At 34.8% G+C, this 72,089-nt stretch overlaps 1 protein-coding gene and 1 pseudogene across 1 annotated transcript; both read left to right on the forward strand.

Moving 5' to 3' along the window:
• Window positions 1-16,941: 16,941 nt before the first annotated feature.
• Window positions 16,942-18,513, forward strand: LOC104906535 (hypothetical protein). Its single transcript, XM_010695304.4, has one exon. The coding sequence runs from the start codon at window positions 17,072-17,074 to the stop codon at window positions 18,305-18,307; it is 1,236 nt and encodes a 411-aa protein (XP_010693606.2). The 5' UTR covers window positions 16,942-17,071; the 3' UTR covers window positions 18,308-18,513.
• A 41,483-nt stretch (window positions 18,514-59,996) lies between these two features.
• LOC125495650 (uncharacterized) lies at window positions 59,997-60,927 on the forward strand (annotated as a pseudogene).
• Window positions 60,928-72,089: the final 11,162 nt, after the last annotated feature.

The following is a 72,089-nucleotide window of genomic DNA, read 5'->3' on the forward strand; positions in this document are numbered from 1 at the left end:
CTACAACGTATTTAAGAGATCCCCCTTTGAAGCTACCTTCTCAAACACAAGGAAGAAGTCTCGGACTTTCACTTCTTTATTCGAGATAAGAAAAAACAGTGGTGCAGCCGATGGTCTATCGACGTGCAGCCCCGGCAAATTCCTCATCTAATCCTGTTTTGAAGGAGCTCTCCTATATAACTTTCTCAGACAAAGGCACAATGGGGCCAACATTCATATTTTTTCTGTCGGTTGCGTCCTGAGTGACGCGAGCAGAAGGACCAGCAGGGGTATCCGAGCAATAGTAAACAATTTCATGATAAGCCATAACAGTCGCCATAGAATCTTTATCGCCACCTAGATCAACTATACAAGGGTAAGTAGGAGCAACAATTTCTCTCAAGCGATCATAAAAGTTATCGGACACTTCAACCGTAGTGTTTGCCAAGCTACCTAACCAGACATGCTTTATAAGGGAAGGAACATCAAGATCGGGAGCAGCGTCTCGTGGGGGATTCTTAACGGTTCTCCTAGTAAGAATCTGAAGTCTTAATTATCTCAACGTCTGTTTATCTCTGCTTTGCCAAGCGGTCAAGTATTGCATGGTTAGATCAGGCTCCTTATGAGTTGACGGATCATTAAGGAATTTAGACCTAAGTTATTTTTCTCTCTCGGTAGTAAGAGGTATGTCCGCTAAAAGCCTAGTCTTTTTTCCCCCCAAGGTTGGACTTAGAGGAAGACTGTTCATTATTAGCAGACAAAGGGGAAGAAGGATCGCTCTCGGTCATGAACACGTCACTTGGGGTATTTTGGGTATCAGATTGGTCCAATATATTGGAAGTAAAGAAAGAAAAACTTTGGCAAAATAAGGAAGAATTGAGGAATACCTGGAAACAAAAAACCTCCCGAAAAATTGCAAAAGAATTATTCCAAAAGTTAGCAAAAGTCACAGAAAAGTGAGAACGAAGAATTCCCGAGCAAAAAACTACCAAAACATCTGAGCTTTCGCTAGAGAATGGCTGGAAAAACGAACTTGAAAACCTCAAAATACCCAGAAAATGAGGAGCAAGAAAACGCAAAATTCTTGAAGCACAAGTTTCATAAAGTGATTAAAAAGGTTTCTGGTAACGTTTCGGAGCAATTCGGATGAAGAAAGTTCGATTCTTGAGCAAAGAAAGCTTCAAGTTATGGCGAAGTTCAGACCAGAGAAAAACGAAGAAAGAAGGTTGAGAAGTTAGAACAAAGGATAAAAGAGAAAGAAAGGGTGTTTTGTCCCATATAATGACCAAATGAACGGCTAGGATCTTATAAGTGTCACCAGCATGTGTGAGCGGGATTTACGGGAAAAGTTATGATTAACTTCTTGAAAATTTTCAACCACCTAAAGCGACACCTGGCATCACAATTTTCCAACCCTCAAAACTTCCCAAGTATACTAGATTTGCTCGTGCCCAAAACAACATCATCAGCGGTTGCGACCCCCAATGATGTTGTGCGGGCTACTTGTATGTGTAGTACTCAAGTACGCTAGCGAATGCATAAGCATGTCCAACATCATACCAGGATGCGATCAAGAGGCAACCATGATACAATGCTTGAGATTAGTTCAATGAAACTGTTCGACAACACTATTAGCGGCCATCTAACAAGACAAAATAAATGAATCTTTCCTCATGTCAGACACATCACAGTTATACACATCTATAAGGATTACACACCCATGGAGAGGAATAGTACATCTATCTATAAATATCCATTTGGTACTATTCTTCAGGTACATTACGAACATCGTTATTCTTTCCCTCTCTCTTTATCCTTTCTCTCTCAAACGGATACAATACTGACTTGAGGGTCGGAGGGGGTTTCCTCGCATCCCCCAATCACTAGTGGAAAAAGCCTTATATGTCACTTAGTAACAGATAATGGGAAGGAAAGTGGGGAGTACAATCTGATGCGGTCTTGTGGACCGCATCAGATTATATAAACCGATGCGGTTTGGGAGACCGCATCATATTATAGCCCAAATAAAACACACGCCCAGTTCGTCTCATGGCCCAAATAAAACCTCATGGCCCAGTCCCTGCGTCGCCCAAATAAAACACACGCCCCTCACATTCATTAACCCTAGCTTCTCCCTCCTCCCTCCTCCCTCCTCCCTCCTCCCTCCTCCCTCAGTCCGGTTTCCAGAATCCTCCTCCCTTCTTTCTCCCTCCTCCCTCCTCCCTCAGTCCGGTACCAACTGCAGAATCCTCCTCCCTCAGTCTGATATCAACTCCAGAATCCTCCTCCCTCCTTTCTCCTTGCAACGACGAACAACACCGTCTCCACAATCTTCATCCCACCTTTCTCCTCCCAACGACGAACATCGACGAATACGCGCCACCAACGAACAAGACAACATCTCGCTCTTTTTCGCCGCCGCTTTGTGTCTTCTCCAGTCAACGAACTCACTCTTCTCCACCACTTCGAAAATCGCGTTCAACCAGATCTGAAAATTGCGCTGAACCTGTTCGACCTAGCGTTCGTTGTAGTTTCTTTTTCATTTTTTTTTCTAATTTCTGGATTTCTGTTCAATTTCTAACGAACGTGACCTAGCATAGTCAGATTTCTGTTCAAATTTCTTTAGTTTTTGTTCGTTTATTTGGTGTTGTTTTTTTGTAATTATTTTGTTATTTTGTTTGTGTTTTTATTGTTTTTTTTTGTAATTATGATGTAATTTAGTTGTTATTTTCTGTAAATTTCTGGTTTGGTGTAAATCCCTCTAGTAATTTATAGTTTCATTATTTACTAATTTTTGGTTTGGTGATTCTGTCTTTTTATTATTCTATAAAGATTTCGGCTTCCATCAGTTTTGGTTTCGTGGGCTTGGTTGCGCGTAAACCTTTTTTTTTTCAAAACATTCACAATCTGATGCGGTTATTTTGGAAAACCGCATCAGATTTTTACTATACTGATGCGGTTTTCAACCGCATCAGATTCTTTTGTTAGCTGCTGTGGGCCCATCTGATGTGGACCAAAACCGCATCCGTAAGCCCGATTTTGATCGCATCAGATGGGCTTTTTTCTACTAGTGAATGGTAGTTTATGTTTGCTTCATTTCAGTCATTCTTAGCTTACGCCGATTTCACTCTTGGCAGACTTGATTGAAGGTTGCCACCTGTTTCATAACCGAAATGGTTGCTATTGTAAGTAGTAATATATTGAAAGAGCAAATAGAAACTATAAACAATGGAAAAGTCAAAATGTTTTAACTAATAAAAAAACAGAGAAGATACATACTTTCTCCTTTCTAAAATAAATGAAACACTTAATTATTTTGTACCATTTTAAATAAAAGAGAGCAAAATTAGGGTTTAGTGGAACTTTACATTCAGTAGCATATGGAGTTGCAAATTGCTTGGTCGACGAAGAGGAGATGTGCGAATTGCCAGACCTACGAAGATGATAGAGAAAAAAACCCTAGGAGAGAAAAAGATTTGGGGGAAAATAATGATGATCGAATTAGTCGAATGGTAGGAAAGAGACAAAGAGTGGAGTTGTTTCAAAAAAGAAAAATCTTTTCAACCCTCTCAAGGCCTGCCACAACCCGTTTCAGCCCTCTTATTCCCTGACCCTTTAAGGACCCCCCCCCCATTTATAATAAGGGTCGAGTCATATGTGTTTTAAAAGGGCTCATTGAAGGGTTTTATTGGGCCGCCGCCCAATGAGCATGCCTAGTTTCAAAAAAGAAAAATCTTTTAAACTCTTTCAAGACCGCCCCCAACCCATTCTAGCCCTCTTTTTCTCTGACCCTTTAAGGACCCGCCCCATTTATAATAAGGATCGGGTCATATGTGTTTTAAAAGGCTCATTGAAGGATTTTATTGGGCCAAATGAACATGCCTACTTTCCTCTCCTTAATCTCCTTTATCTCCTCTATATATTTCATTGAAGTATCTTAGAATATTTTTTTTCAAGATAAGATGAAGTCCCTTGAAAGGAAGGGGGAAATTGGGGTTCTTTCCTTACAAGGGGGTGAAACTCGATCCTATAACCTCTGAGATCGGAGGTGACGTCAATATCACTAGACTATCACCTGCTGCTTGACCAAATACTTATAATAAACTTAGGAAAAATGGATAAGAATACCCCAACTATAGCCCGTCCGCTTTTAATAACCCCAACTTTGAGTTATTTTCAAATACCCCCAACTATTGGGGAGGTTCGCTAAAAATACACCCCTGATCTAAAAGAACCGGTTTAGCAGGTTAAAATGTCACGTGTCATGCTCTTATTGGTTTTACTTAATTTTTTTTCTTTTTCTTTTTTATCATTGTTGAGTCATGTAGTATTTTGATGATTGTAAACAAATGATGATTATCTAACTAACATGTGTGTTTGAGATGTGCATATTACATTAACATGAAACAAGTCATCAAAGGTTGAATATATCACACATGAAGGTATCCAACAAGTGAAGTTCCTAAAAGAGTTCTATAAGGAACACAAATAGAGCGGTTCCTAGGTACATCCTATGAGGAACATTGAATATGAAGTTCTGGAGCAGTTCCTGAGTGGGAGCAGCAATATAGCGTTTCAGAGTTGAAACAAGAAGTTCCTGAGCAGGAACTATGAGTGCGAAGTTTCTTAAAGGAACTAGCACACTGAAGTTCCAAAGGTGGAGCTATCAACATGCGGTTCTTGAGTTGGAGCAGCATGGAGCATGAAGGCAGAAAATATGAGTTTATTTTCTAGGATTCATGTAAGTATATGGAAATATGAAAGGTAATGGAACAAGGTCTAAAGGAACTCGTAAGGTCAAAGGAACTCGTGGAACTTAGAGTCAAAAGTATTTAAGAGTCAATAAATCTGATGCATATTATATCTTAATCTATAAGAATTTATTTAGAGTTTATTTCTTAATAAATCTCTACGTGGTTAAATATTTATAAATAATGTGCATTAGTTGTTTTAGGATAAGTTTTAGTTTTAAAATAAAAGATAAGTTTTAGTTTTAAAAGATAAGTTTAGTTTTAAAATAAAAGATAAGTTTTAATAAAATCGGTTTCTTTGGAATATGATTTTAATTAATTTAATTTTATCTTTTCATTTTTGGAAAATAAAAAGCCTAGATTTATAATACGTATAATGAGTATTGTTAAAGAAATTGTCTGTCTGTTCCTCTCTAAAGGAACAGACGTGGTAGTCTATTAATCTAAGTTAAAGGAACTAACTATTACAAGGAACTAGCTTAGGCGTCAGTAATATAACGGTACAATTATGAAGTTGAGTAAGTCATGCCTAAATAATAGGAAATCAGTTTTACCCAAGTGAAAATCAGAATAGAAAATCTTTTAAGGAAAAGATTTTTTTTTTGAAAAAGATAAGAAAATATTTATCCGGTTTTTATGAATATTTATTTAAAAGATAATATTTTCTTAAAGATTAAATTAAGTTTTAATGATAAATTGTTTTATAAACTAACTGATTTTCGAAAGCTCAAGGAACTCCTATTACTTAGGAGTTGTGGCTAAAATATATCCACGTTCATATTGAGATCATGGGATCATGGGACATGATAAGGAACGTGTTCCTTCGTGTAAGGAACATCATGGGATAATGGTTTAACCACTAACACATGATTCATCCACGTTCATTTAAAAGACTGCTATAAATATACAAGTTCAATTGAGTTTCAAATTGTCTGAGTGTCTTTCCATAGTGTTAGACTTATGTCATTCCATAAGTTTGGCTTAAGGAATACGTTACAAAAGAATTATATTTTATTCCTTGTTTGAGTCAGTTCCTTTGAGTTTCAAGTTCCTACGAGTGCCATGTTCCTTTACAGTTATTCAGTTTCTATATACTAGAGTTAAACCAAATTATCAAGCGTCTGTATTTGAGTTTGGGGTTAAAGGGTTTGAGTGAACTCTTGTAATGGGAACTTGGTAAAGGGTTTGAGTGAATTCTTGTATCAAGTTCGAGTTAGGAACTTAAGTAAGTTCGAGTTAGGAACTTGAGTAAGTTCGAGTTAGGAACTTGAGTAAGTTCTTATTGTGTATGCGTAGACTTAGGGTGAAGTCTATCTAGGGGTGAAGGGTTTGAGTAAACCTTTTGTAAAGAGTTGTGGAACTCTTGAAAGACTTAGAGTTAAGTCTAGAGTATAGAGTGGAGATTGTGAGAGAGTTGGAGTTCCGAGTGGAACTTGAGTATGTAATAGGTTGAATCATAGGAGATTTCCTATTATAGTGAAGAGTTTAAATCCTGAGTAGGTCGTGGTTTTTCTTCTTGTATTGAGACAAGAAGTTTCCACGTAAAAATCTCTCTTGCACTTTCAGTTCCTTATTGCTTATGTTTTAAATTCCGCATTATTTGGGCAATAAGTTCCACACTACAATTCACCCCCCCTCTTGTAGTGTTCCTAGTGAAATAACAATCATCCCACTCTTACCATTTTCTACTCCCACCCCACTGCCACCTCTCTCCTTCCTCCCCCTCCTCAACCACCAGTCCCTCTCCCCTCCCTCTTCTCTCTCCTCTCTTTTTCTCCATTTTCTCTGCAATTACATGACATCGTTTTTGCTCTATAATTTCCATTATACAAACACACAAATAACATCCAGCAAATTCTACACTAAACCCAAACCAAGGTTGCTTCTTTCATACTACATAATTAGATCAAAAACCATTTTCAGACATAACCAACAAAATTAATACAATCAAATTTTCAAGTTAAAAAAACAGAAAATTATTAGCACAAAATCCAAAAGAATAAAACTTAGAATAAAACTGCATACTCACCGAAAGCATCTCACATTGATGCTTGTAATATTTAATTTCTTCTGAAAGCTACTTCAAATCATTTTCCAACAGAGTAACCTTAATCTCAGCATCCTTGGCTCTCTCATCTGCTTCATTCCCAAACTTCATCAACGCCTCGCGATCGTGATCATATAAAGAACATTCTCTCTCCAACTTCCAACACTGGTCCACTAAAGTCGGACATTCAGCAGCCAATTTCTGATTCTCCTCCACAAATTTCTTGATTCTTTGCACATTCCGACACACCTCACCCTAATAAACCCCAAAATCAAAATCAAAATTGCACCATTTTGATAGAGATAGTGAAAAGTGAAGCTGATGATAGTAATGGCGGCGATGTTTGTAATACCCCATATTTTTAGTATTTATTTAAATAATTAAATATTTATTTTCTAAAATAAATATTTAAAGCAAAGGGTATTTTAGTATTTTTAGTGTTTTTTAATTACTTTGGCGGGAATATGGCGCCAAAATTGGATTTGTTAAGCTTTTGATATTAAATCCTAGTCAAAAAATTTCAGAAAACCCAAAAAAAAAAAAATTTTTTTTAGGGGCCATATATTCCTACGGGATTTATGGTGATTGGAGGAAGTTTTGCTTTCCTATAACTTCCAAATTTATGATGGAGGTTACAAATCTTGGTTTAATCTCCTAATTTATGGTGAAGGTTACAAACTATTTAATTTTTGAAATTAAATACTACCTATTCTACTCCTATAAATACCTCATACCTTAAGCCATCTTTTCCACACAAAAACTTTGAAGAATCCATATTCTCTTACTTCAAAGTTATTATTTCTCTTCCTATCTATTCTAGTTTTATATTTCTTATTCAAGTTTTAATTTTCTTTGGTTTAAGAAAAATATTTTCATTCTTATCTCAAAAATATTATGCTCATGATAAGTCATTCATGTTTAAATTCATGATTAATTTCATGTGGTAAATTGCTTATTGGTTGGTTATGAGAAAGCTCAAGTATAAGAATAAGTGAAGATACTAGTATACTTTTGTGCAAGATCAAGGTACGTTATGTAGCTAGATCTTTTGAAATATGGTTTTATGTGATAAAGTTATTTATTATTTAATGGTTGGATTGATTTAGAAATTTGGTTCAAAATGGTTACAATATTTTATTATTCACTCTTGGAAGTGAAAAGAATGAATGATTTTGTCAATCATTTTTATATAGAAGTTTTGTTATCCTTTTTAGAAAATTAAAATTACTTTTACAAGAAAAGGTTGATTGGTTTTTATGAACTTTGAATGTTCAAAAAGTTATTTATGAGGAAAGGAGGTTTATTCATGACTTACAAGTCATATTATTATTATTTCGCTTGATTAATATCAAGAGATTCAAAGTCCACTTGTTGGCAATTATAGTTACCCCTTGATATAGCTCCGTGATGGGATGACTAGCTTGGGGGTGTGCACACTTAGCAAAATAGAAGGGGAGATAAGAAGAGGAATTGTTTTCAGGATTATTTTTAATCCAAGTGTTTGGAAAGAGTTTGTTCTTAAAAGGTTATTCTTGAATTATTATTCAAGTGTTTGGAAAGAGTTTGTTCTTAAAAGGTTATTCTTGAATTATTATTCAAGTGTTTGAAAGAGTTTGTTCTTAAAAGTTATTCTTGAATTATTATTAAGTGTTTGAAAATAGTTATTCTTAAAGAGTTATTCTTGAATTATTGGTGATGGAGTTTTCGAAACGAAAAATTGTTATGAACTAACAAATGTGTTACTTATCTAGTACATTTCGTACTCAGTTTTATACTGACGCGTATTTCCTTTTTCCTATTTGGCTTTACCCTGTTTACCTTTTTGGTAAGCAGTTTTGCAGGTGAATTTTGGATGTGCATGAGAGCATACTAGGAAGGGGTTCTTCACCTAGATTAGAGTGTTTATTTATTTTGAGTATTGAGACAATATTTACTTTTATTAATAAAGAAGTATTTTTTATTTGGTTAAAGTCTTCCGCTGCAAGTTACTTTGTTAGTTAGTAGTTGGTTGCCGAAAGCGTGTTAGTCACGTGGCGGTAATACTCCTAAATTACTCAAATATTATTTACTAAATTATTTTATTTAAAAGTGAGTAATTTGGGGGTGTTACAAAGTGGTATTAGTTTTTTAGGTCTTGAAAAGATAAAAGTTGAAATTAAAATTGATGGGTAGACATAAGATGGGCATATAGAGTTTCGCATTTGCATTCTAAAATATTTTTGTTAAATTTAATAGTTTTCTTTTTGACAATTTGTATAGATGCATCTTGCTAGTATCACTAAAAAGTATATATATATTTATTTTTTTTTTATTTGGAAAGATGAAGGGTGTAGATATGTTGGGGTGACAAGCTCTGTCTAGGATTAGGAAGGCTCTCCCCGAGTGTGGGTAACTTCCTTACCTGGGAGCTATAATCACTTGGCTATTCTATATCTTGAAATCAAGTACACTTTAAAAATTTTGAAATAAATATTTTAAGCCGATAGTGGTGCATTTAGTACAAATTTGATCATATTTTTTTAGTTAACATATATTAATATTACTTTTATGATGTTGTTCTTGTAATATTTCAATTCTTTTTGCTTTTATATGATTGTTGTTGGAAGTTAAGGAAAAAGTTTATGTTATTCCCTATGTATGGGATAAGCAAGGAGTCATGCTGCATTGGCGAGCAAATAGTAGTACTATGTGTATTTTTTTTTACCTCTCGAAAATACTCAGGCCAGTCTGATTATATGGCCATTGATGAGTTGACGAATATTATTAAGACAAACTATGTACCAGAGTTCGAAGTCTTTAGTAACCATGACATATATAATTTTGTTTTGGCCATGAAGCGGCCTAATTGTCTTAAGAATATTTTGATACACTCAAATATTTTAGTAGTTGTTATGTATAAGGCTAATATTTGCCATGATATATGAAGTATGTGATTGCTATGTTTTGAACTAGTTATACTTACATGTTTATTGAATTGTTTGGGTAGTTACACAGTTGTTCTATGAATGTTAGTTGAGATTTATTCTCAAACACCCTTATATCTAGCTGAATGGCAGAAAGAAGGAGAAGAAGTATAAGTTCTATGGTTAGTAGACTAGCAAAGATAGCTGAAAAAGTCATTCAGGTGATAGATAATCAAGAAATCAAGTAAAGTGAAAAGTTTTCGTGAGGTCTTTTAGAGGGTAACAGCTATCAAACCTCTGACTTACCATGGGAAAGAGGACCGCTAGCTTAGAAAACTAGATCACATAATTCGATAAGCTTTTGATGCCATAGTGTGCCCTAAAAACCTTAGAGTTAATAATGTTGTTTATTATTTGAGAGATGAGGCAGACCTATGGTGGAAACAAAGGAAATATGATCTTTTAGAGGATCCACACTTTAGGTGGAACGAGTTTAAAGAGGCCTTGAGGACTAAGTTTTATCCTTCGTACTTGAAAAGCAAAAGGCTATGGAGTTCAATAATATGAGGATGGGCAATATGTCTGTTAATGAGTATTATAGCAAATTTTTGGAGTTAATAAGGTTCTCACCTAGATAGTACCATCTGAGACTTTGAAGGCCCAAGGTTTGAGCAAGGTTAACCTTAACTCTCCAAAGTAAGCTGGGGAGTAACTTTTGAGACTCTTGATGAAATTTATGGTAGAGTCTCACTTATATGGGATTAAAGGAAGAGACTTGAAGGGACCTTCCTCTGGGAAAAGAGAAGTATAACAACAATGGGAACCAACAAAGTGGAGATAAGAAGCAAAAGCTCAATGATGGATTTAACCAAACTGAGAAAGACAATAGGTACCTAGTCGGAAGCCTAATGGGAACCAAGGTAATGGGAAGAAAGTTGAGAGAACCTTTTTTTCTGCAAAAGGTGTGATAAGAAATACCCTGGAAAGGATTGTCAAGGCAACTTGGTGACATGCCATTATTGTCAAAAATAGGAACACCTGGAGTAGGAGTGCTTCAAAAAAACAAAGCTGGTGGAAAACCTGCAGTCAAATCCTGACCCGAGTAGTAAGGCCCCTTAGAATGATCAACATAAGTTAGCTTCCTCCAACGCTGTTGTTAAACCAGGGATGGAGAATTAGTCTAAAGGCAGAGTTTCGTCATGAACCGTCGTGAGGCTCAGAATGTTTCTGAGGTAATAGTTGGAACCTTTTTCATAAATTCTCTGTCTGTCAAAGTGTTATTTGATTTAGGAGCATCTCATTCATCTGTTTCTAGCACTTTAGTAGAAAAGCTCCATTTAAGCAGTCCAGTGTCTATTTCATTAGAAAATGCATTGCCATCAGGAGAGATGTTTAATTGTACGAGGTTGCATAGTCAAGTACCTTTAGTGATAGTAGGGGTGAACTTTCCATCCGACTTAGTTGAGTTTGCCTTGTCAGACCTCGATGTAGTTTTGGGGATGAGATGGTTGGGAAGATTCAAGGCTCAGATTAATTGTGAGGCCCATAAGGTGTCCTTAGTCGGTCCTAAGAAAGAAAGAGTGACTTATAGGAAGCTTTGGAAGGAGAAGGGAATGAAGATAGTGTCTCGATGAGAATTCAATCTTATGTGAAGAAGGGTGTCCATTATTCTTATGTGGTGAGTTAGAGGATTGAAAAGGAAGATGAGAATAGGGAGATCCCGGTCGTACTGATGTGTTTCCTGAAGAGATACCGGGTGTGCCACCGGTTAGGGATCTTGAGTTCACGTAGACTTATGCAGGAACCGGACCTATTTCAAAGGCTCCGTATAGAATGGCTCATGGGAGAAAGAGTTAAAAGTTCAGTTGGAGGATTGTTAGAAAAAGGGTATATAAGACCTAGTTCGTCTCCTTGGGTGGCCCTGTATTGTTCGTAAAAAGAAGGATGGTAGTTTGAGGTTGTGCATTGATTATCGGGAGTTGAACAATGTGACGATCAAGAATAAGTATCCACTTCCGAGAATAGATGATTTATTTGATTAGTTGAAGGGAGTGGGAATTTTCTCGAAGATAGATTTGAGGTCAGGCTATCACCAATTGAGGATTGTTGAGGGTGATATTCTAAGATGCTTTAGGACGCGTATGGTCACTATGAGTTCACAGTGATGCGTTTGGTCTGACAATGCACCTGCAGATGTTCATGGATTTGATGCATAGGATTTTCAGGCCATACTTGGATAAATATGTGGTTGTGTTTATAGATGATATTTTGATATATTCACAGGATAGGAGCGTCATGAGCTGCATTTGAGGGAAGTTTTGTCCACCCTAAGAGAGCATAAGTTGTACTCCAAGTTCTCTAAGTGTGAGTTTTTGGTTGGATAAGGTTGCATTTTTAGGACATGTTATCTTAAAGGATGGAATCCTACTAAGTTACAAGCGGTGCGCGAATGACCAACACCGAAGACGATGTCTGATATAAGGAGTTTCCTTGGGTTAGCTGGTTACTATCGAAGATTTGTAAAGGATTTCTTAAAGATATCGAGACCAATGACTAGCCTGATGAAGAAAGAATGTAAGTTTGTTAGGAATCCAGAGTGTGAGGAAGTTTTTTTTGGTGTTGAAGGAAAGGTTGACTACAACACCTGTTTTGGCTCGATCAGATGAAAGCCAACAATATGATGTTTATAGTGATGCTTCGAAATTTGGGTTAGGGTGTGTATTGATGCAGAACCGGAAGGTCATTGCTTATGCTTCTAGGTAGTTAAAATCATACGAGGTGAATTATCCAACCATGATCTTGAATTAGGTGTAATAGTGTTTGCTTTGAAGATATAGCGAACTACTTGTATGGGACAACGTGTAAGTTGTACACGGATCATAAGAGCTTAAAGTATATTTTCATTCAGAAGGAGTTGAACATGAGGCAGAGGAGGTGGTTGGAGTTGATCAAGGATTATGATCTGAGATCCAGTATCATGAAGGGAAAGCTAATGTTGTTCTGATGCATTAAGTCGAAAGTCGAGTCATTCAGTTAATGAATGGTGTTGCCTAGTCAGTTATGTGTCGAGTTTCAGAAACTGTCATTGGAGGTACTAGAAGAAAGAGGTGTTGAAGAATTGTTGGGTCAGTTTAACCCTCCATCTATGATGAGATTAGGGAAGGTCAATCAAAGGATAAAAAGTTAGAAAAGATTCGAGAGAAGATCTGGGATAGTCAGGTGTCGGATTTTCAAATAGCTGATGATGGAAGTATTCGGTTCAAAGGAAGGTGGTGTATACCAAGTAATAAAGAAGAGTTGAAGCGGAAATTAATGGAAGAAGCTCATAGCTCACCTTATTCAGTACACCCAGGTGGTGATAAGTTGTATAAGGACATGAAGAAAACGTTTTGGTGGCCAAACATGAAGCGAGAGGTAGCAGAGTTCGTGGCTAAGTGTCTCACATCCCAAAAGGTCAAATTTGAGCACAAGAGGCCGCAAGGGAAGGTTCAACCTCTGGATATTCCGAGTTGGAAATGGGATTCTATATCAATGGATTTTGTGTCTGCATTACCAAGAACTAAGGCTGGAAATGATACAAATTTGGTAGTGGTTGATCGTTTAACTAAATCCGTAACTTTCATTCCTATGAAGAATACTTGGTCGATGGATCAATTTGCTAAAGCATATGTGAAATGGGTGGTGAAATATCATGGTGTGCCTAAGGACATTATTTCTGATCGTGATTCACGGTTCTTGTCCAATTTTTGACAGAGTTTGCAGAAGGCTTTGGGTACTAATTTGTTAATGAGTACAGCTTTTCATCCGGCTACAGATGAGCAAACAGAACGAACAATTCAGACTTTAGAAGATATGTTGCGATCTTGTGTTATGGAGTATCAGGGTTCGTGGGAGGATTTCTTGGATTTGATAGAATTTTCCTACAACAACAACGTCTATGCAAGTATTGGTATGGTCGTTTGAGGTTTGTATGGTGGAAGTGTAGAGTCCAGTCTGCTGGAATGATATTAGTGAAACGTGGTGCTTGGACCCGAATTCCTTGAAAGTGAAGCAAAGTGAAAGTGATTCAAGAAAAGATCAAGACAGCTCAAGATCGGTAGAAGACTTATGTTGATTTGAAGCGAAGGGATGAAGAGTTTCATGTTGGGGAGAAGGTATTGTTGAAAATATCTCCAATGAAAGGTGGTGATGCGATTTGGAAGAAGGAAAGTTAAGCCAAAGTATATCGGGCCATATTAGGTGTTAAAGAAGTTCGAAAAAGTGGCATATAAGTTGAATTTGCCAAATTTATTTAAGTCGAGTCCATGATGTTTTTCATATATCTCATTTAAGGAAGTATATTTCGGATGTGTCTCATGTGCTGCAATCTAAGCCATTGAATTAGATGATAGTTTGACTTACAAGGAAAGACCTGTAAGAATCCTTGATAGTAAAGTTAGAAGTACTCAAACTAAGGATGTAAGATTAGTCAAAGTATTATGGTTAAACCATCAGATTGAGGAAGCAACATGGCAAGAAATATCCGGCGTTGTTTTCCGAGGTTAGTTGTCGAGTTACGGGGTCGTAACTCCTTTTAAGGGGGGTAGAATGCGATAGAGTTTCGCGCTTCTACTATAGTTATGCATTTTAGCATATTTTTGAGTCATTATATGCATTTTAGACATGAGCATTTGAGTCAGAAACTACGATTTTGAATTTTAATCCGTTTTTGGAAAGTGATTATGACTTTTTGTCTTAAGTTTCGAGGTCGAAACTTCTTTTAAGGGGGGTAGACTGTAATACCCCATATTTTTAGTATTTATTTAAATAATAAAATATTTATTTTCTAAAATAAATATTTTAAGCAAAGGGTATTTTAGTATTTTCAGTGTTTTATAATTACTTTGGCAAGAATATGGCGCCAAAATTGAATTTGTTAAGCTTTTGATATTAAATCCTAGTCAAAAACTTTCAAAAAACCAAAAAAAAAAAAAAAATTTTTTTTAGAGGCCATATATTCTACGGGATTTATGGTGAATTGGAGGAGTTTTGTTTCCTATAACTTCCAAATTTATGATGGAGGTTATCAAATCTTGGTTTAATCTCCTAATTTATGTGAAGGTTACAAACTATTTAATTTTTGAAATTAAGTACTACCTATTCTACTCCTATAAATACCACATACCTTAAGCCATCTTTTCCACACAAAAACTTTGAAAATCCATATATCTTACTTCAAAGTTTTTTTCTTTCCTATCTATTCTAGTTTTATATTTCTTATTCAAGTTTCAATTTTCTTTTGGTTTAAGAAAAATATTTTCATATTTCTTACTCAAAAATATTATGCTCATGATAGTCATTCATGTTTAAATTCATGATTAAGTTCATGTGGTAAATTGCTTATTGGTTGGTTATGAAAAGCTCAAGTAAAGAATAAGTGAAGATACTAGTATACTTTTGTGCAAGATCAAGGTACGTTATGTAGCTAGATCTTTTGAAAATATGGTTTTATTGATAAAGTTTTTATTGATTTAATGGTTGGATGGTTTAGAAATTTGGTTTAAAATGGTTACGATATTTTATTATTCACTCTTGGAAGTGAAAAATAAAATGATTTTATCAATCATTTTTATATAGAAGTCTTGTTATCCTTTTTGGAAAATTAAATTATTTTTACAAGAAAGGTTGATTGGTTTTTATGAACTTTGAATGTTCAAAAATTTTTTATGAGGAAAGGAGGTTTATTCATGACTTACAAGTCATATTATTATTATTATTTCCGCTTGATTAATATCAAGAGATTCAAAGTCCACTTGTTGGCAATTATAGTTACCCCTTGATATAGCTCCGTGATGGGATGACTAGCTTGGGGGGTGTGCACACTTAGCAAAATAGAAGGGGAGATAAGAAGAGGAATTGTTTTCAGGATTATTTTTAATCCAAGTGTTTGGAAAGAGTTTGTTCTTAAAAGGTTATTCTTGAATTATTATTCAAGTGTTTGGAAAGAGTTTGTTCTTAAAAGGTTATTCTTGAATTATTATCAAGTGTTTGAAAAGAGTTTGTTCTTAAAAGGTTATTCTTGAATTATTATTAAGTGTTTGAAAATAGTTAATTCTTAAAGAGTTATTCTTGAATTATTGGTGATGGAGTTTTCGAAACAAAAAATTGTTATGAACTAACAAATGTGTTACTTATCTAGTACATTTCGTACTCATTTTATACTGACGCGTATTTCCTTTTTCCTATTTGGCTTTGCCCTGTTTACCTTTTTGGTAAGCAGTTTTGCAGGTGAATTTTGGATGTGCATGGGAGCATACTAGGAAGGGGTTCTTCACCTAGATTAGAGTGTTTTATTTATTTTGAGTATTGAGACAATATTTACTTTTATTAATAAAGAAGTATTTTTTATTATTGGTTAAAGTCTTCCGCTGCAAGTTAATTTGTTAGTTAGTAGTTGGTTGCCGAAAGCGTGTTAGTCACGTGGCGGTAATACTCCTAAATTACTCAAATATTATTTACTAAATTATTTTATTTTAAAGTGAGTAATTTGGAGGTGTTACAATGTCGATGATCTGGAACGCATTTGTTTGGAGAAGAGCATAGGGGGTTCGACAGGGTTAGGGGAGGGGGTTTCGACGGGGGGTTAGGGGAGGGGGGCTGGGGTGTGGGAAGGGTGGTAGTGGGGTAAGGGAAGGTGGCAGTTGGTGGTTGGGCGATGAGCAGAGGAGGGGGTGGGGGGTTGGAAATTTTGGTTTACAAAAGCTAATATAGAAAATAAAAGAGCAATAAAAAAAATTACCTTGTTAATAGGTATCAGGTCATCTGGGTGCATTTTTAGCAGATCTCCCCAATAGTTGAGGGTATTTAAAAATAACTCAAAGTTGGGGATACTAAAAGCGAACTGTTCAAAATTGGGGGTATTCTGATCCATTTTTCCATAAACTTATTCTTTGAAAAGGGTAGAACTGCATAAGAATAGAATGATACACATGACTACATGAGACATGACATGCACATACATAGGCCATAGCACATAGGCCATAGGCCATAGGCCATAGCACATAGCAGTGAAAAAACAAGGGGCCACAAAGGCCCTCCAGGCTCCAGCTCGATGTCCAGAGCCTGAGACCCAAGTCTCTGAAAACAACCACTATTAGGAGTTAGGACCAACCATTATTTCAATAGCCAAGTATTTTGTCTTGTTTACCCCAACCTTGAATTAAAAAAATACTCCTACTATTAACAAGTCAGTCTTCCACGTGCTATAGTCCTGGGAACTCTACCCCAGGCCCACGCCCCCCCTTCAATTCTCTCTCCTCTCCGTAATCACTCCATTTCCCCTCCTTTCATTTCTCCCTCATTTTCTCTCTCTCTCTCTCTCTCACATTCTCTCTCCCTCGAATTTCTCTTCTATGGCAGTCGACGACGACATCTCCGGCGACGGAATCTTCTGCACAGACCACCCATTTCGTTCCGCTACCTCTCCTGGCGGCGGGATCTGCGCCTTTTGCCTCCAAGAAAAACTCGGCAAGCTCGTCTCCTCTTCTTCCTCATCTTTCTTCGTTCCTTCTTCCTTGTCTTCCTCCCCTTCCTTCAGATCTGATACCAACACTTGTTCCAATACCAATAATGTCGCAGTTGCTAACACCAACGGAAACGGCAACGCCCGTCAATATAATCATTACCGTAATCACCAGGAATTACTAGTAGGAGTTGAAAGTGCAAGCTCTTCTAGTGCCGGATATCAACATCATCATCATAGAAGGGCCCGCATACCTTTTCTCCTCACTCAAAAGAAGAAAAAATTATCTCCTACTGCTGTTTCTTCTTCTTCTACTACAACTACACTTCTCAAAAGAAGTAAATCTACTGCTACTTTTACCACTGCTAATTTCAGCCCTAGAAGAAAGGGTTTTTGGTCTTTTCTCCACCTCTCTAACAACACCTCCAATAAAAAACCACCTTCCCCAAAACCGGGCCCACCAGATATTAGTACTACTACTACTACCTCGTCAACTGTGCTGGAAACAACAATAGCTCCTCCTCCTCCTCCGCCTCCTGCGGTGTCGGTTGTTGTGGTGGAAGGGATTGATGATAGCCCCAACAGTAGCGGGACAAATGCGGCGTCGTTTGGACGGAAAGTGTCGAGATCTAGATCTGTAGGGTGTGGGAGCAGGAGTTTTTCAGGGGATTTTTTTGAGAGGATTTCAACGGGTTTTGGTGACTGTACACTTCGGCGCGTGGAGTCACATCGTGAAGGAAGTAAACACCGACACTCAACCTCACGCGCTTCCGGTGATACTATTCGAGACAAAGTTCGTTGTGGTGGTCTTTTTGGTGGCTTTATTATTACATCATCGTCTTCTTCAACTTCTTCTTCTTCCTCTTATTGGCCTGCTGATGGAAGGCCCAATGGGCCCACTGCCACTCCTGGAACTGGGCCGTTAGTCCATGGCAGGAGTAGGAGTTGGGGGTGGGCTTTTGCCAGCCCAATGAGAGCTTTTGCTAAGCCTACTATTACTACTACTATGGTCACAAATGATGGTAAGAGAGACTTGGGTGGTAAGAGTGGGACCGAGTTAAGTAAGAACAGCAATGGAACAACTAATTTGGCTGCCATTCCTTCTTTGCTATCTGTAAGAGGTTAATAAAATTCATAGTATTTTTATCTTCTTTGAAAAAATCTGGTCCATTTTAGAGTTTATATATTGTTAGCTTGTTCAATTCTTCATTTTCTCTCTATAAAAATATATGTTTAATGATGTGTATTATTACTATGTTTATGGTGTCTGATGATATTTTGTTAGTTTCTGAGAATGAAGTTTATATTGTAAACACCTTTTTTAGGGGTTGATCTTAGTTTATTTCCCCCTTTTCTTTATTTTAGTTTTGATTTTTGCTGTTGGGTGGTCTCGTATTCAATAGTTTTATGAATGATGATGATGATATGCTGTATCAAACATAATCTAGATCTAAAATTTTGTACTTGATTTGGATGTTTGTACTGTGTTGTTGTTAAACTTATCATTACACCACAAAGATACTAGTTTAAATTGTACACTTTTGCATTTATATTTTTTGATGGGGTGATGGTTGAAAACTGTTGGTTGGTGCCATATAGGATTAACAACGGTTTTGGCTATAGAAATTTTAAGGATTTACAGCGGTTTTATAAGATATTATTGGGGTCGAGATCAAGAAATGGTTTGATATCAACATTGAGTAGCGTATGAAGAAATATGGATGGAGATGACATACATGTTTCAGTCATTTCTGAGACCTCAAAGGTTTAAAGAATTTCTAGTTTTTTCTAAATATTTATGTTGTGAAAAACGAAAATTTGTGTTCTTAAGAAAATAGGAAAACCCTCTACAGGAAGCCAAAACAAAAACTGTACTTGTTTGCATTCCAACCCCATAACACTAATGTTTTTGTTGCAAAAATATGGTTCCACACATTGAACTAAAGAAGTAAGATTTTCCGGAATTCTAGGATCTATCTTAGTGAAAATAAAAGGCTATGATATTTTGTCATTATGAAAATCATGTTACAAAATGGAGTATGGTAAGAGAGTTAAGCAAATAGTTGAGGGGCTAATCTCTGTTTGACCACCTACAAAGTAAGTAGAGATGGCCACTGGTGTGGGCTCGACGGGCTGGTTCGTAGATCCTAGTGGGTCGGCTTGAGATTTCACGTCCCAGGATTAAATCGTGATTCACGATTTGGGTGGGCTGGTCCACAGGCTGAAAAATCTTAGCCCACACCAATATGCTATCGGTTTTCACGATTCGAGAAACGATTTTGGCAGTTCGTGGATCTAGCGGGCTGGCGAGCTAGCGGACCAGCATGAGAATTTTTTTCTTCAAAGTTATATAATTATTTATTGTTGTTACATAAAAATTTTAATATTAATTAAAATAAATATTAATGAATAATTTCATTATTTTTGAATTTGATTAATTGTGATATATGCGATTTGATTAAAATATATACAATTTGATTAAAATATACTCAAATTGGTTGAATAATTACTTGGGTTGGGTTGGTTCGATTCATGGGCTGGGCTGGATTGCTTTTGTGGATCGGGTTGTGCGGTTCTAGTAGTGTGCTTTCGTGAGTTGGCACAAAAAATCTAGCCCAGGATCCATCCACCAATTTCATGGTTCAAACTAGGTGGACTGGGCTTTTCGCGGGCTCAGCCCACATGGTCGAAGAGACGAGTTGGACTGGATTAGTCTGCATTATTGGCCATTTCTACTAGGAGGAAAGAAAATTGGTAAAAAAAAAAGGTGTTAGTCTTTTATCTAATATACTATCATCAATCATGCATTGTTATGGGTGAAAAAGAAAATATTCAATTAGTACTTAAAATCCTTCAAATTGATATTTATATTTGTACCATTTTGTAGCTTATTCTTTTTAGGGGCATTTTGTAGTTTTTATGGTTTCAATTGAAAGATTATAATATTACATACTCCCTTTCTGTTCTTTATTAATTGTTTTATTTCATTTTTGAGGAGAACCAAAGAAAATTGTGCAAAAAATAAGGAACAAGTAAAAGAAAAAAAATGTTTGGTTTCAGAATATGTAAAAAAAACATTAAAATAATATAGTAGAGAGAAAAATAGGGTACCTGGAAGGTTTTAGGTAGATCAATAAAATGAATGGTAAGGTATATAAAGAAGAAAAGTGTAAAAAACTGATATGATAGGTTATCATAAAAAAAAAAAAGGAGGTGTAATAATTAAATAAAATGGTCAAAAAAGGAAAGTGTAACAAAACAGAATTAGAGGAAGTATTTGATAAGTCTCAAATGAAATAAGGACATAACTACATAAGCAATCTTACATCTTAGTAATAAATTTAAGAGCATCCTACTTGTAAGACTTAAAATATAATGAAACAACACTATTAGCTTGTTAATGTATTAGCTAATCATCGCTAAAAAATGTATTAGCTAATGATCCCTAAAAAAGATAATATAAGCTCATACTGATCAGTTTTTATTACTAGTAAAAACTTTATCAAAATACGGCCAGATGTAGTATGAATTCATAAAAAATCATTACCAGATGCAGGGTAGAGTATCCTTGGCAAAAATTTCTGCTAACGTCTAACCTGAACCCACATTGTCTGGTATTCCATTATGCAACTTGAAAAAGTGAAGTCATTATATCCAGTAGTTGGATTTCTCTCCCTTTTGAGAGAGTTTTTTAGGCAGTTAGGTTTGGGTCATCATAGTTAACTTTGCACATTTTTAGATTTTAGTGGATTGGAAGTAGGCTGGCTAAAAGATGCCCACTTTAGTATCTTGGTGATTTGACTAAAGGATAAAGAATTGGAGTTCCTTTTTAGGGGCTCAAGCTTTTTAGTGCTTCCTTGGAGGAGTCCAGGTATTTTGTGCTTCACTAGTCACTACCATCCTTTTATAAGGTTATTACTTGACTTACAAAGTTGAAATTTATCCTTTTACCCAAATTCGATTTTATATGATTCAAATCTATTTATATAACGGTTTTTTCAGCATATACTCTGATAAATCACAAAATTCATCATATACCCTTAATATTTCAGATATTCATCATATATCCAAGAATTTCCGAAAATGTTTACCAAATACCCTTATACTCCCTCCGTCCCAAATTATTTGCTACATTTGCTTTATCACAAAGACCAAGGAGGGAGTGGGGACCATTAACAAAAAAGCAAGTAGGTAAATTGTGGGACCTATGTACTATATATGGAAATATTTACAAAAACCAAGGAGGGAGTGATGACAAATTTGTAAATAAAGTGTGGGACCTATGTACTATATATGGAAATAGTTGCAAATGTAGCAAATAAATTGGGACACACCTATATGCAAAATGTAGCAAATAAATTGGGACGGAGGGAGTACTAATGAAAGTTAACTCCATGTTAGCATTATTTACAATTTTGTCATTATTAACCCCCTAATCCAAACCCAAACTCCTAAACCCTAATCCTAATCCTAACCACATCCCCTCCACTCCACTCCACCCCAGCCCAACCCCCACCCCTCCCCATCCCCTCCACACCAGCACAACGCCCCACCCCCACCCCACCCCTCCCCCTCAACCGCCGTAGCCCCCATCCTTCCCCCGTGATTCCCTATCCCCCACCCATCCTCCATCAATTTTCCTAGTCCCCACCCTCCCTCGAAATTTCCCCAACCCCTTACCCGCGATTTCTCGGTCTAGGTTGCTTTCCGTATTGGGTCGACGGGTTGGGGCTGGTGCCTGGGTCACAAGAAGAGGCGAGGAGAGATAGCATCAACATGGAGTTTGTGTGAGAGGAGAGAGAAGGTTCGAGCGAAAGACTATGAGAGCAGGGAAGTGCGTTCGGGGCGCTTGAGGGGTGCGCAAGTTGGTCGGAGGTAGGGCTAGCTCGAGGCAGGTAGCATGGTGGTTCAGGTCAGGCGTCCAGTGGGGGGAGTAGATGGTGCGTCCGATTTTGGGAAGACCAAAACAGAGGATGGGAGGGGGAGGGGTGGGGACTGGGCTGGTGGTGATCTTGGTAGTGGCGGGAGTGGAGGGGAGGGGGAGAGGGGGAGGGGGTGGGGACTGGACTGGCGACGATCTTGGTAGTTGCGGGAGTGGAGGGGAGGGGGTGGGGGTGGGGACTAGGCTGGCGGCAATCTTGGTAGATGCTGGAGTGGAGGAGAGGGGAAGGGGTGGGGGGTTGGCAGGGTTAGGGTGGTGGGTTAGGGTTAGGTTAATTAAGGTTAGTGTTTGGAGATTATGTTAATTAGGTATTAGGGTTAGGGGTTAAAGTTGGGGTTAGGGGTTAATAGTGGCAAAATTGTAAATAATGACAACGACGAGTTAACGTCCGTTAAAAAAAAAGGTAGATGGTGCACAATTTTGAAAACTCAGGGGTATATGGTGAATATTTGAAACATTCAGGGTATATAGTGAATTTCGTGATTTGTCGGGGGTATTTGGTGAAATAACTGTTTATATAAAGAAAAAAAAGACGGAGGCAATACTAAAACAAAATAGTTGGTAAGAGACTGTTGGCCTACTTTTGATTTAAAGTTAGGCATGATTCAAACCCAATATTAAGAAGATAACATACGAGCTTTCTGAATATAGTGATTAGTTTAATTAATCCGTTTTGGTAACCAGTTTAATCTATTTAGGAACCAGATTAATCTATTCAGTATTCACATTCTTTAATTCATTTAGTGACTAGGTTAATCTATTTGGTAAGACTACATGATTATTTTGTATAATTGTGTGTTGTAGTTCAAGACTGAAAGGGAAACAAAGGAGGAGAGAAGGGACGACTAGATTGGTGCGAGATGTTTAAGAATAGTGTTAGGTTAGAGTGGGATGAAATGGGTTTGTTAGGAGAATGTAGGCTTGCGTTAGTTTAGTTTTACGTTAAATTAGACCCCTACTCTAATAATTAGTGTAAAACAAAAAAAATTTAGCTACATGTCGATAATTCATTGATTTGCACGTGTCATATATATTCATAATAAAATTGCCAAATGTCAACACAACAAGAATCCGCCTTTTTAGCGCCCGACAGTATAAGTGGATGGTAAATTCAAAATTACGTCTGATATATGACAGACGCAGATTAGCGTCCGCTGTCTTGTATTTTAGCGTCTGTTCTTGTAAACAGACGCTAATTAGCGTCCGTTCTTGTAAACAGACGCTAATTAGCGTCCGTTTACAAAAACGAACGCTAATTAAGTAAATTAGCGTCCGTTTGGCAGACGCTAATTTATTGGTCTTACCAAAATCAATCGACCAAACTGGGAAATTACCGTCCAATTGTCCATAACTCCATATGGTCACACTCATACCCCTAAATAAGAAATAAAATCCTCTCTCACCGCTTTCTTTCACTCAATTCTCTCTCACCGCTCTCTCACCTCAATTCTTTTCTTTGTCTAACTCTTCATCTCCCTCAAACTATTCATTTTCCTCAGAAAAATTGTGGTTTTCGTTATTCTCGTTTAGATCTGGTATTTTTGTTCAGTTGGTTGTGGTTATGGTTTTGTTCAGTTGGTTGCATCATCGCTGCTTCTGTCTCTAAGCATCATCGCCGTCTTCAAGCATCACCACCGCTTCTTTATCAGGTATATTTTATTTTATTTTTAATTGTCGTTTGAATTTTCATTTTTGGATTTTCAGTTTTTGAATTCTTAGTTTTTGGATTTTCATTTTTCATTTTTCGTTTCTGAATTTTCGTTTTTGGATTTCCGTTTTTCAATTTTCAATTTTTGAATTTTCGCTTTTTAAATTTTCAGTTTCTTAATTTTCGTTCTTTGAACTTTCATTTTTGGTTTTAAATTTTCAGTTTTTGAATTATCGCTTTTTAAATTTTTAGTTTTTGAATTTTTGTTTTCAATTTTCGTTTTTGGATCTTCGTTTTCGCTGTTGTTTTGGTTTGGGTTTTTGGATTTGTTGTTTTGGTTTGGGTGGGTCTGTTCGTGGGGTTGTTCGGGGAAGGTGGTGCTTTCCGGCTCGTGTGGGGGTTCGGGTGGGTGGGGCTTTGGGTTTGTGGGTGGTTTGGGTATTGGGAAGTGTGGTTTTTGGGTGGTTTGGGGTTAGGATTTCGCATTTTGGGTTGGGTTTGGGGGTTTTCGAGCGCGGTGGGTCTGGGGTCTTGGGTTAGGGTTTCAGATGGGTTTTTGGGTGGGTTGGGTTAGAGTTTTGTGGTTGGCGGCAATTAGGGTTTCTTGTTCTTTGGTGGTGCGTGGTGTTTAGGGGTCGGGTTGCGGGTTGGGTTTTGTGATTTGTTACTGATTTTTGTTTTGGCATATGTTTTATTATTTGAAGTTTAAATTTTTTATTTTTGACACTATATTTGTAGATTTTTTATTTCATTTTTTTGATTTTTTTGATTTATGGTTGTTTTTTATTTGATATATGAATTATTTGTTTTTAAGTTTATTTGATATAGATTTTTGATTTTCTATATATTATTTTGTTTATTATAGCTTTACTCATTATTATTGCTATTATTATTAGGAGGAGCATGGTTTAGGTCAAAGCACAAATAAACCCACGTTTTTTAGCCCATAAACCAAACAAATCGCGTCAATACTGTTAATGATGTAATTTTTGCGGTCCAACCCAGTCATTATTTTTATTATTAATATTATTATATTATTAAATCTAATTATTAAAATAGTAATATTAATTTACTTCTTAGATATTATTGTTATTATATATCATCATCAAGTATTGTTATAGTAATACACTACATAATATAAAATAATTAATTATCATTATTATCATTAATTATTATTATTACTAATTTATGATTATTAATATTATTTATAACTATCATTTAAAAATATCCAAAATACTATTATTATTATTCATTATTATTACTTATCATTATAATAATGATTTAATATTCATATTATTATTGTTTAAATAATATTTATATATTTATTACATTCAATTTAATTCAATTTAATTCAATTCAATTCAATTCAGTTCAGTTCAGTTCAGTTCAGTTCAGTTCCAATCAGTTCAGTTTAGTTCAGCTGTTTTATGCCGAAGAGAACATGCCCTAAGAAAGATTGCATTGTAGTATGTAAATCAAAAAGTGTAGCATCTTATTTGATACGGAGAAAGGACATGTTTTATGCCTAAATAAACAACATTTACAGTAATTTTGTAAAAAGATAACAGTGCAGAGTAGTGCACATTATAACAATTAACAAATATACAGATACGTGCATCGCATCAAAGCCATATTAATGTTGTCAATATATATTCCCTCAGCATCTTACCACCCTAGCTTCGCACATCTTGTCAATATATATATTCCCTCAGAAAACCACAAAAAAGCTCTCTTCGATGCTGCTCAAGTTCTGGTGGTCAACTTCAATAGGGAAACAACCAATTTACTGGAGGAAAAAGGAGCTTCTTGGAAAAACATAAAACTCAAGGAGGGTTGGGCATGAGAAACCTGAATTTCGTAAAAAAAGCGCTTCTTTTCAACCAAGCGTGGAGAATTCATAAAAGTAAGGAGTCCCTCATCAACCAGATCTATGTGGCTAAGTACAAAAAAGATCCAGTTCAAATGGCCGTGGATAATGAGGCCCCTAAGAATAGCTCATACGCCTTTCGAAGTCTTCTAAAAGCTAGCCTGGCCTTCAAGGAAGGTATGTATAAGAAGCTGGGGAATGGAAGAACAATCAGAATAGACAAGGACAAATGGCACCCGTCCAAAATGCTAAATCCCAAGATTCGGGAAACCCATGAAGATAGAGCTAACTACCTTATGGTCGCTGACCTGATAGGCTCTAACAAGGAATGGAAATCAAATATTATTTGGAACATTTTCCTATCAGCAGAAGCAAGAGAAATCTTTGCTACTCACATCCCACGCGAAGATTCGGAGGATAATTTAGGATGGAGCCATACAAAATCAGGCAATTTCACAGTAAAATCAGGTTATTGGTTCCTGAATCAAGAAGCTAATAACCTAGATGATAACTCAAAATTTTGGAAACTTCTCTGGAAGTCCGATATTTTCCCAAAGTGGAAACACTTCATATGAAAAATACTAAACAACGCACTACCAACGGCAGACAACCTCTTAAAAAGACAAATAAAGGGAGTCAACCCAATGTGCTGCCTGTGCAAGAACGAGGTTGAAACGATAACCCATCTTCTCAGAGACTGCAACATCGCTCAAAGAATCTGGAGCGCGTCACTGGGGATAGTTACAGGCCAAGGTTCTCACATCTCGATACAATCATGGATTAGAAACTTCCTAAACCTTCTAAGGAAGAAAAAAGGAGAAGAAGCTATCGAGAAGGAAAAAATCTTCATCTCCACGCTATGGGGAATCTGTGTCCACATAATACTTCTATACATCCGGGAAGAATAATGGAAATCATCAGAGACTATAACATACGATCCAAAAAAGCGAAAAATACATCCAAAGTAATACCTAGGAAAAGAAGCAACAACCCGGATGATGAAGAGGATACGAAGCTCGAATGGACGATAGGGGATAAGAACACTCCCAATGTGCAGACTATACAGGTTGACGGAGCTTGGAAGAAGAATACAAAAACGAACTAGTGGCAAGCTGCGGTGGCTTGGAAAAATGAAAGCAACAACCCAATAGAAGAATGCGCAACAAGAATATATGCTAACTCGCCAGAGCAGACAGAAGCTTACGCAATTCTAAAAGCAACCACGGACATGGAATGGAGAAGTGCTGGTATTATAATCAAGTCGGACAACAGGAGGTCATCCTCGCGCTAAAAGACAAAAGAGTCGCAAACAAGAACATAGAAAATATAATAAAAGATATTAGAAGGATAGCGAATAGCTTTCTTTTTGTTTCTTGTACTAAAGTCAGAAAAGAAGAGGTAACCTTAGCGCATAATCTTGCTGTGAGGGTAAGAAAAGGCTGAGTACTTCCTCTTTTTATCTTTGTATTTACCCTTTGTAAAAAAAAAAAAAACCATATTAAGAAGTCAGCAAAACACAAATACTATGTTATACGAGATAAAATGTTAAGTGTCAATATTGGACATTTAACAGGCGGAAGACAACACTCATAGTTGTTTCGAAAAATTTTATATTGCACCAAAACAAATAAATTAGAAGGATTAATTAATTAATTAATAATCTCACAGAGGTATTATGATGAAATATGAACAGTAGTGGTTTTACAACATATATAGATTATAGAAGATCATGATATGTTAGTGGTCAAAGTGTTCACTCCATGTTGTGCTTGAATAATCAATGTGTTATGAATCTTTTGACTGTATTTTGGGATTGTATATTTGTATCATAGGATCGGAATACTAAATTATTCATTGTTATGGGAATGTATTAGTTACAGTCTCTAGCATGGATCTGTCGATCACAGATGTATGATGTTATTTCAAGCAAGTTTTTTTTAATTAATTTTTATCACTCTCTCTTTTGATGCACATGTTGGGTTGCTGGATGCCAAATTAAAGTTGAAGCTGCCAACAATATGTTTTCCCTTCTTTGACTCTCAGATAAGATAAGAAATTAAAATGCAGATCTCTTTGACCCCAGATTCAGAAACCCCACTCCACAACTAAGCCGATCAATTTGTACAGTTATCGTATATAATTTTTATAGACAAATAAATGAAAAAGTATTCTTCCATACACTATATGAAACTATGGAAGGATGATCGTCATCAGCTGTAAGCCTCTAATGAATTGAACATTAGGGGATGTTTGCTTCAAATATAGGAATGGATCAAGTCCAAGAAAAAAATGGTAATAATAATTGTTATTTTTTTATTAAGGGTTTGGTTTAACAATGAAAAGGAATCATTTCTAAGAGATTTCCTTTCTTCTTACAAGGAATCATGCTTTCTATTTTAGCTAATTATATTACTACTAGAGAATAACAAAAACTTAATGTATTAGTCAATGATATTTTTTCTTTGTTTCACACGAGACAACACAATGTAGAAATCTCGTAAGCCTTTTTTAAAGGGTCTTTAATTGCTACTATTAACCGCTATTCATAATTAGCCACCATCAACAACTATTATACGATCAAAAGTATGATTAATCAAAGAAAATATATAAAAGCGTATATGATTTCTAAATTAAGTAATTTAAGTCTTATACTAGCTCTACTTTTTTTTTGAGAAGATTGATTGTATATTGCCTCTTCATGCTCATTGGAACTTGATAGAACATGTGAAGCTTGTGTTTTTCCGTCATGAAAATCATAGCCACTTCCAAATTTCTAAAGCCTAAAGGTATAACATAGCTTATAGAATATCAAATTTTAAGGTTGAAAGGGAGCCTTTTTGTGTTTTTCTTATTTGATTGCCAGGTTTAGAGGCAGTTTGCTCGCGAGCTATCTTATCTCCCATAAGTTATGGGATCAAACCATTAGGAAATTCGGAAAGGTTGTAGTAGAACCCTGGGCGCTGGTTTTAACAAAACCGCATTCGAAAATCAATTAAAAAATGGGAGGGAAAACTGGGCGGAAAATTTGATCCGGTCCTTTAGTAAACCGGACCAGATTGTAGAAACTGCTGCAGTTTTCTAAAATCTGATCCGGTTCACAAGACTGGATCTGATTTTCTGTTATTTTTTCTAAAACAAAAACGAGCGTCTTTGTACAGGCCAAAAATAACGCACGTCTTTGTATGGTCCCAAAGCATTGATGAAGGCCCAACACATGTCTTCTTAGACTTCCCATACTCGATCTCTCTCCTCCCTCAAAAATATCAAATCCTAATCTCCCTCCTCTCCCTCTCTCTACTCCTCCCTCACACCCAGCAGCAGTAGATCCCTAAGCTCCCTCCTTTTTTTATATATATGAATTTCGACAATCTGATGCGGTTTTGAGGTAAAAATCGGATCAGTTAATGTGATTAACTGATCCAATATTACCTTAGAACCGGATCAGTAAATATATTGGATCTGTTGCAAGCTCATCCGTTGCATGCAGAGCAAAATCGAATCAGTAAGCCCAATTTTAAATGATCAGATAGGCTTTTTTTCACTAGTGAAAGGTTGGATTACAATTGTTGAGTAGATCTTGCATTGTGGGCATCTCTCCACACACATTTCGCTGGATATACAACTTTTTCGAAAAGATAATTTGATGATGTATTGTACCTGCAATGACAATTATTATCTAAATCATGTATATGAATTGTAACTTTTGATAAACAATTTCACGAAAATCCATCAGTTCTGGAATCCGGTAGATTACTCCATGAAAAGTCTCACAAAGAAAAGAAAAACCCTATCGTTAGAGGGAGAATAGTTCCAAACAGAAAGAGAGGGCGTTATTGAAACCTAAAAAGCAAAGAAAACTAAGGGAACAAAGAAAAAGGTTGAGGCATTCCACCGGATATTAATAGATGTACCTAAAGACAAAGTATAATTAAATTTTAACTAGTTGTATAATCTAAATATTTCTTACTAGTTTATATTATTTTATTTGATTTATCGTATAAGTTGTAAGATATTTCTTTTTATTAGAATAAAAAAAAACAAAAACATACATTTGAAGAAAGAATTCTTAATATGATGGAATTGTGATCGTGAATATATCATGATATCCGAATCAATTAGGGAGATTTCATGTAAATCGATGTGTAAAAACGTTTTTTATTAGAATCACATTGTTAATGTTTTTACTTGATGATTAAAGATTTAAGTCATATATCCTAATTTAGTAACTTATCTTATATGAAAATTTAAAGATTCTAATTACACAAATATAATTTTTTTATGGAGTGACTAACAATCTATATCTTGCTAACTTTTATGAATATAAAGATCATAATAACGTACACTTTTTTTTTTTGTTTTGAAACATGAAGTGCTTTTTTTTAATTTCTTCTTATATTATTCGGTTTTGGCGGGGAAAACATGGATATACCTAATAGTAAAAAGTTATTGATAGAAAATCTAAACAGATAATTGAGTGCAACCTACTTTTATTTTCGTGTCTATATGTTATTCTCCCATAACTTTGCATACTCCCTCTCAAGGTTGTTATAATCGGGATTCTACTTTGAATCGTAAGGTAGTATTAGAATCGGATTGTAAGATAGAATCATAAAATCGTAAGATTCTACGAACATGTATAATCTAAATATTTCTCATATTATAAGTTCAAAATGACTAGTAACTGAATAAAATACTTGTTTAGACATTAAATAGGCCAATTTGACCATATATCTATTAATAACTGGTAGCTTGATTAAATTTGATATAGATCGATGGATGAGAATTTCGGTAGTATACAAAAATGCATAGAATCGTGAATCGAATCGTATGACTATATTTGAATCGTAAAATCGTAAGATTTTACTATTTGAATCGGGATTTTAACAACTATTCTCCCTCTCTTTTTTAGTGGGGACATTGGAATACTCACGCTCGCATCGCACTTCTTTAACCTTTAATATATCTTATTTTACGCGAATGAAAATTAATTATAAAAAAGATATTTTGTATTTTTATTGTCCTTTCATATGACCGTATTTTCTGGTTTCTCATTTCTCTCTCTCTCTAACACACACACATATAAAGTGTGACCATGCATTGTAATCTATCACAAGTCACTCTCCCTCCTTTCAACAATATTTTATATACACTATCCTCCTAAATTGATAAAATACAATCTATAAATAACTTTGAATCCATGACCTCAAGTATGGAAGATAAAGTTATGATCATTACTCCATTATTGTTGATTCTCTAATCATTATATATAATGATATTGTGGGAGTTCATTTGAAACCAATAATTAAGTTACAATATTTTAAATGAGTATCATGAAGAAAATAATTTACTAATTTTTATCGTATCCAATAATATTAATTGTTTTGAACTACTAAATTATAACACATATATTAGGGAATATTGCCGATACCTCAAAATTAGCTGATTAGTAAATGTAATGTAATTTAAGGTGTAGTTAATTTTTTACCATATCAAAATGTTCAACTCTAATATAAAAAATCACTCATTAAATAATAAGGTCAAAAGTTTCATTAAAGATTCCCATAGTTATGATGAGGATTTTGATTTGAGTGCATGCAAACCTAAAATTGATGAATCTTATGACCATTATAGTTATGACCTTTGTATGTGGTGATATTTAAGCTAAATGTATGGATCTTTGGAAAGTGATTAAGAAAATGAGACAAGTATCATGTTAAACTTAGTTAATTGATAAATGTTGCTACTAAAATTGGATGTCGGGGGTGTTTGTTTAGGAGATTAGGGGGTGGGAATGGAATATTATATTCCCATGGGTAGATATCCCATGTTTGTTTGAGGGGATATCTAAATTCCCATGTGAAGGGGAATGTGATTAGACCCCCCCTTATTCCACCAAAATAAGACAAGGGGGGGCAGGTATTAGGGAGGGGGATTATTTATGGTTATGCTAAAAGACAAATTTACCCTTCATTAAAATATATTTCACCAATATTGCTTGCTCTTCTTTTGCTATCCTTCATTAAAATGGGTAAATTTGTAATTTAGCAATATATTCCCTACTTAAGTACCTCATACCAAACATGGGATAATAATATTCCCAACATAATCCCACTAACATACCAAACAAGGGATTGGGATATATTTAATGAATTCTCACCTTCTAACTCCCATTCCCAATCCCATCCTCTAATCCCCAAACTCCCAATCCCTCATACCAAACGCCCCCGTCATGCTGGTTCTTGAATGGCTTTTTTTTATTAGTGTTACTATTGTATAAGATCGAATATGGCTATATGGCAAAATTTTATTTTAGTTGAATTTTGGTCTACGAGTGACTCTTACTTTGGATATCAAAAGTAATTGAATCGTGATAAGAGGAAGCAAAACATATTATAATATAACATCTGCAAACAAGAACCGAAATCATCCGAATTTATTCTTCTTATTATTATGATAAAAATGAATGTTACATAAACCCAATTACAAATCTTTAATGGTAACAAGATCAAATGAATGTTACATAAACCCAATTACAAATTTTTAATGCTAACAAAACCAACTACGCAAAACAATCTCCAAATATACATAAGGTGAACTACGAAATCTTTTGATTCTGACATCGACCATCCCATCAGGCTGACTATGTAATGTTTGAAGATGTTCAACTCTGAAAATAATTCTTCTGTTTCTACCTGAACCATAACTTGTCTGAAAGCTGAAAATTGAATTAGATCCTTCCTTGTTGTCCAATTAAGATAGGCTTCAATAAAATACTTATAGACCAACAAAAATCTCCTAAATGTTTATTAAGTCATCCAAACTGCCACCATGAAACACTCATGAATTCAAGCTTGATTTATTCCTAAATAACCAATTCATAAAAACCTAAACATCCAATATTAGTCTTATACATCATTAGTTATGAAGTATATACTTTGGCCTTCACCTAGCTCTTATACAGCCATTTTCCTGATAAAGATTGACTAGTCATCCTTAGTTTGTTAATATTGCTTCCATATAATTTCATGTATAATCTTCATTTTACTTGTAATGATCTTCTCTCGTAAGTTTATAATCTCATCATTCCCTTCGTCAAGACATTAATCAATCAGCTAGTCTCAATTAACTAAAAAACTCGCTTAAAAATCTCAAATATACAAAACAATAACTCGAGTCTGATCCATTACAAAGACTCCATTTCCTTCCATAATACTCAAAAAGATACCAAATTCTACTACTAGATGCAAAACATACTCCCAAGATTGATTTGTTTCTAAACACCCGAATTATTGTTGAACACCAAAAAGATCAAATATAAACTGCGCTCATCCATTACCTAAGATAAGTTTTCTGAAATCCATTAATAATCTGTGTCATCAAGACCCAAAAAAATCACTCAAGCTAGTCTCAGTTAATCGTTGATCACCCAAGATTTATTTAAGTGAAAGTATTGGGTCAGACCGTCTGACCAAATACTTTCTGTCAGACGGGCTGACCCAGTGACAAAACACCATCTCCTTTGGCCCTTCACAAAGCTCAATCATCACCATTTTCCCGACACTTTTCACCTCCCCAAAACCCCTAACTTTCCCACATTTTCTCTCCTCCATAACAACCCAAAAAAATGGGACTCAAAAACCGCAGCAAAAAACCCACCCTCACCGATGCCGGAGACTCGCCGCCGGTGGGTCCATTTTCTTATAATGTGCTAATTTCATAGAGTACTGTATTTTCTTCACTTCACAAAACTGGAAAGGATGCTGTGAGATGGGTCGAGTCTTCTATGGCTTTGAACACTCCTGTCGAAACTCCCTGATCTGATGAACCTTTGTTTAAGTATATGGAATTAAATTTTCAATGACTTGTAGAGCTGAACTGAGCCCATCATTGGTGATAAGTCTAAGCACAGGACTGTCACTTTTCTTAGGAAGGTTTGTGTTCTTTAACTTCCAAAGAGAAAATATGGCAAAACAAGTCCCAGAACAAAATGGGTTAACCCATTTCGAAGCGGGTGACGATTTTCATTTTCCAAGCAATCACTAGAGGTTAGTGTTTTATTTTCTTTTCAGTTGGACTTTGTTTTCTTTCAGTTGGACTTTGTTTTCTTTCAGTTGGACTTTTGTTTCTTTCAGTTGGACTTTGTTTTCTTTCAGTTGGACTTTGTGTTCTTTCAGTTGGACTTTATTTTCTTTCAGTTGGACTTTGTTTTCTTTCAGTTGGACTAACTGAAACAAAATGAAGACTACCTGAAGAAAAATAAAAACTACCTGAAAAAGAATAAAGACCAACTGAAACCCAAGTAAGTCTAACTGAAGCACAAAAACCAACTGAAAAACAAAGAAGACTAACTGAAAAAAAAGAAGACTACCTGAAAAAAAATGAAGACTACCTGAAAAAAAAATTGGAACCACCTGAAAGTCGTCCGACCAAGATTATGGTCGGACGAGTCCGACACAATACGTTCTCTTTATTAAATTGTCAAGCCATATATACTTGTGTTCTACTTAAAATCCTTAGATCCAACATCAACTGCTCACCTACTGTAACTTCTACCTTGTTATACTTCAGACAATATATGCTTAGCCGTAGGTTTTAACGTTTTAAGTGTGTGTATATAGTGAGTTAAGACTTATCTTGTAAATCGCTTCATTAAATAATATAATATACTCGAGCTTTCTCGTGGCTTTCCTGCAGGGACAAAAGAAAACAACATTTGTGACTTGTCAGCTCTAATTCGTACGTTATTATACATAACAGTAACTACATATAGAGATACTAATATAAATGGAAAAGGAACAGGAATATAAACTGTAAATTTTTTGTTTGTGGTGTAAATGAGGGAAAAAGTCCAAGAACGTAAAAGATTACAAACTAGAGAAAAAGACACAGACCCAGCAACTAGAAAACGAAGCAACAGACGACTCAAAGACTCAAAGGAAACTAAAAATATATATGCAATGCTAGATAATGCAGGAGTGGTAGCTATTAGCAAGTAAACATGTTTTGCTGCTTGTATACATTGTTTAAATGATCACAAAGATTACTAATAACTGTCATTTTCAACGACAAAAAAAAATATGTATAAAAAGTGTAGTATGTAATACTAGAAATAGGTGTTTAATTCAGGCAGCTAATTGATTCAACTGTCAACGTTAATTTAAGATAGGTTGTTCATCAATATAAAATCCACTACTTGATTGGTTGATCCAGAACTAGAGACATCAGAAAAATTATTTTTAACTCCTCACTTTGCTTAGAGTAATCTGCCCACAAGTAAACCTTTGTGCAAGTGTGTTGACTCCTCAATGTTTAACGATACCAAGTTAGACATTTATTCTTTCCACATTGTTTACTTACACTTCCGGCGTATTTAGGCGCTTTGCCAAATCACCGTGGTTCATACTATCTCCACACTCGGTCTCAAAGGAGTACTTGATTTCCAAGTTTAAAGCATTTGGTATCCGGAGCCTACTAGATTCCGACTAATCCAAACGAGCATTGTTCAGGCCCCAAATCGGGGGGTAAGCTCTCCCTACCAATACTGCTGCATTCCCAAGGATCGTTTTTTCGAACTCCTGCTTGAGCTGGAACAACTCCCTTACCAGTTGATCCAAGTACATGGCGGTATTGCAAGAACTTTATTTATTTTATTCCGGTAGCATTGCCCTTTATAGATTTTTATTAGTATAGATTAGGTACAATGTATAACAGATTATTTTATTGCGCTAGCATAGCCCTTTACAGATTTTTATTAGTATATATTAGGTACTATGTTTTGCCTTTTTTTTTTTGTTCTTGTTTTTTTTTTTGAAACAAGGTCAAATAATTCTCCAGTAACCAACAGCAGTGGTAGTCCCCCGGTGAAAGTGCAAGTATTATTTAGATATGTTAGGGTCCTTCTTAGCACCTTCAACAATTAGAGTCAACGTATAAGTGTTCAAGTTTTACTTGCAAACTATATAAAACTTTCAAAGTAAGAATTAATACAGATAGCTGACTACTAATTCTGAATACAACATACTTGATCGGTGGATATATATATTGATTAGAACTTTTAGACTTAGTTGCGGATTAAATCCTTTACTAACGTTGATGAAGTCAATTATAGTAATATGTGGGCCGGTAACCCCATAAATCCCACCCTTTATCCACTAATGCAAAGATGACGATCATTGGAATAGAAAAATAAAGAAGAATGAAATTATAAAAAAATTTATGGTCTTCTATGCTTAGAGATTACTGATGACAATTTTATTATATTATGTTTTTAGTTTGATACAGGGTTCAGCTATTATGTTATAGGTATGCCTAACAAGTTTTGAAGCAAGCTTACAATTAGATCATATAAGCTTTTCTAAATGGTACGTGAAACTCAATTGAATTAATAATCAAGAGCACATAAAGATTTCATCCCTAAACTATAACTTCCAAATAATACGTAAAACTCAATTGAAAATATACTTCGAAGCGCAAATAGAAAAACTGAAAAAATATCAAATATGAAGAAAAGAAGAAAAGGTAGGGAGAAAACAAATCTGAGTTTGGGTTGACTCCAAATAGCAGTTGATCAATATGTAAGAATGCAACACGTCCATGGCTGAAATATGAAAAGTAATCAAAAGAAAACAAGTAAATATCAACACATCAAGACAAGAAAAGTAGACCGTACAAATATTTGCCTTCAGACTGAGTTCACCAAAAAAAAAAAACTGAGTTTTTTTGAATCACAGCAGAACGATTACCGTCTTCAATCTTAACGAAACCTTACTGAAAACAAGAAAAAATGTTTTTCGGAGCCGCAGTAGGTAGCTCGGCTCGACACAATGGACAGTTGGTATGCGTCTTGAACCACTCGGAGATACATGGTTTGTGAAAACAGTGCTTACAAGGAAGCATATCGAACACTTGTCGTCGCACATCTTCACCTTCTTTAGTTTCTTAACGTCAACAACATGACACAAATCATTAGCTTCCTGATAATCTCGTCGGGAAACTGGCAAGGGCAACAATGAGGGTTGAGGTAATTGAAGAACAACGGGTCCATGATGGTTGAAGGATTCAAAGATGAAGAAGGTTGAAGGAGAAAAAGAAAGTGAAAGTAAGAGAGTACGAGGAAGTGGGAATATATGGAGAGAGTATAGGCAGGCGGGCAGGTGTGAAGATGATAAGTCAAGATTTTGTCTATTTAGAATGTCTATCTATAAGTCTATAACAATATATAGAAGAGGAGATGAGCTCAAATATATCGATATCGATTTGTTTTAGGTTCATTTACGTACCTGCTTATATAATCTATATCTATATATCTGTTATGTAATACTAGTATTATGTGGATGCCCATTATACCTTTGTAATCTTTCTAGAATATTCTCCATGTATATATATATATATATATATATATATATTATATATATATAATATATATATATAATATATAATATATATATATATATATATATATATATATATATATATATATATATATATATATATATACTCCCTTATCATCTAATAAGATTGAGTATCTATCTCTATATTTCTCTTTTCTCCTCTTTATTTTACAACACGTTATCAGCACCAGCTCTCGCTAATTGAACGAATTTACAACAATGTTAATCATGATTGCTCTATGATCTATACTACGATTAAAATTAGATTCAACAATCAAATTAAAGAACGATTCTTCGCCATATATTAGGTGACCGTTCACTATTACTCCGTAATTATACCCATTCTTCAAAGGTACGCAATCTAATACAACACTAAATTCATTTGTTTTGAATCTTTTCTCAGTTAATAGTATATTTGATGATTGGATTGAAGAACGAATCATATGTATTAGGAAAAGCCGAAAAGATATAGTATTGTTACCTTTACTTTGTGAAATGCTCTTTGTATCTGAGCAACTCTTCGTTGCCTAATTAACCAATTGAGCTTCTTTTGAAAAATTGGATTACATGTGATTATTTGATGGTATTATATAGTGGCCTACAGTAGTATTAAGTATTAATATTGCACATGAAAATCATAGTTACGGCTCTTTATAATATATGTTTTTTGGCTTTGCTTGAGTATTTGATTAAGTTTGAGAGTTAGGGGCAATCCATCTACTACATTTTATGTGGGATTGCAAACGCCCGACATAAGATTTGTTTGATTAATTTGGTGGATTTGACATGCCATGAATTTTAAAGCTTTGACAAAGTATATTTTGCGGTAATAAAATTTTGACAAGGTGACACTAAACCCTAATGACTCTCATATTCAACTCTAGTGACCATTTTATCATTATGGTATTTATAAATCAACTTTAAATTGTTAAAACTAATGGATTATGGATCACAACCGTTAAGTTAATGCTATTTTTTAAAACTTGAGGATCTATATAACTTAGTAATTATTTGTGCAAGAATAATTGTACTTCCTCCGTTCTGTTTTAAATGAAACATTGGGTGAAATGATACTATTCATTGATCAATTTTGACTCCAATTTAATGCTATTATATAAAGAAAAACATAGTCAAGTGGGATCTTGTTAGATTCGTCTCGATGCATACTATCAAATTATAACTTTTTAAAATTTTTTATGCGTACACAACTATAGATATTAATGACTAAAGAAGCGCGTTGGGTTGCGTGAAAAAACAAACGTTTCATTTAAAACGGAATGGAGGAAGTATTAGTTTTGCACTACGATTTGGGTATTGTCAACTTGTATTGACATTTAAGTGTGATGATGTGCATTAACAAGTTAGATCTAATGGGTCATGTACTGATTGGATGTGGTTCAATTGATTCTTGGCTTTTAATGATTTCTCATATTGTTTATTATAATATGGAATATTATTTATTGGTTGATTTGTTACTCAGGTACGAATATGTCAGTTTAATGATAAGAGTTTAAGTAATGATTAGTTTGTTCTTCATGGTATTTTTATATATTATATACTCAATATTATAGATGGCATGTGTTTTGTATATTGGTACACTAGAATCATTGCCAAGGAAAGTCAAAACTAAATGTGTAACAAGGCAGATAGCATGGAACTAGTTAGAACGTTGCATGTTAATATCTTTTTATAACTTCAATTTGATATCTGATATGATTTCATACTTCCATTAATCACGTGAACATAAGAAAGAAGTTGGATAAATCCTTTACAATTACATAAAAATGGAGTTGATTGATGAACTATAGTTTGTAAACTCAATAATAAATATTATGCGAAGTACTTACCTTTTTCATAGAAAAAGATAATGTCTTCCCGGTAACTTGCAAGCTAATGCTCTATATTTTGATACTTTTTCCGTTTTGGATTAGAAGTTCCAAAGATGTTGTTCATATACCTAAAATATTATTAATTTACTACTATGGTTATATTATTAGATTTCTTATAAGTTGATTATATTCTGAGACACATTGTCATGATTTTAGTATGAATATATTGATTAAATTGTGAATTGAATATGAATTCCTCGTACATATGGACATGAATTTCGTTAAATTTATGAAGGGTCATAAACCCTTAGGTATAATACAAAGACACGAATATGATCTATATTTTTCTAATAGTTGGTAACGTATACTGACTCGCTTATCCACCATTTATAATACTAAAGTGTTCCTAATAAATGCATAATGCCACGTGAAAAAATGTGGTAGTTGATATACTGTATTTTTGGTGGATATTGTTGATATCAAACTCTGGGTGCGAATTTGAATACTTGAAAGAATGATTACCGTGTTTGCATGATGTTTTCTTGATTATATATAATTCATGGAAAAGTCCGTAAGAATTGCAAACATGATTGCACATTATCTATATGAGCAAGAAATAGTGTTCATGAGTTTAAGAAATTGAATATGACTTTTTGAGCAACTTACTTGAGAAATATATCTATTATGCCCATACTTATAAGATATTCCAATTTTGAAATGAATGCAACAGAAATTGCTTGATACATGATTTTAACAAAAGATATTAAGGTGCAAGGGTTTTCAAAAGGTTGTTGGACTATTTTCATACCTCCCATATGCAAGGATTAGGGGGAGATATTATTTATTCCATTGTTTTATGTAATCCTTGCACATGAATAAGGAAATGTATTAATGGTCAGTTTAATACATACATTAGCTTAATTATCAATGATTTATCAAAAGATATGGCCACATGATAATTAAATAATTTAAATGATAGCATCTTGAAGAAGGATATGTGTCATTAAATATGTACTAATCATAAAGGCTCCAATCAAATTCGATGGCCGGACAACAAGAAATTGCTAATAAATCAATAAGTTAAGAGGAAAGGAGCAATAATTGAGTATGACACATTCGAGAAAGTGATCTCCGGAAGAGATTATGTCCAGTAAATTTCATCTGTGATATGATTACATAAAGTGTTTCAAAGGATATAAAATGTCCAACAAGATTAGAATGTATCAAGATTATAATAGATAATGTAGCAGAGTATGAATATTAGTTGATTGTCTTGCCAATTATGTAAAGAAACACATGTTTGTGTTTTTATATCACATCATACCCCTGACCATGTATAAAGTATGTCTTATAAAGTGATCACCATTGTTGGAAACCCGACCATTAAATTTTAAAGAAAAAGTTGATTGGATGTGATAATTAAATTCGACCATCCGGGTTTTGTAGTTACTCGTCATGAAAACCTGAAGTTTCATATGATATGAAAACGAATAATGTGTTGATGCTCTCTCATGTTATATATATAGTATATAAATTGAATTCTATGACAAGACATAAAATTGAGATTGAGCTATATTTGGATTGTGATTTTTAATAGTTTATTATTTTGAATGAAATTTCAAGAGATTGTATATTATTTTTAATAAATTTATATGGGCATAACTGCATCTGTAATAGGTGGCCAGAAGTTCACCTGAATAGTCGTTCAGTATTCAGTGACTGGAAGCTCACCAAAGCTACTTGTATGTGAAAATTTTGAGTAACTATTGTCTAGTTATTAAATTCTTTGATGGTCCAGAAGATCATTATCTATTGGAATTACATACAAGTGATTTATGTTTATATAATAATCTCTTGATTGGGACAATTAGTAGTCATCACAAGAAGAAAAGAAAGAAATTATGAACAACTGCACAATATGTTTCCCTATGAATAATATTCTCCAGAAGAGATGGATTTTATAGGATATGATCCTCCCAATGTAATGAATGTTATTGAATATTTATATACTAAGTTTGTTAAGAATTTTTATGCCCCTGTATTTGATTTATTTTTACCAACTTAGGGGGAGAAAGTTGGGTAAGTTGGCAAAATTGTAAAATTTAAAATTATAAGTTGATCCCTATAATGGTAATTTGAAAACTTATATGCTAACTTTGTTTATATATTATCAAGATATGTTGCACATCTATGATTTGATTTGTATCTAGTTATAACTCACGTTGCATAGCGTTAAGGGTACATTTTGGTCATAGTGATATTATGTGTATAAGCTGAGATAAAATCTTGCCAATAGTATTTGAAATACTACACCCGAAGTGTATTTTGTATGATCCGTTCTAAATAAAAATGTGTTATATGGCAAGATAGTGGAGTTGACAGTTTCACAAGTGTAATGATACCATAGCATATAAAATACCCTAGCAATGGTATAGATATCTGAACACTAGTGAAAAAATGAAGAAGGGCTGCGCTGAAAAAGGCTTGTAGGGCTGCGCTTTTTGACAGCAGCCCTTTCAGTAGCAGCCCTTCACTTTTTAAGTAGGGCTGCGCTAGAAAACTGCAGCCCTTAAGCTAGAAGGGCTGCGCTAGTTAGGAAAAAGCGCAGCCCTTCTAGCTTAGAAGGGCTGCGCTAGTTAGGAAACGAAACAGAACCTAATAATCTCACATTTTCTGAAATTAAACAGAACAGAAGAGAAACGAAACGAAAATGAAAATACTAAACCCAAAACAAAAAAAAGAATGAAACGAAAATGAAAAAAAGGAACATTAATCAAAACAAAGATGAAAATACAAGAACATTAATCAAAACAAAGAGAAGTATACAAGAACATTAATCAAAACAAAGAGAAGTATACAAGAACATTAATCAAAATAAACAAAGAGAAGTATACAAGAACATTAATCAAAATAAACAAAGAGAAGTATACAAGAACATTAATCAAAATAAACAAAGAGAAGTATACAAGAACATTAATCAAAATAAACAAAGAGAAGTATACAAGAACATTAATCAAAATAAACAAAGAGAAGTATACAAGAACACATTATAGATCTGAAAATACAAGAACTACCTCCAAACATTAACCTAATAATGTTTAAATACATAAAACAAAACCCTAATACATAATTTAAGGGAAAAAAAAATTTCGGAAAAACTTAAAATGCCTATTTGAAGGCTTAAACGAACTCGGATGGCTTAAAAAGCCTAAACGTCAGGCGTAGCGATGAGTTTTACTCGTTGGCTCATTGCTTCCGAAAGGTATCACAATAGGCATGGATCCGTCGGCATGATTCGTGCAAATCATTTCAGCGTTTTTGTCGCAACATTTTTGGGAGTTTTTGAGAGGATTAGAGAGAGAGAAGGAGGAGAGGGAGGAGGGATGTGAGAGAAGGAGGAAAAGGAATAATGAGGGACGTAGAGAGGAGAGAGAATGAGGATAATATATCTGAATCCTCGCTCAAAATTTCAAAGCCCGGGTTTCGAAATTTCAAAATTTTTCAGGAAGGGCTGCGCTAGTTTTATAAAAGCGCAGCCCTTCTCAAGGTGAAGGCTGCGCTTTTTTAAAAGGCGATCCTTCCAATTGAAGGGCTGCGCTTTTTTGAAAAAGCAGCCCTTCTTATTTGTAGGGCTGCGCTTTTCCAAAAAGGGCAGCCCTTCTTGCGCAGCCCTTCTGTTTTTTTCCCTAGTGGAATTATAGTAATGGCCTATGATAGAGAATAGTTATAATGATACGAATCGGAGATGTTTCAGATATCATGATAAAATAGCATGCTGAATGTATTCTTAAGATGTTATGATACCGGTATATGACGGAACCGATGATGTTATGCATATGCAAGAGGAGTGGACTGAAAATAAGGGATCTGAAATAAAATGTCCACTTTTGATGTCGACATATTGATGACGATCAAATGTTTATCCTGGACCATAAGTCCAACAAATATGAATGGTCATGATTAAAGCATTGTTATGGACCAGAAGTCCAGTGAAGAAATATGGATTTTAAATCCACACTATACAGTGTCTTACATTTGAGTCGTTCATTATGTGTCTTACGTTCATGTGCACGTATGAGTCGTAGGTAAAACCATTACTCATTGTATGTATAGTTTTAATTAGATGCATTCTCATTATATATTTTGTTTAATATCGTATATGATTGTTACATGTCATATTGCATGCACTGGTTCTATTTAAGAATTATGGTGTGTGTAAATGTTCGTCTAAAGTATAGTGAGACGAAATTTATAAGTTTGTGTAAATTTGCAAGAAGATATTTATCTCAAATGGGCTTATGTGATAGAACTTTGTGGGATGTTGACTTGTTCACATGTTATGAATCATGCAAGAAGAGTTTATGAAGAACTCATATACGACTAATTTAAATATCTAGCCCTATAAATTTGCAATGTTAATATTATTATCCAACTCCTGAAAGTCTACATGACTGTATCATTAAATTCAACCTGAAGTTTGAGCATGTGAGTATTATCAATTGTGTGCATGGAAGAACTCTCGTATTAAGCAAGAATAATCTTCTTATGGTCCAGAAGAACCATGAGTGATGTATATATGTGATTAACTTTTATTCCTATTGCTAATCATACAAGATTGAACTTTGATACTGATATATCATGAGTTGCCATAAATTATGATCAATTACTGATCATCAATACTTACCATATATGACCTCCAGAAGAAGGCACAAATTTAATGATTAAGACAACTTCAAACAGGATTATTAATTTAGAAGATGATAAACTCGTGTATTTTCATAAGCATGGAGAAATGAAGACATCTCACTTGTTCGCTTGAAGATTTGAAGATTCAAGTCTAATTTGGGAAAATAAACTGTCAAGGACTGATATTATGATACAAGTGAGAAATTACTAAACATATTGCATTCGTTACTCGGGATGATCTCGAGTTATGTATTCATCAGGGAGAGAAAATACGCGCTGTACTCTTTTTCCCTTGACCATGGTTTTGTCCCACATTGGGTTTTCGAGGCAAGGTTTTTAATGAGGGAACATCCCGAAGCGTATTACGAAGGTGTTGTACTCTTTTTCTTTCAATAAGTTTTGTCCCATAGGGTTTTTCTTAGTAATGTTTTAATGAGGCACACTCTTCGATAATGGACATCCAAGGGGGAGTGTTATGTAATATTATGTGGATGCCCATTATACCTTTGTAATCTTTCTAGAATATTCTCCAAGAAAACCCTACCTATTCTATTCATATATTACTCCCTTATCATCTAATAAGATTGAGGTTCTATTCTCTATATTTCTCTTTTCTCCTCTTTTTTTAAAACAATATCTATATAAAGCTAAGTATAATATGTCGATGTGTGAAGCCAATAGTGAAAATGCCAAATGTCACGTCCTAATCAATTAACCTAGAAAAATTTTCTTTGAATTACCCTTTGATGATGTGTCGCCATGTTATACAATCCAAGAGTGTGTCACGGTTAAGTATAATTGGAAAAAAAATTACAAATTATAATAAATTGCCTAGTTTCAAGCAGCTGATTTGTATCTTAATCAATTAATTATAATCCTTATAATAGAAAAGTTGAATAGAAATCCCCTTGTGCAAAGATCTTAATAATCCATAGCCAATTTTTTTTATGAAATTCACGATTAATGTCTCTAATCACGTGATATGGTGGATTCATTATAGGCAAATACATCAATTATGTCAAGATTGACATAAGCACATGACACTATTATCATTTTAGCTGCAAAATTTTCATCATAAGTATAACTACTAACCTACTAAATAAGAGCTAAGAAATAATAAGCGTATAGTCCACATAATTTCTCCTTTTATCCCATTCTATAAACGTTTTTGGCAAGATCAAGAGCAGACTGACTATCACATAACAAATGGATGGATTTGGGATGCTGAACCCCCAAACTTAAGAGAAGACCTTTCAACCACTTGAGCTCACACGTAATAGAAGCCATGGAACGATACTCAGCCTCGGCAGAAGAGCGAGAGATTGTATGCTGTTTTTTAGTCTTCCAAGAGATAGGAGAAGGACCTAAGAAAACGAGCCAACCAGACAAAGAACGTCGAGTAATGGGCAAGCAGCCTAGTCAGAGTCACACCAACCCTGAAGAGATAAATCACTGTCAGCCCGTAAGAGAATACCTTGGCCAGGAGTGCCTTTAAGATAACGTACAACTCGTAAAGATGCATCCCAATGAGCCTGCTGAGGCTCCTGCATGAACTGAGACAGAATATGAACTGCATAGGAAAGATCAGGCCGAGTAACAACAAGTGTATAAGGCGGCCAACAAGGCGCCGGTCGGCTGCAGCATCAACAAGAGGAGGGCTATCATCGTGGGCTAAACGATGATTCTGCTCAATAGGAAAGGCATAAGGCTTGGTGCCTAACTACCCAACTTCAGAGAGGATATCCAAAGTATATTTCCGTTGACACAAAAAGAGACGAAAGCACTTCGAGCAACTTCAATGCCAAGAAAATACTTAAGAGGGCAAGATCCTTCATTTTGAAGCAATCACTCGAATAAGATTTGAAAACAGTCAACACAGCGGAATCATTACGAGAAATGATAAGATCATCAACTTACACCAAATCATTAACCTGCACAAAACCTTGAGTGAAAGTAAAGAGAGAATAGTCTGAATAAGACTGTAGAAAACCATACCCCTTCAATGCAGAAACAAGCTTAGCAAACCAGCACTGAGTAGCTTGTTTCAAACCATATAAGGATTTACGAAGACGACATACTAATTTAGGATTAGAACACTGAAAACCAGGTGGAAGTTTCATATAGACTTCTTCATCTAGATCACCATGAAGAAAGGCATTGTGAACGTCCATCTGATGAAGCTCCAAATTTTTGGAAACATCAATAGCAAGGAAAGTCCGGACAACATCATTTTGGCAACAAGAGCAAAAGTCTCAGTATAGTCAACCCCGGCCTCATGAAGATTAACCAAAACAGCTAGTCGAGATTTAAGTTGCTCAACGGAACCATCAGATAAATATTTGGTGCGATAAACTCATTGAGCACCCAAGGCGCGTTTCCTGGGAGGCAAGTCCTCCAAATTCCAAGTACCATTCTCCTCTTAACCATCAGATACATCTTGCATAGCTTCCTTAAAAGAGCGAGGGTCAGTTGAAGCAAATAGCAGCAAGAAAATTTTGGTATTTCACAGAATAATTTGTATAATTTATATAGTGAGCTATGGAAATAGAGTACTTGAGGAAGCAGGAGGAGACGAGGCGATGAGAGATGGACTCGGAGGTACAATAGCATGAGTAACAAAATCCTTGAGCAAAACCAAAGGGATTTTAGGCCTTTTGCCAGGGCCCAAGTCAAGAGGGAGGAGGCTGCAAGGCCTCACAGACTGAAATAGGGGGTGGAAGTGGGCTGAGGAGGAGAGCCCACAAGAGAAGGACAAGAAATAGAGTGGGGCGTATGGGGAGTAGCAGTGAGGGGCTGGCCCAATGGGTCAGCAGGAGAGGTGGGATAAACCGAGTGTGGGCTAGGAGAAATAGGGGAAGAAAGAGAAGACGAATGGGTTGGGAGAACTGGGCCAGTGCCAGCGATAGAGGAAGAAAGGGGAGAATGGGGGAGAACTGGGCCATTAGGGCTAGCGCAACGAGAGAAGCAGGAAGAGGAGAGGAAATGGAGGTTGGGCCATCTGGCGATGGATTGCCAGCGGGAGGAGCAGAATGGGATGAGGGAGGAGGAGTGGACCCATTGGGCGATGGGCTGCCAGCAGGGGAAGAGGTGTTTTGTGGCAAATTAGGAGGAAGAGGCATATTTTGTGGTGGAGAATGAGACGAAAATTCAGCAAAGTCAGGATGAATAGGATGAGTGTCTATGGGAAAGAGAGAAGAGGGAGAAATGTTTGTACTTCAGGAGAGGTAAACGGAAACACTTCTTCAAAAAATTTCACATCCCGTGAAATAAAAAATTCCTTAGTATCCAAATCAAACAACCTCCACCCCTTTTCTACAAAAGGATAACCCAGAAAAATGCACTTGCGACTCCGACTAGCGAATTTATCCCCCTTAGTTTTGTGATTATGAGCAAAGCATAGACAACCGAAAGTACGAATAGCCTCATAAGCAGGAGAGTGACCATAGAGAACTTCAAAAGGAGATTTATTAGAGAGATCGGTTGAAGGAGTACGATTTATAAGATGGGCAGCAACAAGAACACTCTTCCCCCAAATATAAATGGGTAAATTAGCTTGAAAACATAATGCCCTCCCAACATTAATAATGTGTCTATGTTTTCGCTCAACCCTCCCATTTTGTTGAGGGGTGGCAACACAAGAGGTTTAAAAAAGAATGCCAGTAGTAGAGAAATAATCAAGTAAACAATTGAATTCAGTGCCGTTGTCACTTTGAACCACCTTAATAGTTTGAGAAAACTGACGATCAACCATGGCAGCAAAGCACATAAACATACGAAAAATCTCCAATTTATCCACCATCAATATACCTAAACAACAGGAGAATAATCATCAACAATAGTAAGAAAATAATGGGCACCACAAGAGGAAGTGTGCCTATAAGAACCCCACAAATCACAAATGTACTTTCTCAAAAAATACGACTAGCGCGACTATCACTAGTAGGAAATTTGTCTCTAGTATGTTTGGCACGAAAACAAATTTCACATGCCTTATTGATAGTACCCTTATGACCACAAAGTGGAGGAAGAAACTTTACTACAGATTCAGAGCGATGCCCCATTCGCCGATGCCACAACTCAAAATCCGAAGAAGTTTGATGCACAGAGACATGTTGCACCTGATCACCTCCGCAAAAGAAGTAGAGTCCATATTGTTTAAGCCCCGTTCCAATCTGCTCCCTCATGCGGTCCTGTATAGCACACATAGAAGAGTTAAATTGTACAACACATGATAGAGTAGATGAAAGTTGTGAAACGAAATTAAATTGCAACTAAATTGAGGTACAAAAAGAACATCAATGAGAGTAATGGAGTCCGACAAACGAACCGAACCCTTGTGAGTAGCCATAACATGACAATTGGAAACATCAACTACATCAAACAACCAATGCTTCGACCCGGTGACATGATGAGGGGTCCCTGTATCAATAATCCAAGAGGATGAAGAAAACATACCATTTAAACGGTCATCAGGAAGAGGAGTGTTACCAAGCAACCCAGCCAATGCTTTTCATTGATCGGGTGAGAAAAGAGAGGTCGAAGAAGTCTCGACCACGACAGACGAACCAACGACATCAGCCGAAGGAGCTGCGTGAGTGGCATGAGCCTTAATGGTGCCACGACCAGTCGAACACGGCCAGAGCTGGCAGCTTTGGACCCACGAGAGTCCTTGGTGGGTTGCATACTGTCAAGATAGCCAATAAGTTCATAACATTTGCTGGCTTCATGGCCAAACTTTTTACAATGCTTGCACGCATAAAGAGACCAACACTTAGAGATAACATGTCCAATTTTATTGCAGTGAGAACATAGAGGCCGATCAGTTGTAGCTGAGAAGGCTGGCTACGACCACGACCCGGTGATGCGTGCACAGCAAACCCCGGTACATTGGGGGGATTAGGAGAAGACAATGCGGAGGCTCGAACACGCTCATCTTGAACCGCCAATTGATAGGCGCGGTTAAGTGAGGGAAGAGGATCCGAAGACAATATATTAGATCGGAAAGGGGAAAAACTCAAATGTAAACCCATCAAAAATTCATGAAGACGCTGAGCGTCGCGCCGAGATTTGTGATGTGCTCCCGCATCACATGATGAACAACATGAACATGAAATTAAAGACTCATATTTATTTAACTCTTCCCACAAACTATTTAATTTACCATAATAGGTAGCAACATGCATGGTGAAGGTTTGGTCACACTTAGACATATATAGAAGATTTTATGTGATGAATTTTTGGGCCATTAGTCATAGAGAAACGGGTGCATAGGTGCGCCAAAAGGCGATGAGCCTCGCGAAACTTAGAAAGAGTGGACCGTACCTCATGATCAATGGTGTTAGTGATCTATGAGAGAATCATAGCATTCACTATAACCCAGTCAGATTCAGTGTAGGGCGGCATAACTTCGGTTAGCGTACCATCAACAAATGCGAACTTACGATGAGCTTCAAGAGCCATTTGATTGTCGGCGGCCCAATCAACATAATTATCCAACCGAAGGCGAGTTGGAGTGATAAAATCACTCGGACGATCCCCCGTGCCAAGATAGAAGGGAGAAGTAATGTTGAGAGGAGGAGTAAAGGGAGGTGGTATTGGTTTGTCGGGTGCGTCGTCGGTCATGGCTGCAGCTAGGCAGCAGAGATGAAACGAGAGAGAGGAAAACAAAATGGAGGTTATGGCTCCGATACCATAAGAAAATATAATTAGGGTTTGAAAGCTTGCCTTCTCATTGACTGATCACACTATATATATTACAAGTATATTAAGGAAACCTAAAGGAGAGAGAGGAGATATACAAGTATTAGGAAACTATATACAATCTTTCCTTAACATCCATCCAATACATTAAAAAATTATATTTTGTTTATATGAAAACTATTATATAAATTAACTTTATTAAAATAATATATTATCCCATGGTTTGACAAACAGATCACAAAGCATAGGTTTTTTATTACTGTCATGCAAAAGCAACATCACCTTCAACAAATTTAATAATAAATGAAAACATAAAGAGCAACATATAAATTTAGGAATAAATATCGACCAAATAATTTTAATTACCTTATGCTTTTTAATTTCCAAACTATTTCGATATATTCAATCTGAGCCACAAGTATATATAAATTTGGAACTAATACATATATTTCCAATATACTACCTCCGTTCTTTTCCTATTGCAACAATGGGTTTGTTGGGCACTGTTTTTAAGAAAGTGGAAACAAATGAGTAGTTTAGCATAAATGTACCTCGTAAATCAATTATAGCAGAAGAACAATTGATTCCTAGTAAAGTAAAAACAACTTTATGAAACAACGTGAGTAATTAAGGATGTTTAGTAAGATAAAATAATGGCAATATTGTCAACTATTTTTTTTTTTTTTTTTACCAAAAGTAGAATTGTTGCAATAGGTGTAAATTTTCCAAGCTGCAATATTAGAATTTTGGTAAATATCTTTTTTCATAAAAAAATAGAATTTGGATGAATTTGTCAAAGGACCAACTCAACCAACAGCTTAAGCTGATGGTTGAGGCCCGAGGAATAGATTTATACTCTATCACGCCCCCTCACGCAAGAGCCCTTTTGGGCTTGAAGTGTGGATGCAGCATAGGCCTCCCTCATACCTAGCGCTAAATATACTGAGTTGATTCCACTGAGAAGGGAGAGGTGGATGAGATTCGAACCCGTGACCCTTTTTGTCACGTTGGCTCTTGATACCATGTTAAAGGACCAACTCAACCAAACATTTAAGCTGATGGTTGAGGCCCCAAGAATAGATTTATATTCTATCAGAATTGATTAGTTATTGATTGATTTGGATAAACTCAAAATTTAGAAGCCTTATTGGGTTCTCGAATTTTTAAGAAATTTTGTTCCTAGAAGAACATTAAGTACGACATGGAGTGCATTTTCACTAACTTTAGTAAAAAAACTCAAAACTAGACTAAAATATTTAAAAATTTAAAAGAGTTTGTTGTGTACATTGATATTTGATACATTTATTGCCACGTCTGTTAATTTCCACACGATTTCTATTACCTGTTAGTCACTATTTAGATTCTATAGTTCATAGAAAAGGTGCGAGTTCAACATCTTATTGCAGATGAAGGGGTTGTTTGGGGGAGAGAGTTTTAGAGAGAGTTTAGAGTTTTTGGGAGAGTTTAGAGTTTTGACCTGTAAAAACTCTAATTTGGTTGTTTGGTGAGAGAGGGGATTAAAGAGAGTTTTGTACCAAAAACTCTGATCAAAACTCTCTTTTGGAAAAGTGGGATAGAGGAGCTTTTTCATGAGAGTTTTGGAGAGAGAAAAAACAAATGACTATTTTGTCCATATAATTAAAACTAAATTTTGTTTTAAAAACGAAACATATGTCCGTAAATGTCATTTTACATGCTCTAAAAAGTAAAAAACTCTAGACAATCAGCTAAGTGTTACCAAACACCTTTACGAAACAATTATTTAAATCAGCAATCAAATCCTCTGAGCAAAAAAGTAATCGTCTAACCACAAACTCTAAACCATAAACTCTAATCACCAAACAGGGCCAAAGTCTTTTAGCTCTACTAAATATGGATTCGAACCTTTAGCTGCATTGAGTATGAACGATGAGAACTGCATAAATATTGATATGTTGTATGAAATTATTCTCTATCAAGAGCAAATTGCGAAGTTGAAGCTGATACAAATTTATAGGGAAGATGAAGAGAAATGGTTTTGGAGTTTCTGAGGTAACAGATAATAATATTTGTACAATAGTGTAGAATAATTGTGTTAACCTTGATTAGGTTTGTAACGCCCTGACCTCTAATCATCGTGGTTAAGTTAATTAATCGATTATTAGCAGCGGAACCTAGATAGTCGGCGCGTTACCTTCGTACTTTCCATAAGGAAAATACAAGGCAACATAAAATCATAAACTTAAACATTTTATAACATGAAACATAGTGTAGATCCAACATTAGTCTTGATTAATAGAAACTTAGTTACTAATCAAAGTTTGACATAAACTTAAATAAAAACCAAGAGAGTCTATATAATCTAGATATTAAGTAAATCCTCACTGCTACGCCATCCCGTTATCACCATCGGTACCTAAAACATAAAACAAAACGTCGTGAGCCGAGGCTCAGTAACATACTACTCTAACATCGTAAATTCATTTCACATCATTTTAGTTAAAAACAGGAAGGAGAGAATAAGTAAAACATTTCACAAACATATCATAGTAGGTTACGTTATCTGCTTTATCATGTTCATCATCATATATCTTTTACTTCGGTAACTTGGCTAGTACATCATAACATAGGGGACGTCTCCCATTACATAACAGTCAGGCGGTCACATCATAGGTGACACTTGCGATGCCCGTATCATTTAAATAGTCAGGCGGTCACCACATAGGTGACACTTGCGGTGCCCGTATCATAAAACAGTCAGGCGGTCACAACATAGGTGACACTTGCGGTGCCCGTAGAAAACAGTCAGGCGGTCACAACATAGGTGACACTTGCGGTGCCCGTATCATACTGCCAAGAACCGTCTTTCACTTGAATTTATCATGTTTCATTGGTTTTAAGTAACTTTATCATCGTGAATAATTATATTCTTTCATTTCATCATAACGTCATCATCATCATTTCATAGCATCATATCATAATAACCATCATAAAACATTTCGTTTCCCGCAATCCATATATAAAACATAATATTAATCATGATAATAAAACATACTTTGAAGGGGAATGCGGGTGTTAGCAGTAGACGTTACCTGAATTGCTGCTTAATAACCTTGATAGCCGGGGGAGGCTTGTAATATCCTTTATCTTCCTTAATCTATTCAAGAATAATTTTATTAATGAACGTTTCGTTATTTAGTTTTTAAGTCTAAATATTAGTTAGCGCTTATTACAGTCATAACGGTTATTATAACGTCGTAAGGGTCTCCTTAAACGTCATTATTTCTTAATTGTTAATAACTTTTTAATTAAGGTGACTTTTTAACAACTAATTAATGAAATAACTCATTTAGCTATATTTTTAGAATTATCGAAACATTAAGGTTATATTACTACATATTATATAACCTTTCGAAAACATAACATTATTCTAGTTCATAGTTAACAACTACTTAGTCGTCCATTAATTAATTAATTAAGTTTAAAGTTATAATAGATCCATTAACATTATTTTAATATTATTTAGTCATTTAAAAACTACCAAGTCAAGTAACTAATTATTATAAGTGAACTTAAGGATTAGTGAAGTATTCATAACTTAAACTCAATTATAACAACAAGCTTATTGAATTATTTTTAATTAGTTTTAAACAACTCAACTAGTTTAGAAATCATGAATTATAACCCAATAATAGATTTTAGTAAATAAGTTAGGTGGTTTAATGAAACTAACTAAATCAGTCCACTAAAGCTCAAAATATTAAAGCAACAAGATTAACTTGAATTACTTAACTAGGTAAATCAGATTATAAACCCAACATTATACTTAACTTAGTAAATTAAATCAATATAACTTAATAGAATACTAGATCAGCTTTAGTTTAACGCAATTTGTCCATCTAATACTAAATAGCTTAGCTAATACAATTAAAAGTCAGATTTGAGCCCAACTAAAGAACATGCAACACATGCATTGAGTTGGTTTACTAAAGCAAATCAGTTTTTAGGCCCAATTACACTAATTAACAAGGGTACAAGTGAACTATCATTATAGTACTTGAAAATCAGTTTTAAGAGGAAAATTAAAATAAAAGAGGTAGTATACCTCTGCTCTCTTGAGCAGGGACGAAAAACACGGGCTGGGCGAACTCCGGTGAGAAGCGCAGGCGACGGAACGGAATGTCGGCGGTGGAAACAGACCAGCGAAGGCCGTAGATCTCCGGAGCTCCGGCGGCGGCGGAACGACAGGAGCAGCAACAGCACGCGAAACAGAGGAGCGTGCGAGCGAGAGTGAGAGAGAGAGAAAAGGAGCAGCGACGGGCTGCAGCCTGCGGTGTGGGTCGCCGGCGAGGGACGGGCGTTCGTCGTTCAGAAGGCGGTGGTGCGCCTAAGGTAGTGCGCACAGTGGCGGTGGTGTTGTGGTGCCGTGAGAAGAGGAGGAATGAGAGGAGAAGAAATTCTGTGTGATTTCTTTGTGTTTTTAAGTTTGTAATTGAAACTCATTTCTTCTGTGTATTTATGGACAGATTTTTGGAGACAAAGGTTGAAGGTGGAAGGATGATGATTGGTGGTTTTGTTGATAGGAAGCTAGGAGAGGGGACAAGTAGGAGATAGGGGGAGATGGTAGGTGATTAATAGTGGTTCAATTAAGTGAAATTAGTGTAGGGGGGGAAAGAGGTGGGTGGTGGGTGTTGACCGTGGGTTTTGGGGGGGGGGGAGTTTCTTTTTATTTTTATTTTTTTATTATTTTGCTTAAACTTGGTTATTTCCTTTGTTGTAATAAAAGTGACTAACTTAGGTGTTATTAGTAATCTTACTCTTCAATTACCATATTTTATAGAATTAGTTAGTTTATTTAAAAGCTCAAAAATAATTCATAATTAGACTTACTTAACTAAAACAATTATTAAGTGAACGATTTAACTTTCTTAATTATTTATTTAAACATGTTTAAAATCTTGGGATATTACAAGGTTAACCTTGACATTTAATATATATAGTGTTACAATACATGCCTAATACTAGTAAAAGTCCCTACTATCCTTTTACATACAATATTACTCTAATACACCCCTCAATCTTTACGGGGTGAAAGAACGGATAGATTGGAACGATGCTTAGTAAACAAGTCAGTAGAAAGACCCTTAGTAAAAATATCATCCGAGACTGAGTATTAACATGTCGAACAATAAGACCTCTGTTGTCAACCATTTCGCGAACAAAATGATAACCCATATCAATTTGTTTGCTACGATCATGATTAAATTGGATTAGCAGTGAGATAAGTAGTAGAGACATTAGCACAATACACTATCACAGGACGACGAAGGAAATGACTAATGTCAGCAAGAAATTGTTTGAGCCAAATAGTCTCAGCAGCCGTGTAGGCAACCGCCTTGTATTCAGCTTCAGTGGAGGATTTAGACATAGTAGATTGCTTTCGAGCGCCAGGACATAAGATTCTTCCCAAGAAAAACAGCATAGCCAGTAGTAAAACGACGAGTGTCAGGACAACCCGCGCAATCTACATCAGAGTAGGCAATAACAATAGTAGAGAACAACTGTTATATAAGAAAAGACCAAAATCCAAAGTGCCCTGCAGATATCTAAAAATTCTTTTAACAGCATAAAGGTAAGTAGTACGAGGAGCATGCATAAACTGAGAAGAAAGAACATAAATGAATTTTGTAACAAGGGAAGGACTACTAACAGTAAGAACAATGTCATCAACATATAATAGAAGAATGATAAGATGACCACAGAACTTGAGGGTGAACATGGAAGTGTTACAACTGCTGCACTTGAAACCAGTAGATAATAGGAAATTGCTGAAACGAGAGAACCAAGCTCGAGGAGCTTGTTTCAAACCATAAATGGACTTATGGAGACGACAAATATGAGAAGGTTCAGATGGATGAATAAAACCCGGAGGTTGATGTATATAAACCTCTTCATGAAGAAACCCATGAAAAAGCATTTTTTACATCTAATTGACGAATTGTCCATTTAAGAGAAACAACAATAGTAAGAACTAAGCGAACAATAGTGGGCTTAACAACAGGACTAAATGTTTCAAAGTAATCAATACATGCATGCTAGTGATTTCCAAAAACGACATGTCTGGCTTTGAACCACTTCACATAACCATCAGAATTGTACTTAATCCGATAAACCCACTTACAGCCAAGTAAATTCTTATCATAGTTGCGAGGTACCAACTCCCATGTGTCATTATTAATTAAAGCCTTATATTCATCAAGCATAGCCTGACGCTAACGAGAGTCTTTAGAAGCTTGTTTAAACTTAGTAGGTTCAGACTCAACAACAGTGGCATTTAAGTTCATTAAGACTTTAGGCTTGGACACGCCAACTTTTAACCTGTTAACCATGGGATGATCATTAAGAGCAACAGGGGAAGACTGAGAAACATGGGAAGTAGGAGACGGAACAATTATAGACGTGGGAGCAGCACTGAAGGCTGCGAATAAGGGACAACACCCTCAACCGGGGAGGGAGGCCCAATAAGACGCGGGTCAGTGCTGCTAGCTGGGCTGGGCGTAGACTCAAAAAGTGAAGGGATGGGCCAGCAGACAAGGGAATCCCAACGCACGAGGTAGAGCCCGCACAAAACAGCTCGTTGGACCCAGCTGACGCTGGATTGCCATTGGGCCAGGCATGAGATGACGCAGGGGGAGGAGAGAGAGGCCCAGCTGGCGCTGAAGGCTCAGCGGGCAAGGCAGACATGTGGGCTGATGAGGGGACTAGCTGGACAAGGGCCGAGTCAGCAGCAAAGCTGTGAGAAGTGGGTACCTGAGCTAAGGGTACCGACGAGACATGGGCCGAGACATAGGGGGGCGACATAGGAGCAACACTTGTGTGGCTCTAGTCAAAGGTCAGGGCCATGGGCGAATTGTAGGGCATGCTAGACACAGGACTAACAAGAGCACGATACGGAAACTTATGTTCATGAAAAAGAATATGACCACTGATATAAACCTTGTTGGTAGTAGGATCGAAACAACGATAACCTTTATAATCCAATGCATATCCAATGAAAACACATGTTTTAGATTTAGGTTGTAGTTTGTAGACTTTAGCATCTAGAAATAAAGGAAAGCATTCACAACCAAACGTTTTCAAAAAATGATAGGAAGGGGGACGATGAAACAATTTTTCAAAGGGAGCAACACCCCCTAAAATCAAACTGGGTAATCTTTTAACGATGTAGGTGGCAGTATATGGTGCATCAACCCAAAATTCAGTAGGAAAATCAGAATGAATTATCAATATGCGAGCCATTTCAATAATGTGACGATGTTTGCGTTCAGCAATACTGTTCTGAGCTTGAGTATGAGGACAAGATTTTTGAAAAATTATTCCATGGTCACGAAAATGCTGTAGAAGAGGACAATTATCATATTCCCTACCCCCATCACTTTGGAAAATCTTTATTTTGCAATTAAATAGATTTTCAACCATCTTTGAAACACAAGAAATTTAGAATGAGCTTGGATTTCCAACGTAAAAGATAAATCCATGAATATCGGGAGAAATCATCATCAAATACAACATAGTAACGATATAATTGATTTGACAAAACAGGAGATATCCAAAGATCACTGCGTAATTTATATAAGGGATATGGAGAAACATGTTCAACTGAATCAAAAGATAAATGATGTATCTTTCCTAACTTACAACCAACATAATCATCATGAAACTTAGAAGTACATGTGATATAATTATTTGAACATAAAGATCATAATATCCTAGAGGAGGTAGGTATGACCAAGACGAGCATGCCAAACTATACCCGATTCCTTAGTGGCTAGAAAAACAGGAACTAGCGACTCAGGGGGGACAACAATGGGTTGAATAGGATAGATACCTTGCTTACTGGATCCCCGAAGCAGAACCGCCCCCGTTGTCTGGTCCTTAAAAGAAACAAGTTTTTTTTTATCAAAACTCACAACACAATCATTTTCTTGACACAACTTATTAACTGATAATAAATTATGCTCCCTCTATTGCGGCTGCCTAAAGTATTCTTAGTAGAGGAACCAGAACTAGGAGACCAAAACAGCAACTAAAGCATGATGAGAAGATGAATCTAAACCATCCTTCGAACTTTTTATACGTTGTTCATGAAGTAGAAGCTTAGGTCACAAATCATCGAAACTAAGAGGAAACGAGTAATGCGTAAAGTAGTAACAATATGATAATAGTCCGAATCACGATCCAAACCAAACAAAGTATGCTGAACCAAGTCCTGATTAGAGACAGGACACTGAATAACAACTAAAGAATCTGCAATAACCTTAATCTCACGCATTATTATTACTAGTATATTATTGTTATTATCAGTGTTTATTATATTGTTTTACTTATTATTATTGAAAAGATTATTCAAGTCGTAACATGTAATAATTAAAGTTTGATTTGTTTGCTTTATCATGATCTTTAAGAAACATAATTCATATATAATAAGTTTTACGGAAAAATTGGTGCATAGGTTCAGAGCCGGCCACTAACCTGTGCAACCAGACCGTCAGCACAAGGCCCCCAAATTTTGAGGGCCCAATTCACGGATACTGTAGCCCAGCTTAAAAAAAATTGGGTTTAATTCTCTGTCTTCATTCTTCATTTCGGCGTGCAAACCGCAAACCACGTTCTCTAACTTCCCCTAAAAATCTTTACAATTTTGAGAAATTTGTTATCTTTTGAAAATCTTCTAAATTTCTCAATTTCTGTTAACAACTTCCCCAAATTCTCTCAATCATTCTTTATTAACGTTGCAAAAAATATGAAAATATCATTTATGATTTCTCCATTCAATCTTCAATTAACGGCTCATTTTTTTCACTCTTTATATATTTGGAACTCATGTATATTTTTTCATCAATTATCAATCGATTCTGAGACAAAAGAAATTGAAATTCATATCTTCAATTTTTTGTTATTTTTTGATTTCTTTAAATTTAGAAATTTGGAAATTCTCGGCGTTATGAAAATTCTGAGAAGTTGTGAAGATTTTGAGACAAAAGAAGTTGTGAACGTTGTGGCGTGAAGATTCTCGGTGTTCGGTCTACGGGCCTGTGGGTGTTGATTCTGACAGGCTGCAGCAGGTTGTGATGGAAGGGGAAGCACAGGTGAATTGCTAATTATCATTCACCAATACATTATTATTCACTAGTTATTCAATTCATCAATTGTGTTTATCAATTTTTAATTTTTTCTGTTTAATTTTTGGTTTGAAAGGATTGGAATTTTCTTACAATAAACTAATTGACATTTGCTTGAATTGCTTCATGAATTGATGATGCAACTTGTGATGGATTTTAATGGCGCAATGTTACACAACAGGAACATTGGGGAGTAGGGACAATGATGCATTTTTGTTAGTTCATCATACACTAATGAGTTATATGATATATCGCATTGCAGCAAATTTTTGCCAATTTTTATTTTTTTTCCTTTGCTTTCGTTGGTAGGCTTTTCTGCTTTTTGTGATTGTTTTGTTGTAAGTCTTGGCTTGTTGCTGTTTAGTTCGTGTAATTCAAGTTCCATTTTCGGTTTTTTGCACAATTTTTTTTTATCTAATTGTTTCTGTTTATTTCCTGTTTTTATTATCTTTTTTTTCGAATTGTTGTAAATAGTGAGTTCCATTTTCGTGTAATTTTTGTAGTCTTGCAGATGATGAGTTTGATTTTCGTTTCGTTCGAGTTTTGTTCGTCATCTTTTGATTGTTTGGAACAAGTTGCAAAGTATGGGCTAATTCTGATTTGCAGTATTTATTTTGGTTTGTGTGCTGTAACTTCACTTTCTCATTTCTTGACTAGCAAATATTCCATAAAAAACATAAAAGCTCAAATAAGATGTGGTCTTGTTTGTGTTTGAAATTAAATTTTATGATGTATCCTGTTTGTGGCGTGAATCATGATTGTGAAATTTTGGATGAGAAGGACTCAATTTTGTATTGGTTCTAGAAAAAGGTTACTAATAGTTTTAGCAATTTGGGGCATTTTAAGAATTGAACTTGGGACCTCTCGTTCCCAAAGCTAGAGTCCTTTGTATTTCTGCTAATCTTAGGATCCGAAAGCATTCTTTCTTTAACTGCAGACCTGCTTCACAATGAGATCATAATTGTTTTTATAATTTTAAGGATTAATGTATTGTGTATATTTTAATGAGATTTTTTTCTTTGATTTTTTAGGTTGAAATCATTGGTTATCAATTGATTAATTGGGGAATATTCATCACAAATTGGAGTATTATTGCTTAATTGTCAGGTTGTTTCGCTCCATTTTTTTTTACTTTTACTTACATGGTAAATTGTTGATTGTGTGATTTACACCTTAGTTGTTTTTATCCTATGCCTCCTAAAACTAGAAGTATGAATGTGGGTTTGAAAAACGTAAGAAAAAAAAAGGCTTGAGGAGTTAACTCAATCCCAAAGAGGAGCTCTTGATAAATTTATTATAAAAGAGCCTCATATTCATGTTGATAATCAAAATATTGAGAAGGCAAATGATGAAGTTCTTGAAAATGAGGTGACTAACGAGAATGCTGATATGAAAAATCAAAATGTGGACTCGGAAAATAGAGGTGATGTGCCTATTGAAAATGATAATTTGGATAATCAAAATTTTGTTTCTAAAAATGACTATGATGATGATGTGGAGGATAATAGTAATGATAATGAAAAGCAAGAAACCCCATTTGAACCTTTGTTTGATATATTTATCCAAGAAACTGGGATGCCCTTGATTCTAAAATGATTGATGTATTAGTAATGAAAGGTCCTAAAAGAGATCTTTCTATTGTGAAGGGTCCTAAAGATAAATTTTCTAGACGATTTACTGCTAATTTATATACTAGAGTTTTATCTAATGGGGAGAAGTGCGATAGAGACTGGCTTGTCTATTCAAAAGAGCTTGATAAAGTGTTTTGTTTTTCTTGTAAGGTTTTCAAAAGAGGGATTGGTAGAGGTCAATTGATGAACAAGAGTTTTAGTGATTGGGCACATATTGGTGAAAGACTTAGAGAGCACGAGACAGGCACGAAACATGTTAATAATATGGCTATTTGGTATGAGTTACGTTTGAGGCTAAATAAGAATGAAACTATAGATAAAACACCTCAAAATCTAATTGGAAAAGAGAAAGAGCACTGGAAGAATGTTTTGAAAAGAATCATTTCAATAGTGAAATTCCTTGCTAAACATAGGTTGGCCTTTCGGGGTTCTAAAGAGAAATTGTACCAAAATAGCAATGGTAACTTTTTGGGTTTAATTGAAATGTTAGAGAGTTTGACCCTGTTGTTCAAGAACATGTAAGACGTGTTATAAATGACGATGTTCACTCGCATTATCTTTGCCATAACATCCAAAAGGAGTTAATACTTTTGCTTGCTTGTGCAATAAAAACTGAAATCATTAAAAAAATCAAACAGGCAAAATATTTCTCTGTGATACTCGATTGTACACCCGATGTAAGCCACCAAGAGCAAATGTCTTTGATAATAAGATATGTTAATATTCTTCAAATTCTGTTAGCATTGAGGAATCTTTTTTACGATTTTTAAATGTGAATGATACAACTGGCCAAGGACTTTTTAATGTTTTACAAAGCGAGCTGAAAAATCTTGATCTTAACATATTGAATGCACGAGGACAAGGATATGATAATGGATCAAATATGAAATGAAAACATCAAGGTGTTCAAAAGAAGTTTTTAGACATTAATCCAAGAGCATTTTATACTCCTTGTGGTTGTCATACTCTTAATTTAGCATTGTGTGATATGGCTAACTCATGTGGTAAAGCTAAAGATTTTTTTTGGAATTATTCGACGAATTTATACAATTTTTGCAAATTCTACTAAAAGGTGGCAAATTTTGAAAGATAATATAGAAGGACGACTCCAAAGTCATTGTCATCCACTCGTTGGGAGAGTCGTGTAGATAGTGTTAAAGCTATAAGATCTCAAATGTCAGATTTTAGAGAAGCTTTACTTGAAGTATAAGAAAATGATCTTGATTCTAAGATAAAAAGTGAAGCTAAATCCTTAGCGACAAATGAGCTTGGAGATTTTGAGTTCTTAATGGCAATAATCATTTGGTTTGAGTATTATCTGCAATTAATATGGTTAGCAAGCTCTTACAATCAAAAGATATGCTTATTGATGTTGCTATGGAAAAAATAAAGGGGCTAATATCATTTTTTGAAGGATATAGAGAAACTGGCTTTTATAATGCATTGGATAATGCTAAGGGAATTGCTATTTAAATGAATATTGAGCCAATATTTCCTCAAAAACGTATAATTAGAAGAAAGAGAAATTTTGATGAGAATTCAGATACCCCATCAGTTGAGCTATCTAGGGAGAGTTTTTTAGAGTTACCTACTTTCTTTACCTTGTTGATCAAGCCATTGTTTCCCTTGAGAAGTGATTTGAGCAATATCAGGAGTATGAGAGTATTTTTGGATTCTTATTTGACTTGCGCAAGTTACAATCATTGAATAATCTAACTTTGTTGTCTTGTTGTAATAATTTTGAAGAGGCATTAAAACATAATGATCAATCTGATATCAATGGGAGAGAATTATATGTGGAGTTAGATTTTCCAAGAGGAATATTTCCCAAAGAAAAAATGGGACTTATCGATATATTAAATTTTTTGAAGGGCATAGATTGTTTTCCTAATGTAAGTGTTGCGTATAGAATTTTATTGACTATTCCTGTTACAGTTGCTTCTGCAGAAAGAAGCTTTTCAAAATTAAAGTTGTTGAAGTCTTACTTGCGGTCCACCATGGTACAAGAAAGGCTTAATGGATTAGCTTTGATAGCAATTGAGAATGATCTTTTGGAGACCATACAATATGAAGATTTGGTTGATGGATTTGCTTCAAAAAGCGTTAGAAGAATACCTCGTTTTATGTAGGAGGTTAATAATAGCTTTAAGCTGTATTGAGATTTTATTTACCATTTTAATAAAGTAGTTTAAGTTTTCGTGGATTCAATTTGTAAGAATATAATCATATTTTGATAATATTTTTAATACATATTTTTTTATTATGAAAATTTCACTTTTCTAAATATAAGGGGCACAATTTTTAAGATTAGAGCAAGGCCTCTAAAATGTTCAAGACGGCCATGCATAGGTTATCTTGAAGCTAACATTATCTCACATGAAATTTTTTTTCATTATATATTGATCAGCAAAATTGGCAAGTTTTTCCTCTCAAAATTAAAATAGAACACCCTATGAACTAAAGGCATATATGATATGCTACACTTCTTTACAAGATTTATATGTCAATTTGGTACATCATTTAGTTAAGGCTTAAAATTACTAACTTTTTTTTTCTAAAATCACATATGTGTTAGATACTTTAAATATATATAAAAATATGATAGGAAAACCATAATCTAAAATCAAATTTGCTAAAAAGGATGAAGACACTTGTTCTTTTTGGTTGATTACTTTTTATATATAATAACTCTATTATGTTTCTCGTGGAATTAACAATAAAATATCATTTTATCCTTTTGAACCTTTTCTCTAATATATATATATATATATATATATATATATATATATATATATATATATATATATATATAGAGAGAGAGAGAGGATGGCTCTTGTGAGAACACCTCCTCTATGTGAGAACACTTTTTTATGTGAGAATAAATCTGGACCTTTAGATCTAATCTAATCTAATGATTCTAAATACACTTATGAGTAATGTCATTTTTGTAATTTGAGTTTACCCTTACTCCCCTTCCTTCTTCCCACAAACTTTCATAGTTTTACACAGCTTTCTCTCTCTTCTGTGGCGTCATTCATGGAGTAATTTTTCAAAGTTTTAGTTCGAGTTTTGGCAGATTTCACATTATTCTTTCCATAATTCAAGAGGTCTTGTTCGAAATTTGAATAACATGTTTGAAATAATAAATAACATGTTTTAATAAATTTAGAACAAACTTGCAATATTTCATAACATCATTGAAATAATTCAGAACATGTTTAAATAAATTTAGAACATAAGTTTGATATTTCAGAACTTGTATATATGTATATGTATTGATTATACTATCATGTTCTAAAAAAAATATGTTTGTGTTCTAAATTTTATAGTGTTCTCATATAAGTATGTGTTGTCACATAAGGGGGTATTCTCACTGGATCCCAACCCTATATATATATATATATATATATATATATATATATATATATTATATATATATAATATATATATATATATATATATATAATATATATATATATATATATATATATATATAAAGTACAAATATTTGCCTTCAGACTGAGTTCACCAGCAAAAAAAAAAAAAAGACTGAGTTTTTTTTGAATCACAGCAGAACGATTACCGCCTTCAACCTTAACGAAACCTTAATAAAAAGAAGAAAAAATGTTTTTCGGAGTCGCAGTAGGTAGATCGGCTCGACACAATGGACAGTTGGTATGTGTCTTGAACCACTCGGAGATACATGGTTTGTGAAAACAGTGCTTACAAGGAAGCAACACAACGACTCGTTTCGGATCAAAATCTACCAAGCATATCGAACACTTGTCGTCGCACATCTTCACCTTCTTTAGTTTCTTAACGTCAACAACATGACGCACATCATTAACTTTCTGATAATCTCGTCGAGAAACTGGCAAGGGCAACAATGAGGGTTGAGGGTAATTGAAGAACAACGGGTCCATGACGGTTGAAGGATTCAAAGATTAAGAAGGTTGAAGGAGAAAAAGAAAGTGAAAGTAAGAGAGTACGAGGAAGTGGGAATATATGGAGAGAGTATAGGCAGGCGGGCAGGTGTGAAGATGATAAGTCAAGATTTTGTCTATTTAGAATGTCTATCTATAAGTCTATAACAATATATAGAAGAGGAGATGAGCTCAAATATATCGATATCGATTTGTTTTATGTTCTTTCACGTACCTGCTTATATAATCTAAATCTATATATCTGTTATGTAATACTAGTATTATGTGGATGCCCATTATACCTTTGTAATCTTTCTAGAATATTCTCCAAGAAAACCCTACCTATTATATATATATATATATATATATATATATATATATATATATATATATATATATATATATATATATATATATATATATATATATATATATATATATATATATATATATATATATATAATATATATATATATAATATATATATATATATATATACTCCCTTATCATCTAATAAGATTGAGGTTCTATCTCTATATTTCTCTTTTCTCCTCTTCATTTTACAACACGTTATCAGCACCAGCTCTCGCTAATTGAGCGAATTTACAACAATGTTAATCATGATTACTCTATGATCTATACTACGATTGAAATTAGATTCAACAATCAAATTAAAGAACGGTTCTTCGCTATATATTAGGTGACCGTTCACTATTACTCCGTAATTATACCCAGTCTTCAAAGGTACGCAATCTAATACAACGCTAAATTCATTTGTTTTGAATCTTTTCTCAGTTAATAATATATTTGATGATTGGATTGAAGAACGAATCATATGTATTAGGAAAAGCCGAAAAGATATAGTATTGTTACCTTTACTTTGTGAAATGCTCTTTGTATCTGAGCAACTCTTCGTTGCCTAATTAACCAATTGAGCTTCTTTTGAAAAATTGGATTATATGTGATTATTTGATGGTATTATATACTGGCCTACAGTAGTATTGAGTATTAATATTGCACATGAAAATCACAGTTATGGCTCTTTATAATATATGTTGTTTGGCTTTGCTTGAGTATTTAATTAAGTTTGAGAGTTAGGGGCAATCCATCTACTATATTTTATGTGGGATTGCAAACGCCTGACATAAGATTTGTTTGATTAATTTGGTGGATTTGACATGCCATGAATTTTAATGCTTTGATAAAGTATATTTTGCGGTAATAAAATTTTGACAAGGTGACACTAAACCCTAATGACTCTCATATTCAACTCTAGTGACCATTTTATCATTATGGTATTTATGATCGTTGTACAACTTTATAAATCAACTTTAAATTGTTAAAATTGATGGATTATGGATCACAACCGTTAAGTTAATGCTATTTTTTTAAAACTTGAGGATCCATATAACTTAGTAATTATTTGTGCAAGAATAATTGTATTAGTTTTGCACTACGATTTGGGTATTGTCAACTTGTATTGACATTTAAGTGTGATGATGTGCATTAACAAGTTAGATCTAATGGGTCATGTACTGATTGGATGTGGTTCAATTGGTTCTTGGCTTTTAATGGTTTCTCATATATATTGTTTATTATAATATGGAATATTATTTGTTTGTTGATTTGTTACTCAGGTACTAATATGTCAGTTTAATGATAAGAGTTTAAGTAATGAGTAGTTTGTTCTTCATGGTATTTTTATATATTATATACTCAATATTATAGATGGCATGTGTTTTGTATATTGGTACACTAGAATCATTGCCAAGGAAAGTCAAAACTAAATGTGTAACAAGGCAGATAGCGTGGAACTAGTTAGAACGTTGCATGTTAATATCTTTTTATAACTTCAATTTGATATCTGATATGATTTCATACTTCCATTAATCACGTGAACATAAGAAAGAAGTTGGATAAATCCTTTACAATTACATAAAAATGGAGTTGATTGATGAACTATAGTTTGTAAACTCAATAATAAATATTATGCGAAGTACTTACCTTTTTCATAGAAAAAGATAATGTCTTCCCGGTAACTTGCAAGCTAATGCTCTATATTTTGATACTTTTTCCGTTTTGGATTAGAAGTTCCAAAGATGTTGTTCATATACCTAAAATATATTAATTTACTACTATGGTTATATTATTAGATTTCTTATAAGTTGATTATATTCTGAGACACATTGTCATGATTTTAGTATGAATATATTGATTAAATGTGAATTGAATATGAATTCCTCGTACATATGGACATGAATTTCGTTAAATTTATGAAGGGTCATAAACCCTTAGGTATAATACAAAGACACGAATATGATCTATATTTTTCTAATAGTTGGTAACGTATACTGACTCGCTTATCCACCATTTATAATACTAAAGTGTTCCTAATAAATGCATAATGCCACGTGAAAAAATGTGGTAGTTGATATACTGTATTTTTGGTGGATATTGTTGATATCAAACTCTGGGTGCGAATTTGAATACTTGAAAGAATGATTACCGTGTTTGCATGATGTTTTTTGATTATATATAATTCATGGAAAAGTCCGTAAGAATTGCAAACATGATTGCACATTATCTATATGAGCAAGAAATAGTGTTCATGAGTTTAAGAAATTGAATATGACTTTTTGAGCAACTTACTTGAGAAATATATCTATTATGCCCATACTTATAAGATATTCCAATTTTGAAATGAATGCAACAGAAATTGCTTGATACATGATTTTAACAAAAGATATTAAGGTGCAAGGGTTTTCAAAAGGTTGTTGGACTATTTTCATACCTCCCATATGCAAGGATTAGGGGGAGATATTATTTATTCCATTGTTTTATGTAATCCTTGCACATGAATAAGGAAATGTATTAATGGTCAGTTTAATACATACATTAGCTTAATTATCAATGATTTATCAAAAAGATATGGCCACATGATAATTAAATATTTTAAATGATAGCATCTTGAAGAAGGATATGTGTCATTAAATATGTACTAATCAAAAGGCTCCAATCAAATTCGATGGCCGGACAACAAGAAATTGCTAATAAATCAATAAGTTAAGAGGAAAGGAGCAATAATTGAGTATGACACATTCGAGAAAGTGATCTCCGGAAGAGATTATGTCCAGTAAATTTCATCTGTGATATGATTACATAAAGTGTTTCAAAGGATATAAAATGTCCAACAAGATTAGAATGTATCAAGATTATAATAGATAATGTAGCAGAGTATGAATATTAGTTGATTGTCTTGCCAATTATGTAAAGAAACACATGTTTGTGTTTTTATATCACATCATACCCCTGACCATGTATAAAGTATGTCTTATAAAGTGATCACCATTGTTGGAAACCCGACCATTAAATTTTAAAGAAAAAGTTGATTGGATGTGATAATTAAATTCGACCATCCGGGTTTTGTAGTTACTCGTCATGAAAACCTGAAGTTTCATATGATATGAAAACGAATAATGTGTTGATGCTCTCTCATGTTATATATATAGTATATAAATTGAATTCTATGACAAGACATAAAATTGAGATTGAGCTATATTTGGATTGTGATTTTTAATAGTTTATTATTTTGAATGAAATTTCAAGAGATTGTATATTATTTTTAATAAATTTATATGGGCATAACTGCATCTGTAATAGGTGGCCAGAAGTTCACCTGAATAGTCGTTCAGTATTCAGTGACTGGAAGCTCACCAAAGCTACTTGTATGTGAAAATTTTGAGTAACTATTGTCTAGTTATTAAATTCTTTGATGGTCCAGAAGATCATTATCTATTGGAATTACATACAAGTGATTTATGTTTATATAATAATCTCTTGATTGGGACAATTAGTAGTCATCACAAGAAGAAAAGAAAGAAATTATGAACAACTGCACAATATGTTCCTCCCTATGAATAATATTCTCCAGAAGAGATGGATTTTATAGGATATGATCCTCCCAATGTAATGAATGTTATTGAATATTTATATACTAAGTTTGTTAAGAATTTTTATGCCCCTGTATTTGATTTATTTTTACCAACTTAGGGGGAGAAAGTTGGGTAAGTTGGCAAAATTGTAAAATTTAAAATTATAAGTTGATCCTATAATGGTAATTTGAAAACTTATATGCTAACTTTGTTTATATATTATCAAGATAGTTGCACATCTATGATTTGATTTGTATCTAGTTATAACTCACGTTGCATAGCGTTAAGGGTACATTTTGGTCATAGTGATATTATGTGTATAAGCTGAGATAAAATCTTGCCAATAGTATTTGAAATACTACACCCGAAGTGTATTTTGTATGATCCGTTCTAAATAAAAATGTGTTATATGGCAAGATAGTGGAGTTGACAGTTTCACAAGTGTAATGATACCATAGCATATAAAATACCCTAGCAATGGTATAGATATCTGAACACTAGTGAAAAAATGAAGAAGGGCTGCGCTGAAAAAGGCTTGTAGGGCTGCGCTTTTTGACAGCAGCCCTTTCAGTAGCAGCCCTTCACTTTTTAAGTAGGGCTGCGCTAGAAAAGTGCAGCCCTTAAGCTAGAAGGGCTGCGCTAGTTAGGAAAAAGCGCAGCCCTTCTAGCTTAGAAGGGCTGCGCTAGTTAGGAAACGAAACAGAACCTAATAATCTCACATTTTCTGAAATTAAACAGAACAGAAGAGAAACGAAACGAAAATGAAAATACTAAACCCAAAACAAAAAAAAAGAATGAAACGAAAATGAAAAAAAGGAACATTAATCAAAACAAAGATGAAAATACAAGAACATTAATCAAAACAAAGAGAAGTATACAAGAACATTAATCAAAACAAAGAGAAGTATACAAGAACATTAATCAAAATAAACAAAGAGAAGTATACAAGAACATTAATCAAAATAAACAAAGAGAAGTATACAAGAACATTAATCAAAATAAACAAAGAGAAGTATACAAGAACACATTATAGATCTGAAAATACAAGAACTACCTCCAAACATTAACCTAATAATGTTTAAATACATAAAACAAAACCCTAATACATAATTTAAGGGAAAAAAAAATTTCGGAAAAACTTAAAATGCCTATTTGAAGGCTTAAACGAACTCGGATGGCTTAAAAAGCCTAAACGTCACGGCGTAGCGATGAGTTTTACTCGTTGGCTCATTCCGCTTCCGAAAAGGTATCACAATAGGCAATCGGACTCCGTCGGCATGATTCGTGCAAATCATTTCAGCGTTTTTGTCGCAACATTTTCTGGGAGTTTTTGAGAGGATTAGAGAGAGAGAAGAGGAGAGGGAGGAGGGATGTGAGAGAAGGAGGAAAAGGAATAATGAGGGACGTGAGAGAGGAGAGAGAATGAGGGATAATATATCTGAATCCTCGCTCAAAATTTCAAAGCCCGCGGTTTCGAAATTTCAAAATTTTTCAGGAAGGGCTGCGCTAGTTTTATAAAAAGCGCAGCCCTTCTCAAGGTGAAGGGCTGCGCTTTTTTAAAAGGCGCATCCCTTCCAATTGAAGGGCTGCGCTTTTTTGAAAAAGCGCAGCCCTTCTTATTTGTAGGGCTGCGCTTTTCCAAAAAGGCGCAGCCCTTCTTGCGCAACCCTTCTGTTTTTTTCCCCTAGTGGAATTATAGTAGATGGCCTATGATATGAGAATAGTTATAATGATACGAATCAGAGATGTATTCAGATATCATGATAAAATAGCATGCTGAATGTATTCTCTAAGATGTTATGATACCGGTATATGACGGAACCGATGAATGTTATGCATATGCAAGAGGAGTGGACTTGAAAATAAGGGATCTGAAATAAAATGTCCACTTTTGATGTCGACATATTGATGACGATCAAATGTTTATCCTGGACCATAAGTCCAACAAAATATGAATGGTCATGATTAAAGCATTGTTATGGACCAGAAGTCCAGTGAAGAAATATGGATTTTAAATCCACACTATACAGTGTCTTACATTTTGAGTCGTTCATTATGTGTCTTACGTTCATGTGCACGTATGAGTCGTAGGTAAAACCATTACTCATTGTATGTATAGTTTTAATTAGATGCATTACTCATTATATATTTTTGTTTAATATCGTATCATGATTGTTACATGTCATATTGCATGCACTGGTTCTATTTAAGAATTATGGTGTGTGTAAATGTTCGTCTAAAGTATAGTGAGACGAAATTTATAAGTTTGTGTAAATTTGCAAGAAGATATTTATACTCAAATGGGCTTATGTGATAGAACTTTGTGGGATGTTGACTTGTTCACATGTTATGAATCATGCAAGAAGAGTTTATGAAGAACTCATATACGACATATTTAAATATCTAGCCCTATAAATTTGCAATGTTAATATTATTATCCAACTCCTGAAAGTCTACATGACTGTATCATTAACATCTCAACCTGAAGTTTGAGCATGTGAGTATTATCAATTGTGTGCATGGAAGAACTCTCGTATTAAGCAAGAATAATCTTCTTATGGTCCAGAAGAACCATGAGTGATGTATATATGTGATTAATTCTTATTCCTATTGCTAATCATACAAGATTGAACTTTGATACTGATATATCATGAGTTGCCATAAATTATGATCAATTACTGATCATCAATACTTACCATATATGACCTCCAGAAGAAGGCACAAATTTAATGATTAAGACAACTTCAAACAGGATTATTAATTTAGAAGATGATAAACTCGTGTATTTTCATAAGCATGGAGAAATGAAGACATCTCACTTGTTCGCTTGAAGATTTGAAGATTCAAGTCTAATTTGGGAAAATAAACTGTCAAGGACTGATATTATGATACAAGTGAGAAATTACTAAACATATTGCATTCGTTACTCGGGATGATCTCGAGTTATGTATTCATCAGGGAGAGAAAATACGCGCTGTACTCTTTTTCCCTTGACCATGGTTTTGTCCCACATTGGGTTTTCGAGGCAAGGTTTTTAATGAGGGAACATCCCGAAGCGTATTACGAAGGTGTTGTACTCTTTTTCTTTCAATAAGTTTTTGTCCCATAGGGTTTTTCTTAGTAATGTTTTAATGAGGCACACTCTTCGATAATGGACATCCAAGGGGGAGTGTTATGTAATATTATGTGGATGCCCATTATACCTTTGTAATCTTTCTAGAATATTCTCCAAGAAAACCCTACCTATTCTATTCATATATATACTCCCTTATCATCTAATAAGATTGAGGTTCTATTCTCTATATTTCTCTTTTCTCCTCTTTATTTTAAAACAATATCTATATAAAGCTAAGTATAATATGTCGATGTGTGAAGCCAATAGTGAAAATGCCAAATGTCACGTCCTAATCAATTAACCTAGAAAAATTTTCTTTGAATTACCCTTTGATGATGTGTCGCCATGTTATACAATCCAAGAGTGTGTCACGGTTAAGTATAATTGGAAAAAAAATTACAAATTATAATAAATTGCCTAGTTTCAAGCAGCTGATTTGTATCTTAATCAATTAATTATAATCCTTATAATAGAAAAGTTGAATAGAAATCCCCTTGTGCAAAGATCTTAATAATCCATAGCCAATTTTTTTTATGAAATTCACGATTAATGTCTCTAATCACGTGATATGGTGGATTCATTATAGGCAAATACATCAATTATGTCAAGATTGACATAAGCACATGACACTATTATCATTTTAGCTGCAAAATTTTCATCATAAGTATAACTACTAACCTACTAAATAAGAGCTAAGAAATAATAAGCGTATAGTCCACATAATTTCTCCTTTTATCCCATTCTATAAACGTTTTTGGCAAGATCAAGAGCAGACTGACTATCACATAACAAATGGATGGATTTGGGATGCTGAACCCCCAAACTTAAGAGAAGACCTTTCAACCACTTGAGCTCACACGTAATAGAAGCCATGGAACGATACTCAGCCTCGGCAGAAGAGCGAGAGATTGTATGCTGTTTTTTAGTCTTCCAAGAGATAGGAGAAGGACCTAAGAAAACGAGCCAACCAGACAAAGAACGTCGAGTAATGGGACAAGCAGCCTAGTCAGAGTCACACCAACCCTGAAGAGATAAATCACTGTCAGCCCGTAAGAGAATACCTTGGCCAGGAGTGCCTTTAAGA

Source organism: Beta vulgaris, chromosome 3, assembly GCF_026745355.1.
Source record: "Beta vulgaris subsp. vulgaris cultivar EL10 chromosome 3, EL10.2, whole genome shotgun sequence".
Taxonomy (NCBI): Eukaryota; Viridiplantae; Streptophyta; class Magnoliopsida; order Caryophyllales; family Amaranthaceae; genus Beta; species Beta vulgaris.

What these genes read in the sequence shown, in the direction of transcription:
- LOC104906535 (XM_010695304.4), top strand. Translation starts at nt 17,072, where the DNA reads ATGGCAGTCGACGACGACATCTCCGGCGACGGAATCTTCTGCACAGAC.